The sequence below is a fragment of the Marmota monax genome, unplaced genomic scaffold (genome assembly GCF_021218885.2).
Source record: "Marmota monax isolate L192 unplaced genomic scaffold, Marmota_monax_Labrador192_F-V1.1 WCK01_AAM20220418_F8-fsc01378, whole genome shotgun sequence".
Taxonomy (NCBI): Eukaryota; Metazoa; Chordata; class Mammalia; order Rodentia; family Sciuridae; genus Marmota; species Marmota monax.
In genome coordinates, this window is record NW_026693177.1 from 1 (window position 1) to 70,905 (window position 70,905).

Genomic DNA, 70,905 nt, shown 5'->3' on the forward strand with positions numbered 1-70,905 from the left:
AGCTCAGTGATAGAACTGAGTGCAGTTTGAAGAAAGCACAAAGTGTAGGGACGATCAGGATATAATCGTGCATTGTGTGGTCCTGAAAAGAGAAAATTCAGCTTTTGAATTCATCTCCTCAAAAGGTGTATGTAAGGAGGAATGATTTTTCCCCTTTGAGGCAATATCACTTCACCTTTTTAAGGCAGAGAAATCTGTAGCCAGATTTTTTAGGTACCCTCAAACATGAGACTCTAACCACTCTCTTCATTTTCCCATCAATTTCATTTTCCTCCCTTTGATCATTTAGCTGGAAAAAGAACACTTTACTACACATTAGTATTCATCCAGTTATATTCGTCTTCTTAAGAGTTATTGTAAGGCGACTGTCTTGACATGAGATAAAAGAGATTTCACTCGTTTAAAAAGAATCAAAGTTACATTTTTCTAAATTATGTAACCATTTTCTGCTTTGGAGTATTATTGACTTGCAAGTTTGAAATTGGTACACTTTCTGACAAATAGCAGGTTCATATCGACGGGCCAGCTCACAGCAATAATAATCTACATTAAGAATGATCAGATTGTGTTTTAGAAATGACCTTGACTTTATGAAACCACTCCTGTATTTGGCATTTAACCTGCTTTGTCCTAGTCATTAACTAAAATAATTTCTCTGGGAAGCAAGATTAATAAGAGTTGGTAGAATAAGAATAATGTCGCTAGCCTGACTTACAAATTATATAGCTTTTAGTTCTTACTGAAAAAAGAAAAACTGCCTCTAATTTTAGTTTGCAAGAGGAAAAGGCTTCTGCATTGTGGCTCCTCAGTGCTTTGAACAAAATAATAGAGTATCTCACATGCTTCCAATTACGGCCAGTTACAGATGCACCAAGGCCCCAAATGCTTTTCCTGATGCTTGCAGATGACTCATATTTATCCTAACCTCTTTCTGTAGAGCATCTTTTCCTCACTGTGGATGTTATTGTGTATTTTTGTACAGAATACCATCCCATTCTAGCTTATTAAACCCATATTGGCCAATCATTCATTAGACATTTGTGCCTTGGCTACATAGCAGACTATATAAGGCACACTTGAACAGAAATAACTTACATGCCTTCTCCCTCTGGTTTTCCTTAATAAAATTATCATCATTGTTTTGTATTTTTATCATGAACTTCTAATTTCTGAAGTCATTCAATTAAAATTTTCAAAGCTCATATGCATTCCCTTTTTCTTTGTAGGAATGCCCTGATGTCCGTTATTTCTGCGTGATGGGACTTCAGGGAACGCCAATTCTGTGTTGTCATTGGAGGTATTCTTGCAGTTCAGACCTAAGCTAATCAACATCTTCACATTTCCTTTCTTTGTCTTAGAGATATTTTTAAGAGGTTGTTTCAGTTAAACCAACCAGAATGAAGAACAGAGCTTGATTTACAGATTTGGAGAAGACAGAGTCTTCCTTCCCAGGAAAAAATCAGTGGAACTTGCAGTCCCAGAAGCCACTAGCAGCCATTTTAGATCCAAAATATGAATGCTGATGGAGTTGTTTTTTGGACTTAGACCAGTCTCAGCTGTAATTTGATGTTATTATTGCTTGTACTAAAACATCTCTAACCAATACTATCAAGATCTGCTGCATAATTTGTAAGACCCAATGCTAAATTAGATGGCAGGATCCCTTTTGCAAAGACTATTAAAAATTCCAAGGACAGAAACAGCACTAGTATTAAACAGAGGGTTCTTCAAAATGTGGAGCCCTGTGTGACTGTTGATCCCTGACACTGGCTTTGAATATAGTCATCTATATTAAAATGTAACTTTGTAGTATTTCCTTTGTACCTAAGAATGTAAGTCTTTGCCGTACAGATATGACTGAAAGTTTAATTGAATTGAAAATATATAAGTGATTTTTCATAATACCTATGGTGTTGAGTATATGAGAAGACAAGCAATTGAAATAATATTCAGAAATAACGTCAGGAAAAAGTAATTTTTCATGAAAAGCAAATCAGACTGGAAAGAAAAGAAACTGTGTTAACTGAATTACAGAATATGTTTAACATAAGACTAATCCTCCTACTTTCTATTCCTAGTAGATTTTCCTGGTTATTTTAGAGAACCTTCCTGTGTAAAAAATCTGTGTTGTTTTGTTGCATGAAGGAGCATCAGGAAGCCATTTCTTAAATTACCACTATGTTCCATCTTAAATATTAATGAGCCAATAAATGCTTCTGTCATTATAATTAGGGAATACTCATGCTTGCTCATTAATTGTAGTGACTGAGCCTAGATATGTACACTTGAGGTTGTCTAAAATCAGAAACAAGTTCATAATTAATTACTACAAAATGTTGTCCAAGGGGAAAAACGTCATTTCTCTTGGATTTTGTAATCACTCATTTTTCGTTCAAAAATCTTTATTGTGTTTTAAACTTAATGGTGCTATTCACAGCCAAGCTATAAAAATAATAGGATTAATTCAAATAAAATATAATTTGAACATAATCTAGGCAAGAGAGATCACACTGCACACATACTTATAGAGACTGCTTTTTTTGCTTAAAATTATATCTTGAATATTTTTCCAAATTGATTTCAACAGTTAAATATTTTCCTACTATATTTTCATTTATCATTTAATTTCATTATTGTACATTTGTATTGCTTCTAATCTTTGATAATAGTAAGCTACATTGTGTAGAATATCCTGATATTTACATCTTGGTTGATTCTGTTATTTCCCTGAAATAAAGTTATAGAGATGGAATTACAGTGGTGGAAAAAAAATAAGGCCAAAGCAGCAACAGTCAAGCTCAAAATGTTTCTAATAAAAGATGACACAAACAACTCTCTACATACTGCAGGTTGGTCTGTTTTGAAAAAAATTCATCAAAATAAATGCCACGTACATTATTGAGTTAAATGTAAAGCAAGTAGACAAATGTGGCTGATCCATTTGAAAACTCAATATGTATGTGACCAATGCAAAAATATTTTTTAGAAAAATACAAATATGACAAATCAGAATTAAATATGGATTTAATAAAAACTTCACAGATACAAATAAAAGGCACATGAAAATTGTTTATAAATGCTTGCAGAGTGAAGAGCAAATTATCTAGCATTTTAATAAAAATCACTCTTCCAAGTAAATAAGAGCTAAGAACATAACCCTCCAATAGATGAAGAGCCACGGGTCTGAATCTTAATAGGCAACAAAGCAGAAGAAGACAAACACCAATAACTACATGAAAAACATCTCCGTCAATAATTTAAAGAATTAAAGTGAACAAAATTCTCTTTGCACGACTGGTGTTACTTATAAATGATAATAACTATGGCTGTGTATACAACTGAAATTGATTAACATACTTTGGATAATTAAACATATATCTCAAATACCTTTCAAGAAAAATCTTAGCATGTAAGAAAAAAATTAACATGTATAGATTTATCCACAATAATGCTTCAATATGTGATTGTAAAAATCTAGAGACAGAGAATATAAACCTAATGCTATGGTTTTGATGAATATCCACAAAGATCTCCATGCTAAAGTCTTAGTGCCCAGTGTGTCATTACTGGAAAATGCTGTGACTCTTTAGGAGATGTGAGGTCTTCAGTCACTGAGAGAGTCACCCGCAGCAGATCACAGGACTCCAGCCTGTCTTCTGACCTGTTCTTCTTGCTGGCTCATGAGGTGAGTGGGTTTTGGAACCACATGTTCCCATCATAATGTGCCACCTCTCCTAGAGGCACCAAAGACATGAGGTTACTCAATCTCAGACTGGAACCTCCAAAATTCTGAGCCAAAATAAAATTTTTCTATATAAAAAACTCAGTTGCCTCAGATATTTTATTAAGAATTTATTTTCGTCAACTTTGCCTCACTGTGACCAAAATACCTGATGAGAGGAACTTAGTGGACAAAGAGTTTACTTTGGCTCAAAGTTTCAGTAGTTCAGTCCACTGGTTGACCAACTGCCTAGCTCTGAGCCTGAGATGACCCACAGCATTATGGGGGAATGCCGCAGTCTGGCTGGGCACAAAATCACGAGCCACTCAAGCAGGAACAAAGTTTATTTTTTGAAACTGCCGCCAATGTCCGGTACCTCCCGGGAAGATTTTTTCCACCCACGCGGCCTCCTCCCGGACCCGCAGAGAGAGCTCCTCCCCCGGAACTCCCTCCTACTGTACTTCCCCAACCAATGGGAACTCTCCAGGAGTCCCGTAGCCGGCCTAGGTGAACAGCAGGAGTCCAATATCCATATGAATGCAAATCTTAACATAATCATATTATCTCAATGGCTAGCTGGCGTCACCTTTCGACCAAAAATGCCATGCATCATATACTTGGCTCTTAGCATCTCCCCCCTTCTGTTTAAGTAACAAGCAATCTGGCTAGGGACCGTGCCTGTTAGGTTTGTCCAATTCAACATATGGTTCTTACCCGTCATCGGAAAACTGACTTTTAGGCGTCAGCCTCCTGTCTTAGGTTGATACCACTGCAATTGGATCATACCCGTCACTGACTACTGGTCCAGCATATAGCCATACTTGTGGATAGGCCTATGTACCAGTGGGGGGGTGAGGTTCTTTGCCTCACCTCTGTTGGCCCCCAAATTTGGCCCTTGGTGCCGGTGGGGGGGTGAGGTTCTTTACCTCACCTCTGTTGGCCCCCAAAATTAGACCATCACTAGTAGAAGGGAGGAGGATACAGAAATGTCATGACACCAAGTCAATTAACGGCTCCTAGGAAAAATTACATCACTGGTGACACATCAGCAAAGATACGCTAGCACTACCATAATTCGCTGCATCAACAAATAGATCACAAAGCATACAAGTGATACATAGTCCAGGCAAATTCTGTAAGCAGTTCAAAGCAGAGGAATCTATCAATATGTCCATATCCTCCCAAAATAAAGCATACAAGTGATACATAGTCCAGGCAAGTTCTGTAAGCAGTTCAAAGCAGAGGAATCTATCAATATGTCCATATCCTTCCAAAATAAATCGACTCATTGATTGAGCATTACTTGTTGAGTTATAAATCATTGATGTATCAGTTTACACGGTTTGTTGTGATAACTCTCGAAGAAGTTGTAGTTTGGTTTTATCTTTGTCTTCACCGGCACTGGGATGAAAATAGGAATTTTGACAATGATGCTAAAAAAAATATGTAACATTTCAACAGGTACTAAGAGAACAATATTTAGAACAATTTACATTATCCTGAACAGAATTATTAAATATAATGAAAAGGAAAGGTGAAAGTAAACAAACAGATCTGTTAACCTTCTATTTGTTCATATATTAAAACAATCCTCAACAGCTGTTTACCCAAATTAAATTAAACTATTAAAATTAAATTAAACTACTGGTTGTTGTTTACTTTATCTTGTTAGTATTTTCCTCCTCCAGGAACGTCATGGTCTATGCATTTAGACATCTTGTGCCACCAGTGAAGAGGACCGATTCTGTAACCCCTGAGCACTTGATAAGATAAATTATACAAAAAGGACAAGATTTTCTAAGACATCTATCTGGGGTTTTACTGGGACTCTCTCTGTCCTTATCATTGTGAGCTTCCTGGAAAGTTTTATTAAGAATTCCAGAAGAATTCATCCATTTTATGGATTTTTCAGACATCACAGCATTTGCTATTTCCCCATAGATACATATCTTAAAATCAGAGAAATGAAAGTCATTTTCCCCAGGAACTGTTAGTAACTTTATTAACATTCAGTCAGTTGTGAAAATAACCTCTAACATGATTGCCCAAAGGCATGAAAAAACAGATCAAGTCAAAAGAGAAATAGAATTTATGTTCACAAATTTTAATCAATCTATCAGCTTGCTTTTAATGGGAACCTATCAAAGAGAAAATGGTGTGTTTGCCTTTGATATCTAAGTCATTCCTCTTATTCCATGTGCCTGATGTTTGTGTCTTATTTTTTCTCGTTATTAAAAATAAGAAAAATACAACAGGAACACAGGATGTTATAGGTGGGAAAGATTTTAATAATCTCCTAGCTGGACCCTTTATTCTATAAATAAGGAAAAAATACACAAAAAGGTCAGTGACTTTCCCTAGTTCATATAACCAATCAATATCAGAACTGAAACCAAAACCTAGGACTTTATTTAAATACAAAATGAAATCTAATCATGGAAAGAAAGAATAAATGTGATTTCATTTGTATGTATTTTTCTAACTGGTTGCCTACATTTGTTCTGGGTTGCTTAGCTTCAACACAGTTGAATCTACAATAATCTAAAATTTTTTAAAAGTAGTATCCATTTCCACTTAGTTCTGGAATCATAGTCAATGAAGCTAAATTTCTGCAGAAATGATCGCTGTATATTTTACCATTGTTACTACATGACTGAGACGTACAAAAAAAATTGTATTCAACCCACTGATAACCACAAATACACGAGGATCGTCAAAATGCACACTACCAAATTTCAACCTTCAGTACAGGTTTCACCTTTCTGAAACTGGCTTTGTTTAGATCAGCACAGACATCTGAATAGTGGAATGTCTGGTCTCTCCCACTTCCTCAGGAATGATGAGCATTTTTAATTGCCTTTTCCATACCATTTCACACTTATGAGGCTACTGGCCATTTAGATTGAGTAGGGTCACACTCAAGCTTCAGGAAAAAGTTACAATTCACCTATTTTTTTTTTTTTTACTGTTTTTGGATAAGGACAGACCATGTAACAGAAACCTAAGGCAACCAGAGAATGCTGACCCACCTGACCACAGCAATTGATTGAGAAAGGGTAGGCACAATATTTGTCCTCCCTCCCACCCTCCCCTTCATTTTTTTCTTCCTCCCTTCCTTACTGACTGACTGGTTTCATTTTTTTCCCATTAAAGTAGAACTTGGAACTTTTAGTCAAAATTTTTATATTCTCCCAGAATCACATGGTACTTAGATGAAAAGTGTGGGATCCTTGCAGACACTTTGTGAACATGAGGAAAGCCAATCTGGATTTCAGAGAAATGGAACTAAATATATCTTCAAACTGAGACTGATGTTTGTCCTATATGCAGATATGCACAATTATATTATCTAACATATTCTCATTCATGTTCCAAGTATTTGAATTATTGATTTTTCTATGGCTGCAGTGAAACAATCCAACCGATGTAACCTACTCAGAGGAAAGAGTAAGCAAAGTTCTGGAAACACAGCCCTCATACTCAAAAAGTTCATGAACTACTAGGGAAAACGATATACTAAAAAACATCATTTAAAAAGATTCTGTCTTTTAGCTAAGAATTCTTTCTGACATGGACATAAGACTTTTGCTGACATTGCCTCAATCTTTTAAAGATCATGAATAATGTTTTACAATTTACTGTAGAACCTAGAAGTGAGGCAGAATAAACATGTAACTGTCCACTTTAATTTAATAAGTAAGGATTAGAAAAGGGAAGAGATTAATTCTGTCAGCTAACTAGCTGGTCATTCATTCAATATGGTGCAGAAAAAAACCCACAAAACTTATAAGTAAATGTAAAATTACTACAAACAATAACTATATTGTACAGATAAAAGGATGTTTAGCTTAGTCACTGAAGTTATAAAATACTTCTTCAATAAAATGACAGTTGAGCTGAGATCTAAAGAATGTATAAGTATTTTCCAGGCTAGTGGTACACACCTGTAATCCCAGAGGCTCTGGAGAATGAGGCAGGAGGATTACCAAGTTCAAGTTAACTTAGGGAAGACCTAAGCAACTCAGTGAGACCCTGTTTCAACATAAAATATAAAAAAGTGATAAGAATGTGGCTCAGTGGTTGAGAACCCTAGGTTCAATCCCTGGTACCAAAAAAAAAAGTGTAAGAATCCACTGAAGATGTATGTATATTTTAACTCAATTTAAAACTACCAGTAAAAACATAAAAAAATTACCATGAGGACAAGTCATTATTGCTTAAAATATAAGAGTATTTGAATTAAATTTATGATAAATACATACTTTATAGGATCTATACGAGTGCCGGCATAGCAGTTTCAGTCATTTTTTATGCTACTCAGTATGTTCCTATGTTGATTTTGATTGTTATTGTTTGGACCTAGAATGTTCTCCTAAAGCTCATGTGTTGAAGCCTCGGTCCCTAGCACACCAATGTTCCAAGTGGGACGTTGGGGAGGTGATTAAATCATCAGGACTCTGACCTCATAAGTGGATTAATCCACTGATAAGTTCATAACCAAACAGTCTATTAAGAGGTAGCCTACTGGGAGGCTGTAGTTGCGGGCCTAACTGAAGAAAGCGTGTCACTGTGGTGTGCCTTGGAAGGGAGGAGCTTATCCCTGGCCACTTCCTCTGCCCCCTCCCCTCCTTCCTGGCCACCATGAGGTGAGCAGATTCATTCTACCACATCTTTCTAGTGGTGATGTTCTGCATCACCACATGCCCTCAGAAATGGGGCCAAGTTAATATGGACTAAAACCTCTGAAACCATGAGCCAAATAAATCTTTTCTCCTTTAAGTTGTTTTTCCAGGTATTTTGTCACAGCTATGGAAAACTGACTAGCACATTGGTCTTTGTCTTGTGTATATTCAGATGTTTAAGCTGATTAGTAATTAGGTTAAGTGAACCACAAAAATATCATTTTCCAAACTGTCACCCCTTAGCAAAAGCACTATTCAAAATGTCACACTGTGAATGCTGCTGTTGAAAATGTCCCAAAGATTTTGTTTTTGTCTTAAAATTGTTGTCTCAAAACCAACAAAAAAGAACAAGGAATGAAAGCAGAAGCAAAGTCCATGTTCTCCGGTTGTTTAAGTCAAGGTTAATGACTTTTTAAAAAATGTTTCTTTAAGAAAAGGACACATACTTTTCAACAAATGATATTAAGAATGCTTTTGTTAATATGGTCCATGAAAATAACAGATCAGAAAATAACAAAGTGCATTAGACGTTTAGGTAACTAAAACTCAGACATTGAAAAAAGACTAAATTTTGGCACTGAAATTGTGTCAACAGTTTTTTGTTAAATTTTGTCCGTTTTGCTCATTGCTGCAGCCACTGGCACAGTGCAGGGCATCTAGCAGGTGCTCAGCAACCATCTATTGACTAAAACTAGAACCATCTATTGATCTATTGACTTGAACCCTCCCAGCATCTCTTTTATCTATTGGTTCTTCAAATAACTAGTATTGAGGATGTATCTCTTATAGTTGTTCAATATTCTTCTTCTGCTCCACCACCTTTCTTTCTTCAAACATTACACCTGTGTGGCAGGAAATGATTCTTGTGCAATCCGTCAGGATTCAAAGGACAGTTTCCATAGAAACCAACACCAAAACGCCCTCATGATTTTTCATGCAGAGCCATGACAGCAGATTCAACTGACTTAAGAGGATACACACTGTTCAAATGATGACATGTCCACTTTTATGTGCTAAATATATGAAGGGATTCTAAGTGTCATTGGCCTTTAGCTAAAGAGTTACATTAAGATGGAAAAGTTTTATTTTAAACATAATTGCTACATTGGTAAGGAAGTATTACTATTTTATTATCTCCTAATTTTATCTGGATACATTTATAGGACTAACTGGTCAAACCAAGTTCATCTATTGGACAGTAACTACAGTAAATTAATGAATCAGTAGATATTATAAAAGTCCATTTTTTATACTTACACCTGTGTTATCAAAACAAAAAAACAAAACAAAAAACCCAAATCAAAAAAGCAATATCCACAGACCACAACCACCGACCGCCAACCACCAAACACACTAACTATCTGGGAGTCCGACAGGTCACCACCAAGAGCTTCCTGTACTTGTGGACAAAACCCAGCCTCAGCCACCCCCTTATATACCGGCTGTTTGAGATTCCTCACAATGGCTCCTTGTGAGGTCAGAGCTAGAAATGGCCCAGTCATGGCTGGCCATAGCCCCAGTGGTCCTCTCCCTCTGGGGCCTCCAGAACTTTTTCCGTTTTCAGAATAAGAATAGAAAAGGACTCCAGATGTTTTTTTTTTGCTCCAGTGGGGTGTGGAGACTGATGTTTGCTTGTTTAGAAATCAACATTTGTACACTAGCTCAATGGACTTGTCATTTCAAGTCTCCAAATTTCTACTGACTTTGGGCTTTGGAAGACCTTGTCCTACCTGCACTCAAGGCATTCAGTTCCTTTCTCTTCGTGGAATTACCGTCAAAAGTGCGGTAGCCCCTCATCCACCTTGTGATACCACAACTGAATGCTCTGTCCCCTGAGACACTCTAGCGCTCAGTCTTCACACCTATGGGGTTGGGAGGGAGGAAGGCGTCCTCATCATTTCCTCAGATGGTCCTCATAAGACCTCCTCTTAGAAGCCCTGGAATGCAAAAGACTTGATAGATTCAAAGTGATAAAAACGTGGAAGCCAAAAATCCTACAAAGGCTAAAGTGTCCTTCCCAAAGAGGGAAGAAATGGAGGCGTTCCTGAGGACTGGGATCCCTCATGCTGCTGGAGCAAAATACCTTAGACTGGGCAATTTATGAACAGGACTTAATTCTCCCGGTTCTGTAGACGGGCAAGTTCAAGAACAAAGCACTTTGTTGATGAATCCACACATGATGGGAGGGGCAGAGGATGATAATACTTATAGGTTTGTTGGAAATTTTTTAAAGTATTAAGGTATGTAAAGCCCTCAGAACAGTGTCATCTGACACAGATTAAACAGCCTTTAGTGATATTATTTCGTCTCTTCTGGGGGCAATTTGGGCAATTTATCTTCTTGTAGAAAATGTATTTCATCAAATTAAACTGCACAATATGGGTAGAGTCATCTCTTCTGTGTCTTCAAATTCCCTTCACATTTTTTTGTTACTTCCTCATTATCACTTTTTATATTTTATTGGCATCCTGCTCTGTTCACTTTGATTGGTTTTCCTAACAGTTTTATGGTCTACTTTTCCTCCCAATGAACTAACATGAGATGTATTCATTATTTGCAGTGATTTTCAGCTTCTACTTCATTGTCTGCCCTGATTTTTATTTGTTTTTTCTTTTTCTTTATTTTATTTCTCAGTTTGGGGGAATATACTTGCTTAATGTTGTTATTTACTACTTGATTTATCTGTTTCGAACATCTTTTGATCAACAATAACAAAAGATAAGAAAATCAACGTATTTTTATTATTCTCCACAAAGTAGTTTCTTCAAAAAAAGTTCCTGAAACCACGTTCTCAGAGTTTCTACCTGTTTGAACTCTTGTTTTCCTTTCTCTCTCTTTTTTTTTTTTTTTATTTGGATGAGAGCAGGCCTGGATACGCAAATTGTCATTTATTTGTTTTGGAAAGACTTTGGTATCTGTCCAACCACGCCTGGTTGGCCTTTATTGAGTTTAACACCCCCCCTTCACATATCCTCTTTGGCCTACAGATGTCTCTTAATTGTATCAAAGATGGAGTTTGTCCTTCGTTTCTCTTTTGGTTTACTTAGTTCCTTTGCTTGCTTTGTCCTCATTTAGAACATGAAAAAATAAGCCCATAATCCTTACTCTGCTATTCAAAAACTGGAAATCTGCCAATCTCTCTATCATGCTTTATTATCAGATCCAATTGTTAGGTAGAAGATAGGGCTTGGAGAAGGGACAAAAAAAGCCAAGAGAGGGTCCCACCCCTAGGGCCCTCAGCTCCTCCTGTTTCTCTTTTTTTAGTAAAGTAAACTGACCAAAAAATCCTGGACTAAATATCATATTTCTTTTCCAGTTAGAAAGCTATTTCTAATGCAATTGTTCTGTCACTATATATTTCCCAGCCCATCATTCCTTCCAGCCCCCAAGACCCTCAAGTACTTGAGAGAACATTGATACAAAAAAAAAATTAAAAAATCAACATTATTCTTTGAAATGGTTTCTTAGCAAATTTTCATATAAATGTAAGAAAAAAATATAGCTAAATTTTCAACATTGACATCTTAAAACACAAAATTCAGAGCAAGAACATGAGTTTTATAAAAGGTCACTTTACCTTAATATAAGCTTCATAGTTGCCCTCAACCATTGCAAAGCAGGAATCACATGGATGTGACATTTCGGTAGATCTTTATAGCAAAAAATGTATAACAAAAACGGGTGAGTAGTTTTCTTTTTAAAATGAGCCTGTTTAAAGTTAAGGTGTAATTTATTAAATGGTGTTTCTTGATTGATATAATTAAAATATATCCATTAAAAAAAAAAAACAGCTCCTCCTGTGAGGGGAAAAATGGGCCATCACCATTAAACAGAGATGAGTTCAAGGAAAGTCACTGACCTTGGACATGCATTGTGGATTGCCCACCCCCACCCGCAGGTATTTTTTGGAAGAAAAAAAAACTTACACACATCACAGTAGAAAAGAAATGATGTCAGGTTCAACTGTCAATCAAGGTGTCAGCCACTTCCAAATCCACCCAAGGGAGAATGGGGACAACTAGCACAGCCCAAGGAAGCGAGCTCCACTGTATACCCAGGGCCTGGAGCTACCTCATCGAGTCCTTCTGTGTTGTAGAATTCTCGTGAGAATATGTCCCCTTTTTGTTAGAGGATGGTCTCTTGGAAGAGACTCACATTTCTTTGGCTTGTGTTCTTCTTTTCTTTTTTCCCCTTCTTATTAATTCAGCTTGCTTTCACAATGGCAGGCCATCGTTGCTCTAGCTTTTTGTTTATTTATTTGTCTGGGTTTTTTTGCAATATGGCACGTATTTGATTATTGAACTCTGTCAGAATTGCTCTCCCTGCTGAAATTCCACTGATCTCTCCTTCCCGCTTCTCTGGGGCCTGGTAATTTTTCATTATAATTTGTAACTACAGCGTGGGTTATCCCATGGTTTGGAAGATCCCACTTACACCAGATAAATTCTGGCTGGCAGAATCTTTTCTGCTGTTTCTCCAATTGCCAGGGTTCACCCTCACTGTGGTCCCAGTGCAAGACACCTCCCTCAGGTGGTGGACTTCAATGAGCCTCCTTGTGGCCCTGGAGAGAGCCAGCCCTGCCTTTTGACCCCATGTGCTTCTGGTCTCTCTCTTTTCTATTCTTCCAAAGCCAAGGAGGAAAAAGGGAAGGGGGTGGAGGTAACAGACCTCTTCAAGGAGGGGGTGGGTGTCATTTATGAGGGGAAATGTCATCCAGAACCTTCATGCCTTCATGGTGCCCGGTAGCCCTCCTCCTCCTCCTGCCCCCTTCCTCCTCCTCCTCCTCCTCCTCCTCCCCTTCCTCTCTAAAAGAACTCTTCCATTTTCCCTCTTACAGTCTTCACAGCTGCATTTCCTTGAGTTGTTTGAAATGATGAGTCCTGAGGCCACTCTTGGCTTCCCAGCTGAAGTTCCCAGTGGAAAGGAAAACAGGGCTGGGGATTTTATCACTCTTTTAGGTTGCTTCTCTGACCAGTGGGTCTTCCCGTGAGCACTTGTAAGGAAGGACATGTCCACAGATGTGGAAATTGCCACGTCTTCACTCGGGTTGGTCTAGAGTCTCTGGGTGGGGCAGGAGGGGCCGGGGAATTACTGAGAATTCCGAGTGTTTTCTGGCCTGTTCTCTCTCACCTCCCACCTGGATTGCTTCCATGGAAGAGCACCTGCCATCTCAGGTCTACACTGGGACCCCCATTCTCAATCTAACTGCTCCTGTTTTATTACTGTGTAGACACTAGCTCTTCTTGGTGTTTTTACCCGCTTTGCTCAGCGCTGCCTCTCTTCCTCCTTCCTCTGACACCTGTCTCCCATTCAGCTAAGCTACCTGACAGGCACCATTGTGTACTTCCTCTTTATTCAGAGAAGCTTTCACCCAGGGTGATGCAGTGTTCTGTGTCCAGATGAGGGTGGTGGACACACAGATGAACACATTTCGAAAAGTCATCCAATGTGCATGTATCTGTTTTATTACGTATAAATCATGACTTAAAAATTTTAAATGGTTGTTAGTAGTCCTCTGAAAAGTGACAAAGAACAGCACTGGACAGAATTAGAACAGAAGGCAAAAATAATTACACACATAAGCCCCCCCCCCCCCCACACACACACACACTCATAGACACTTGATGACACTTCCCTGTTACTTATCAACCCCCTGTTCATCATCATTCATTGGATCATTACCTAATTCCCTTTAGACTTTCAAGTTGGCCATAAGTTTTAAGTAATATTTGTTCTAATTATTTCAATAACCTGCCGCATCCATGATTACATCTCCTGTCTCATTCCTGAAGTAGTGTATTTTTGCTCTCCCTGTAGGTACTTGGCACAGTTTTATCTGTTTTATTGGTTACACCTATCCAAAGACCAGGATTTGGGCTTAATTTTTTTTCTAATAAATTTGTCTTTTTTATCTTCATTTATTTCTAACTGTAATTATATAAATTGCTTTTCCTGATTTATTTTGGCTCATTCTTTTTTTTTTTCAATTTTTTCCTAAATTTTTATGAGATTTTTACATAGTACGTATGTGAAATACTTCTTGCACTCTTTAAATTGCATTCATTTGTATTGATTTATAGGCTTTCTTTATGTATTCTAAGCAATATATTGTATATATGTTATAAAAAATAAATATATTTACAATCAAACTAACATGTATTATCTCACATAGTTACTTTTTGTATATGTATGTATGTGGAGAACATCTAAGATTTAGACTCCTATCAATCAAAATTCAAGTTCACAACAGTGTCTATTTTTACTGTTTCACCTATGCTTTTGACTTTATACCCCCCCAAAAAAAAATCACTGCCCAGATCAGTGTTAAAAAGCTTTCTGTCTATATTTTCTTCTTAGCAAAATTCACATATACAACATCCACATTTACAAAGTTCACATATACAACAATGCAACATTGTTGATTAATGTACACATAGAAGTACAGTAATCAACACATAGCTGTACGATAATCAACATACTGATTTCATGTGTTTTACAGATATACCCAGCAGTGGGATTGCTGGATAATTAGGTAACAATCTTTAATTATTTTAGAAGTTTTTTTTTTCCCTCCAATTTAGTAGACTGCCTTTTTATTGTGGGTTGGTCATTACCTTGGCAGTGAAGAGAATTTATAGTTTGATACAATTCCATCTGTCTATTTTTACTGTTTCACCTACAGTTTTCATTTCATACCAAAAATAAATAAATAAAATCACTGCCCAGACCAATGTTAAAAAGCTTTCTGTCTATGTTTTCTTCTAAATTTTTATAGGTTCATAAATTTCAGGTTTTATATTTAAGTCTTTATTTTGAGTTTGTATTTGTATATGGGTTCAGAAAAGGGTCCAATTTCATTCTTCTGCATATGGATAGATGGTTTCCCAATACCATTTACTGAAGATACTGCCCTTGCCCCACTGCGTTTTCTTGGCATCCTCTAAAAAATAAGTTGACGATAGATGTGTGGACTTATTCCTGGGCTTTCTCTTCTATTTCACTGGTCTGTCCATTGTTTTTATGCCAATTCAACATTGTTTTGGTTACTGTAGGTTTGTAATAGATTTTGAAATCAGGGATGAAAAAATGCTTCAATTCTTTTTTGCTCAATATTGTTAAGTGGCATTTAAATTTATATTTCCTAACCTACTTTCTGGTGTCCAAGAATGTAATAAGTTTTGAGTTAATGAACACTTTTATTTCTGCTAATAATCTAAATATAATCTTTGTAAATAACACAATATCTATAAATGACTTTGTTCTTTACTTATCTTTTATTTTTACTTTCTTTCTTACGGTATAATAACCTTATCTTCTTCCTGAAATAAAATGAAGGTTACTAAAATCCTACCATTCAGAATGCATGCTTTCAATTCCTTCTATATTCATAATTTTAGACCCCACCCCAGGGTCCTCAGAATAATTGATGTCTGGCTATGCCTTGTCACACCAGTTTATTTGAGGGGTGTATTTGGTTTGAATTTAAATTTCAGCCTATGAACATTCACCAGTCCCACTTCACTTACTTGGACTAGACAGTGTCTCTGGAGGCAAGGGGCTAGGGAAATTGTGGTGCTATCACTGTTACTTTAACAGATAATTCACATTCCACAAAATGAAATACTTATTCCCTAGAGGAGCTCAGGGAGCTGAAGAGCGTCTTTAAATTGTCTGTCCATTATCACTTTGGAATGCTTCTATTGCTTATTCCATTAGACAATTCGGTGACTCAAAGCCAGATGTTTCTATCCCCATGTGAAAAGCCCTAGATTTAGTCTAAAATTACAAATATACTAGAGTGCAGAAAATGGCATTTTGAAATGGGGCAAAGTGTTGAACATCAGAACACTTTGAGTACGTCTGAACTAGCACCAAAAATGTATTTGTTAAAATATATTTTGTGTATCATTGTGTTGCAAGACATACCAGTCTTTATTATTAAGATCTTCTTTTAATACACTATACTTTAACCTATATTACACCTTAAAAAATAGGTAGTCATCATTTTTCTTTCTGACCTATGACAGACCAATGACATCTCCCTCCTACTTACCCAGGGGTTCCATCACCAGGCCATCCATGCTTATGTCCTCTACAATGCTGAATTCTTCTATTTATTTAAAATGATACATATTAAAAAGCCCATTTTTTAAGCTTAGACAAGCATCTGCTGAATTTTTTTCTTTCTTTTCTTTTTTTTTTTTACTTACTACCTGAATAACTAAAAGCTAAATAAGGAAAAGCCAGAAAGAAAAACAAAAGCACCTTCTTTGATGGATGAAAATGTGTTGGCAGGAATGCTGGTGCAGCAAGACAGTTGATAAAAAAATAATAACTTATAGTCACCAAAGAACAAGGAGCCATTTTGATTCTAGCTGAATGGTTTCAACAACTCAGCAGATGAAGAGCAAATTCATTTTCTCTCTCCAACATAGAAACATAGACTTTGCAATAATTCTGTTATGTGGTATTGCTAAAACTTCCACAGTAACAAAGGTACTGTGACAGTATGCCTCCACAGAGTCTAATGAGATATCTTCACCAGTATCTTATACAAGGGTGCACTCACACTGAATCTTTCCCAACAGATATGGGATTTAAGGCAATTCACTCGCCTTAAATCTATGGCAATATTAATTCAGAACAATTCCAGCCATGCCTATAGCAATCTGATATTCATTGCCACAAAGTATCTAGATAGATTCCTTATAATGAAAATAGGTTTATTTAGCTCACAGTCTAGAGATTCAAGAGTATCACACTGATGTCTGCTGGGTTCTGGACCCCCTTGTCCCTGTCAATCATACTAGATGATATCATAGTGGAGCACATGTGTGAGGGGAAAATCACGTGACCAAACAACAAGCTGGAAAGTAGGGAGGGGCCAAGTACTGCTCTCTTACAACAACCCTCTGGAGCATCCCAGTGATCTAATCATCCCTGTAAGTCCCACCTCTTAAAAAGCTCTAGCACTCAACATAGCTACTCTGTGGACCAAGGTTCCAACACATGAGTTCTTGGGGGATACACTCAAACCAAATCTGAACCATTGCAATGGACAAAACAACAAACTTGTAGGAGCAGAAAAGAGGGTCAGGATCTTGGACCATATCTTTTCTATAACTGTACTCCATCTCTGCATGATCTCACCTATTAACATGTTTAATATCTCCCATATATTAGTGACTTCAATAATTAAAACTCAGCTCCTCCATGTTCCTTGGGATCCACCCAATATCAAATAAACAAAATAATAGTAATATCTACTAGAAAACTTTTGCTCTTCTTAAATTCACTTTTCCTTAAGGTTTTTGTTGTTGTTGTTGTTGTTTGTTTGTTTGTTTTCATCTCAGTGCTATCACTATTATCCCTGATGCTTCAGCCAATAAATGTAAACTAATATTTGATTTTTCTCTTCATCTTAGACCCCACCAGCAGTCCATCATCCAAACCTCTCATATGACTTCAATTTCTTGAACTCCTGAACTCATCCAAGACCCCATCATCTCTCACCAAAAGAACTGAATGACCCTCTAGCAGGTCTCTGCTGCTCTTGCCTCCCACATCCGTGCTCTGGTTCTCTGTTTTTACATAACAAACCTTATCAAAGCACAGTGATTTGCAGACATGCATTGCATTGTTTTTCCTGTCTGTGTTAAGTAGGCTCAGATGGTCAGTTATTCAGCTGGTGCACTTGGTGACTTCAGCACAGTTGCTGTTAGATAATGAATGGGGAAACTGGGAAGGCTGGGCCTCTCTCTCCATGTAGTCTTAAGGATTTTAGTCTTCATGTGAAATCTTCAACAGAATATCCAAGCTTATTACATGATAGCTAACAGTCCCCAAAGAGATCGTTCCAAGAGAGAAGAAGCAGAAGCTAGAAAAACCTTCATAAAAGGTAGACCAGGAATGTCATACTTGCTTGTTGGACATAAGTCAAACCCATATTCATCATGGTGGAGAGGAGTCCACAGAGTATGAATTCTGAAAAGCATTGTGCATTTGGAATCCCGAGTTTGAAAACCAGCTTCCTCATTCTCTAGGTATCTTTTAAAAACAGGAATCAGAGAATGTCACTCTCAGCTCTCAACAACCAAACAGTTTCTACCACTCTAACAATGGATATCAAGGTCCTTAGCATGACCCACCAGATCTTGTGGGCTATTGTCCATGCAGACTTCTCTAATACTAATTACCACCCTCTAGAAAGGCCAGGAACAAGCATACAAGTATTCTAAATTAACTCAATAATTTCCTCCATGGTTTTTTTTCTTCATCTCCGTGCTATCACTATTATCCCGGATGTTTCAGCCAATAAGTGTATTTATTGACTCAGGTGGACTGCAGGAAATGCACACTTAAATAAAGTCAGATGTGCAAGACTAGTGGACAAGAAATTGTCCTGTGTCGGCAGGACTGAGAGACAAATAGAACTTCTGTCACCTTATACTACTAGTATCTTATGTATAAAGGCCCATCAAATATTGCATCTCTCAAACACTGCATTAACAGGCAGACATGGAATTAATTTTTCTTTTTTAACATAAGAACCCAAGTCTTCTAGCCACAGTGACTTGTCTAATGCCAAATATATAACAAGTGGTGGAGCCAGAACATAAAAGTGTCTCTTATAATTATTTGCTCAGTATTCTTGCTACTTCGCATAATTAAAAGAAATGCAGAAAAATAAGATATCACGCTATTGGAAAAAAATAGATAAAATGTAGCAATTTATACTTATAGAGTACTGTCTGATATCTGCCTTATCTCCTCAACTCAGTTATTGGAAAAAATAAAATTTCCAGGTGCTCTTTGGCACTTTTTTTTTCTTCATTGTAGACAATAGCTAGATACATCTCAGCACAATTGTTTTTTCTTTTGGTACCAGGGATTGAACCCAGGGGTGCTTAACCACTGAGCCATAGCTTCCCAGTCCTTTTTTAATTTTTATTTTAAGACAGGGTCTCAGTAGGTTGTTTACAGCCTCTCTAAGTTGCTGAGGTTGGCTTTGAATCTACAATGCCCCTGTAAAAGTCCCCTAAAATGCTGGGAATACAGGTGTGTGCCATCCCACCTGGCAGCAGAATCTTCAAAAATATGTATGCACTCCAAGTGAAGAAAAGAACTGGCTACCTAGCCCCACAATAGTCCATACAATCGCTTTCTAGATGTTTAACAGGATTGCAATGAGAATGTTTGGTTTTATTTCCCCCTGAGATATACGAACAATTGCTTTAAATCCATTTTTTATATTGACATAAATATTACTCTCTGGCAAATAGTCTGCTCAAATTGGACAGTTACCTAAGAACCAAAGCATAACAAATACTGAAGTCCAAGGAATGACTTGAATGAGGAACCTTGGATAAGGGATAGTATAAAATAAAATAGCTTCTGAATTTTGTCCAGGTGGGGGTACATTACTGTTTCCTAAGACTAAACATGTGTTGGGAAAAACAGTTCTCATGTACACGGTGATTACTTTTGGAGAGTGTGTTTGCAGGTAGTTGTCTGAGCCAGGAGTAGTATTTCAATTCTGGATTCCTGCTGCTGGCTCCACTGAGCTCCCTTGAGTTTGCAAATTGCAAACTAGAAAGCACAGCCCCATATCTGCAGTGGCCCACAGCTGTAATCCCAGCACCTCAGGAGGCTGAGGCAGGAGAATCACAAGCTCAAGGCCAGCCTCAGCACTTAGCGAGGTGCTGTCACAGGGCTTGAGAAGACCCAACTTCCCCATGCAGGGGAGGACTCCTCTCTGCTTGAAAATATCAGGAAATGAGGAGGAGCAGGGGAAGAAGGAAGCTGGCCTGCAGGAGAGACTGGTGTGTCTATGCAGTAGGAGGAGGGAAGGAGTGGTCAAGGCTGTCAGGATGGCCTCATGGATACTGAGAAGGACCTGAACAGGCGTTCAGGGGTTAGGGTGGTCATTGTGAAAAGGGTCTTAAGGTGCGAGAAGGAGCAGGCTGGACAGGACTGGTACAGTGACCTAGAGATGCTAGGGAAGTTCCTTATGAAGTCAGCACGTAATCTTTCTAAGGCTGGCCTCCCAGACACATCTGCCCCTCAGTCCTATCCCAGAAATGGGGATTCTAGAAAATCTCACTTAGGCCTGTCAAAAATGACACAACACAGGAACAGGAAGCTAAGCGATGTACTTTCATGTACAAGCATTTATCAGATTGCACAAGCTACAACCCCTGCCAAACCCACCCTAGAGCCAGCTCAGCATTCACTCACATTTCTGGGGACAAGAGTCTGACAGCCAGGGTGGCCCGGACTGGTGCCCACTGAGGCCCCTCTCTGAGCTTGCAGATGGCCTTCCTGCCCGTGTCCTCACAGTGGTACTTCTGGGAGTCTGTGCCCTGATATCCTCTGCCACAAGGGCATAGCTCACATCGGATTAGGGCCACCCAGATGGCCTCATTGAACTAGATAACCCCCGAAAAGACCCTGTCTCCCCATATGGGCATATTCTCAGCTACTGGCTTAGGAGTTCAAAACAAGGGGCTAGGAGTTGGCCCCTCACACAGATAGGGCTGATTCCTCCCCAAACATCATGTGAGAAGATATGTGATCCCAGCCCTGTGAAGAGAGCTCACTCAATACCCATGTAGTGAGGCCATTGTGACCTATACCAATCCTGAGAGGACAGTTTAATCATGAATCCAGACAGGCCAATCCAGTAAGGTCACTTGAATCTGTAGGAATCTAGCATGGATATTTTTTTTTATAAAAAAAAATAAAAGAAAGGTGACTGAGGGATCCAGTTAAATCCTCTGCCCCTCCCATCATGTGTGGATTCATCAACAAAGTGCTTTGTTCTTGAACTTGCCCGTCTACAGAACCGGGAGAATTAAGTCCTGTTCATAAATTGCCCAGTCTAAGGTATTTTGCTCCAGCAGCATGAGGGATCCCAGTCCTCAGGAACGCCTCCATTTCTTCCCTCTTTGGGAAGGACACTTTAGCCTTTGTAGGATTTTTGGCTTCCACGTTTTTATCACTTTGAATCTATCAAGTCTTTTGCATTCCAGGGCTTCTAAGAGGAGGTCTTATGAGGACCATCTGAGGAAATGATGAGGACGCCTTCCTCCCTCCCAACCCCATAGGTGTGAAGACTGAGCGCTAGAGTGTCTCAGGGGACAGAGCATTCAGTTGTGGTATCACAAGGTGGATGAGGGGCTACCGCACTTTTGACGGTAATTCCGAGAAAGGAACTGAATGCCTTGAGTGCAGGTAGGACAAGGTCTTCCAAAGCCCAAAGTCAGTAGAAATTTGGAGACTTGAAATGACAAGTCCATTGAGCTAGTGTACAAATGTTGATTTCTAAACAAGCAAACATCAGTCTCCACACCCCACTGGAGCAAAAAAAAAACATCTGGAGTCCTTTTCTATTCTTATTCTGAAAATGGAAAAAGTTCTGGAGGCCCCAGAGGGAGAGGACCACTGGGGCTATGGCCAGCCATGACTGGGCCATTTCTAGCTCTGACCTCACAAGGAGCCATTGTGAGGAATCTCAAACAGCCGGTATATAAGGGGGTGGCTGAGGCTGGGTTTTGTCCACAAGTACAGGAAGCTCTTGGTGGTGACCTGTCGGACACCAGATACTTAGTGCGCTTGGTGGTTGGCGGTCGGTGGTTGTGGACTGTGAATATTGCTTTTTTGATTTGGGTTTTTTGTTTTGTCTGGTTTTGGTTTTTGATTTTGATTTATTGTTTTGGTTTGTTATTTTATTTTCCAGTTAGCATCCTGAGTGGGTGCTCCTGCTCAGGGTGTCCATGGTTAGCAACAGTAGTCAGTCTACAGTAGCGTTGTGGGGGCCGGGCTCCTGCCAGGAGCCAGACTTCCTGGACCAGTACGAGGTCCTGAGGGCCATTGGGCATGGCGAGTTTGGTCAGGTCTACCTGGCCCGCCATCGCCTCACAGGGGCAGATGTCGCAGTGAAAGTCCTGAAGACGGAGACGCAGGACATCTCGGACCTCTCCGAACCTCTAATGTTGAGGAGCCTGGAGCACCCCAACATTGTACAACTCTTTCAGGTGATGAGGACCAGGAAAAACCTGTACGTGGTGATGGAGTACACAGGTGGGGGACAGCTACTTGAGCATATCCCCCCTGGTGGCATGCAGCAGGAGGAGGCCTGCAGAATCTTCAGGCAGATCGTGTGTGCCCTGGGCCACTGCCACGACAAGGGCATCGTGCACAGGGACTTGAAGCTAGAGAACATCATGCTGGATGCCAGAGGACATGCAAAACTTATTGACTTCGGCTTCAGCACCAGGTTCACAGCCGGGCAGAAGCTTAATGACTTATGGGGTACTCTGGCTTACATCGCCCCAGAAATTGTCCTGAAGCAAGAGTATGAGGGCCCCCCAGCGGACATCTGGAGCCTGGGCGTCATCCTGCACTGTATGTTGACGGGGAGCTATCCATTCAGGGGGGACACCCCTCAGGAGTTGCTGATGAGGATCACTCTGGCCAGGTTCCAGGTGCCCAGCTCTGTTCCGGTCAAAGCACGAAGGCTCATCCGCCAGATCCTGGTCCTGAACCCCAAGAAGCGACCCACAGTGAAGCAGATCCTGCAGCACCCCTGGCTGCGGCAGGGTGAGCCGTGTGCACCCCATCCTTCCAGCCAGGCCCTGCCCACACGCCCAGACCCTGCCATCCTGACCATGGTGTTCGACCTGGGTTTTGATCCCTACCAAACCTGGGTGTCTCTGGCCAAGAGGAAGTTCAATGTGGTCATGGCGACGTACCTCATCCTGAAGCACCAGCAAGGCCAGGGGGTAGGGAGCACCTTCCAGGGGCAGCCTGTGCCTCAGTGGCTTAGGCCTTGCCAGCGCCCCGAGAATCTCTCCAATGTCCCTGTCCTCCCAGAGAGGAGCACCAGCCAGCCTGCCCTGCGCACCTTCCCCTTGCCCTCTGAGTATCTGCTGCCCGAGGACGCCCAACAGCCAGGGCACAGGGACATCAGGGGTGGCAGCCTGCCTGCCATTCCTCTGCGCTGCCCGCCTGCAGGGGCCCCCACTCTCCGCAGCTGCTCCCAGTCTGACTCTGGCTTCCCCAGGCCCAAGCCCTCCAGGGTCCTCGTCTGGTGGTCCAGGGCACACAGCAGCTCCTCCTCCCTGGACACAGCCCCGAGGCAAGGCCCTGGCCACACCAATGGCTGGAAACAGGTGAGGAGCAGGATCGCTGCCTGTGTCCGAGCCCTGTGCTGCTGCTGTGTGCCATGTGTCAGCAATAAAATGGCTCAAATGTCACAGAGAAGCGACGTGCCACACCCATAGACGGCCTGCCTCCAAGGAAGTGGAGAGCCAGACAGACAGCGCCAGCAGACGGCCGTCTCTCCTCTGCCCCCACCTGCAGAAGACCTCAGAGGCTGTTCTGCCTGGGACACTTCGCCCTGCCCCTCTCTCCTTTCCCACAATTCTTCTCAGATGTTTCTTAATAAATCGGTTCAGATTGGCTCTCTTTGTCCCTGTGTAGAGGGAGTCTCTCCCCTTGAGCCAGTGTAGACATGACTTTTACTTGGTGACCTTGGCCAGGAGGAGTCGCTACCTGAGCATTGTCCACAGGGTGGGTGGCAACTGTTGAACAAATCACCTCTGAGAAGACCTGGGCGACCCCAGTGTTCTATGGCATCGTCTTCATGATACTGTGTGCAGGGAAGGGAGATGGGATCCCGGGCAGGGAGGGCCTGCCTGAGGGGTCCTGGGCAGGGGTGAAGGGACTCAGCACAGGGACAAAGGAGGAGGGTGTGCAGAGCTGTGGAAACATTGCCAGTGCCGGGAAGGAGAGACGCAACAGAAGGTGCACCCAGGCACGTGTGTGCCCACCTGGCATGGCGGGGTCCTCTGTCACTGCCCCATTGGGAAGCATTCTTGATGACTCCAGTGGTCCACGGCATGCCTGGTCACTTCCTTGGTGACTAGAGGGCCTCTGGTAGATAAGCATCAGGACAGGTAGCAAGTCCTAAAGCCGCTGTGTGCACGTGCAGACACCTCTGCGGACCTCAGGAGGCCTGCCACCCAGGTGCTCAGCTGGCTCCTCAGTGGCCCCTTTGATCCTGGGTATTGGACGCCCCCACCCCTGCCCATTGCTCTCACATCGCTGTCCCTACCTCTCCTTCCTCTGCTTGACTGGGCCATCTGGCAGCGAGGATCTGGGCCAGGCTCCTGGTCTCCAGATGCTCAACACTCTCATAGGTGACCGTGGCCAGATTCAGTGCCCCCAGCACAATGCAGAGCTTGACACTGACACAGAGAAAGGAGCTTAGCCAAGGCCTTGAGGAGTCCAGGGCCTCCCCACGTGGGCACTGGCAAAAGCAGCTTCCCCACATTCTCCAACACAGGGCCATAAAGAGCTGGAAGAGGAGGGGGAAGGCAGAGCTGCGCAGACCTCCAGTGCCCTGCGTGACGTAGCAGTGGCACAGAGAGTCTCTGCCACTGCCCAATCCTCTCCGAAGAACAGGACTTTTCCTTTTAAGAAAACAATGATTTGGGCTGGGGTTGTGGCTCTGTGGTAGAGCGCTTGCCCAGTATGTGTGAGGCACTGGGTTCAATTCTCTGCACCGCATACAAAAAAGTAAATAAAATAAAGATCCATCAAGAAATAATAAAAATATTTTTTTAAAAAAAGAAGTAAACAATTATTCCATGTTGCTGATGAAATCAAGTCAGAAGATGCGCTGGCTGGAGGTACCATCACTGAGCAGGAACGCAGGGTAACTGAGTGCTCCCCATGGAAGGAGCCCAGCCAGTCATCCCGCCCTTTGACCAGGGAAATCACACTGAGAGCGAAGGCTGCCCAGCCAGGCCTGGCCAGAAGCAGCACCCTCCACCAACCATGTGGGTCCAGACCTGGCTGCTTCACTTAGGGACCTTCTGAGATGCTGCTGGCAGCTGAGCAGGCCACGACCCCAGCTCCCCGTGTCCTGAGGGTGGCAGCAGTCAAGGCCACTTCTGCTGTCTGGGATCTTCTTTCCTCTCCTGGAGAGAATTGTTTTCCCTAAGTCCTTCTTAATGTCATCAGTGTTTTTAAATTTAATTTATATTCTTATTGTGACACAAAAGAAGACATATTTTTGGATGATCCTGAGGACGTAAAACAGAAGGGTTCAACTAACAGGTCCAGGTCAAAGCCCTCCCCACCGGCCTTGCTGGGACTGTCCTCACAGGTCTGGAGTTGATGAAAAGGCTGCACAGGATTGGGAGAGATAACGCAGCCATGCTAGATTCCTACAGATTCAAGTGACCTTACTGGATTGGCCTGTCTGGATTCATGATTAAACTGTCCTCTCAGGATTGGTATAGGTCACAATGGCCTCACTACATGGGTATTGAGTGAGCTCTCTTCACAGGGCTGGGATCACATATCTTCTCACATGATGTTTGGGGAGGAATCAGCCCTATCTGTGTGAGGGGCCAACTCCTAGCCCCTTGTTTTGAACTCCTAAGCCAGTAGCTGAGAATATGCCCATATGGGGAGACAGGGTCTTTTCGGGGGTTATCTAGTTCAATGAGGCCATCTGGGTGGCCCTAATCCGATGTGAGCTATGCCCTTGTGGCAGAGGATATCAGGGCACAGACTCCCAGAAGTACCACTGTGAGGACACGGGCAGGAAGGCCATCTGCAAGCTCAGAGAGGGGCCTCAGTGGGCACCAGTCCGGGCCACCCTGGCTGTCAGACTCTTGTCCCCAGAAATGTGAGTGAATGCTGAGCTGGCTCTAGGGTGGGTTTGGCAGGGGTTGTAGCTTGTGCAATCTGATAAATGCTTGTACATGAAAGTACATCGCTTAGCTTCCTGTTCCTGTGTTGTGTCATTTTTGACAGGCCTAAGTGAGATTTTCTAGAATCCCCATTTCTGGGATAGGACTGAGGGGCAGATGTGTCTGGGAGGCCAGCCTTAGAAAGATTACGTGCTGACTTCATAAGGAACTTCCCTAGCATCTCTAGGTCACTGTACCAGTCCTGTCCAGCCTGCTCCTTCTCGCACCTTAAGACCCTTTTCACAATGACCACCCTAACCCCTGAACGCCTGTTCAGGTCCTTCTCAGTATCCATGAGGCCATCCTGACAGCCTTGACCACTCCTTCCCTCCTCCTACTGCATAGACACACCAGTCTCTCCTGCAGGCCAGCTTCCTTCTTCCCCTGCTCCTCCTCATTTCCTGATATTTTCAAGCAGAGAGGAGTCCTCCCCTGCATGGGGAAGTTGGGTCTTCTCAAGCCCTGTGACAGCACCTCGCTAAGTGCTGAGGCTGGCCTTGAGCTTGTGATTCTCCTGCCTCAGCCTCCTGAGGTGCTGGGATTACAGCTGTGGGCCACTGCAGATATGGGGCTGTGCTTTCTAGTTTGCAATTTGCAAACTCAAGGGAGCTCAGTGGAGCCAGCAGCAGGAATCCAGAATTGAAATACTACTCCTGGCTCAGACAACTACCTGCAAACACACTCTCCAAAAGTAATCACCGTGTACATGAGAACTGTTTTTCCCAACACATGTTTAGTCTTAGGAAACAGTAATGTACCCCCACCTGGACAAAATTCAGAAGCTATTTTATTTTATACTATCCCTTATCCAAGGTTCCTCATTCAAGTCATTCCTTGGACTTCAGTATTTGTTATGCTTTGGTTCTTAGGTAACTGTCCAATTTGAGCAGACTATTTGCCAGAGAGTAATATTTATGTCAATATAAAAAATGGATTTAAAGCAATTGTTCGTATATCTCAGGGGGAAATAAAACCAAACATTCTCATTGCAATCCTGTTAAACATCTAGAAAGCGATTGTATGGACTATTGTGGGGCTAGGTAGCCAGTTCTTTTCTTCACTTGGAGTGCATACATATTTTTGAAGATTCTGCTGCCAGGTGGGATGGCACACACCTGTATTCCCAGCATTTTAGGGGACTTTTACAGGGGCATTGTAGATTCAAAGCCAACCTCAGCAACTTAGAGAGGCTGTAAACAACCTACTGAGACCCTGTCTTAAAATAAAAATTAAAAAAGGACTGGGAAGCTATGGCTCAGTGGTTAAGCACCCCTGGGTTCAATCCCTGGTACCAAAAGAAAAAACAATTGTGCTGAGATGTATCTAGCTATTGTCTACAATGAAGAAAAAAAAAGTGCCAAAGAGCACCTGGAAATTTTATTTTTTCCAATAACTGAGTTGAGGAGATAAGGCAGATATCAGACAGTACTCTATAAGTATAAATTGCTACATTTTATCTATTTTTTTCCAATAGCGTGATATCTTATTTTTCTGCATTTCTTTTAATTATGCGAAGTAGCAAGAATACTGAGCAAATAATTATAAGAGACACTTTTATGTTCTGGCTCCACCACTTGTTATATATTTGGCATTAGACAAGTCACTGTGGCTAGAAGACTTGGGTTCTTATGTTAAAAAAGAAAAATTAATTCCATGTCTGCCTGTTAATGCAGTGTTTGAGAGATGCAATATTTGATGGGCCTTTATACATAAGATACTAGTAGTATAAGGTGACAGAAGTTCTATTTGTCTCTCAGTCCTGCCGACACAGGACAATTTCTTGTCCACTAGTCTTGCACATCTGACTTTATTTAAGTGTGCATTTCCTGCAGTCCACCTGAGTCAATAAATACACTTATTGGCTGAAACATCCGGGATAATAGTGATAGCACGGAGATGAAGAAAAAAAACCATGGAGGAAATTATTGAGTTAATTTAGAATACTTGTATGCTTGTTCCTGGCCTTTCTAGAGGGTGGTAATTAGTATTAGAGAAGTCTGCATGGACAATAGCCCACAAGATCTGGTGGGTCATGCTAAGGACCTTGATATCCATTGTTAGAGTGGTAGAAACTGTTTGGTTGTTGAGAGCTGAGAGTGACATTCTCTGATTCCTGTTTTTAAAAGATACCTAGAGAATGAGGAAGCTGGTTTTCAAACTCGGGATTCCAAATGCACAATGCTTTTCAGAATTCATACTCTGTGGACTCCTCTCCACCATGATGAATATGGGTTTGACTTATGTCCAACAAGCAAGTATGACATTCCTGGTCTACCTTTTATGAAGGTTTTTCTAGCTTCTGCTTCTTCTCTCTTGGAACGATCTCTTTGGGGACTGTTAGCTATCATGTAATAAGCTTGGATATTCTGTTGAAGATTTCACATGAAGACTAAAATCCTTAAGACTACATGGAGAGAGAGGCCCAGCCTTCCCAGTTTCCCCATTCATTATCTAACAGCAACTGTGCTGAAGTCACCAAGTGCACCAGCTGAATAACTGACCATCTGAGCCTACTTAACACAGACAGGAAAAACAATGCAATTCATGTCTGCAAATCACTGTGCTTTGATAAGGTTTGTTATGTAAAAACAGAGAACCAGAGCACGGATGTGGGAGGCAAGAGCAGCAGAGACCTGCTAGAGGGTCATTCAGTTCTTTTGGTGAGAGATGATGGGGTCTTGGATGAGTTCAGGAGTTCAAGAAATTGAAGTCATATGAGAGGTTTGGATGATGGACTGCTGGTGGGGTCTAAGATGAAGAGAAAAATCAAATATTAGTTTACATTTATTGGCTGAAGCATCAGGGATAATAGTGATAGCACTGAGATGAAAACAAACAAACAAACAACAACAACAACAACAAAAACCTTAAGGAAAAGTGAATTTAAGAAGAGCAAAAGTTTTCTAGTAGATATTACTATTATTTTGTTTATTTGATATTGGGTGGATCCCAAGGAACATGGAGGAGCTGAGTTTTAATTATTGAAGTCACTAATATATGGGAGATATTAAACATGTTAATAGGTGAGATCATGCAGAGATGGAGTACAGTTATAGAAAAGATATGGTCCAAGATCCTGACCCTCTTTTCTGCTCCTACAAGTTTGTTGTTTTGTCCATTGCAATGGTTCAGATTTGGTTTGAGTGTATCCCCCAAGAACTCATGTGTTGGAACCTTGGTCCACAGAGTAGCTATGTTGAGTGCTAGAGCTTTTTAAGAGGTGGGACTTACAGGGATGATTAGATCATTGGGATGCTCCAGAGGGTTGTTGTAAGAGAGCAGTACTTGGCCCCTCCCTACTTTCCAGCTTGTTGTTTGGTCACGTGATTTTCCCCTCACACATGTGCTCCACTATGATATCATCTAGTATGATTGACAGGGACAAGGGGGTCCAGAACCCAGCAGACATCAGTGTGATACTCTTGAATCTCTAGACTGTGAGCTAAATAAACCTATTTTCATTATAAGGAATCTATCTAGATACTTTGTGGCAATGAATATCAGATTGCTATAGGCATGGCTGGAATTGTTCTGAATTAATATTGCCATAGATTTAAGGCGAGTGAATTGCCTTAAATCCCATATCTGTTGGGAAAGATTCAGTGTGAGTGCACCCTTGTATAAGATACTGGTGAAGATATCTCATTAGACTCTGTGGAGGCATACTGTCACAGTACCTTTGTTACTGTGGAAGTTTTAGCAATACCACATAACAGAATTATTGCAAAGTCTATGTTTCTATGTTGGAGAGAGAAAATGAATTTGCTCTTCATCTGCTGAGTTGTTGAAACCATTCAGCTAGAATCAAAATGGCTCCTTGTTCTTTGGTGACTATAAGTTATTATTTTTTTATCAACTGTCTTGCTGCACCAGCATTCCTGCCAACACATTTTCATCCATCAAAGAAGGTGCTTTTGTTTTTCTTTCTGGCTTTTCCTTATTTAGCTTTTAGTTATTCAGGTAGTAAGTAAAAAAAAAAAAGAAAAGAAAGAAAAAAATTCAGCAGATGCTTGTCTAAGCTTAAAAAATGGGCTTTTTAATATGTATCATTTTAAATAAATAGAAGAATTCAGCATTGTAGAGGACATAAGCATGGATGGCCTGGTGATGGAACCCCTGGGTAAGTAGGAGGGAGATGTCATTGGTCTGTCATAGGTCAGAAAGAAAAATGATGACTACCTATTTTTTAAGGTGTAATATAGGTTAAAGTATAGTGTATTAAAAGAAGATCTTAATAATAAAGACTGGTATGTCTTGCAACACAATGATACACAAAATATATTTTAACAAATACATTTTTGGTGCTAGTTCAGACGTACTCAAAGTGTTCTGATGTTCAACACTTTGCCCCATTTCAAAATGCCATTTTCTGCACTCTAGTATATTTGTAATTTTAGACTAAATCTAGGGCTTTTCACATGGGGATAGAAACATCTGGCTTTGAGTCACCGAATTGTCTAATGGAATAAGCAATAGAAGCATTCCAAAGTGATAATGGACAGACAATTTAAAGACGCTCTTCAGCTCCCTGAGCTCCTCTAGGGAATAAGTATTTCATTTTGTGGAATGTGAATTATCTGTTAAAGTAACAGTGATAGCACCACAATTTCCCTAGCCCCTTGCCTCCAGAGACACTGTCTAGTCCAAGTAAGTGAAGTGGGACTGGTGAATGTTCATAGGCTGAAATTTAAATTCAAACCAAATACACCCCTCAAATAAACTGGTGTGACAAGGCATAGCCAGACATCAATTATTCTGAGGACCCTGGGGTGGGGTCTAAAATTATGAATATAGAAGGAATTGAAAGCATGCATTCTGAATGGTAGGATTTTAGTAACCTTCATTTTATTTCAGGAAGAAGATAAGGTTATTATACCGTAAGAAAGAAAGTAAAAATAAAAGATAAGTAAAGAACAAAGTCATTTATAGATATTGTGTTATTTACAAAGATTATATTTAGATTATTAGCAGAAATAAAAGTGTTCATTAACTCAAAACTTATTACATTCTTGGACACCAGAAAGTAGGTTAGGAAATATAAATTTAAATGCCACTTAACAATATTGAGCAAAAAAGAATTGAAGCATTTTTTCATCCCTGATTTCAAAATCTATTACAAACCTACAGTAACCAAAACAATGTTGAATTGGCATAAAAACAATGGACAGACCAGTGAAATAGAAGAGAAAGCCCAGGAATAAGTCCACACATCTATCGTCAACTTATTTTTTAGAGGATGCCAAGAAAACGCAGTGGGGCAAGGGCAGTATCTTCAGTAAATGGTATTGGGAAACCATCTATCCATATGCAGAAGAATGAAATTGGACCCTTTTCTGAACCCATATACAAATACAAACTCAAAATAAAGACTTAAATATAAAACCTGAAATTTATGAACCTATAAAAATTTAGAAGAAAACATAGACAGAAAGCTTTTTAACATTGGTCTGGGCAGTGATTTTATTTATTTATTTTTGGTATGAAATGAAAACTGTAGGTGAAACAGTAAAAATAGACAGATGGAATTGTATCAAACTATAAATTCTCTTCACTGCCAAGGTAATGACCAACCCACAATAAAAAGGCAGTCTACTAAATTGGAGGGAAAAAAAAAACTTCTAAAATAATTAAAGATTGTTACCTAATTATCCAGCAATCCCACTGCTGGGTATATCTGTAAAACACATGAAATCAGTATGTTGATTATCGTACAGCTATGTGTTGATTACTGTACTTCTATGTGTACATTAATCAACAATGTTGCATTGTTGTATATGTGAACTTTGTAAATGTGGATGTTGTATATGTGAATTTTGCTAAGAAGAAAATATAGACAGAAAGCTTTTTAACACTGATCTGGGCAGTGATTTTTTTTTGGGGGGGTATAAAGTCAAAAGCATAGGTGAAACAGTAAAAATAGACACTGTTGTGAACCTGAATTTTGATTGATAGGAGTCTAAATCTTAGATGTTCTCCACATACATACATATACAAAAAGTAACTATGTGAGATAATACATGTTAGTTTGATTGTAAATATATTTATTTTTTATAACATATATACAATATATTGCTTAGAATACATAAAGAAAGCCTATAAATCAATACAAATGAATGCAATTTAAAGAGTGCAAGAAGTATTTCACATACGCACTATGTAAAAATCTCATAAAAATTTAGGAAAAAATTGAAAAAAAAAAGAATGAGCCAAAATAAATCAGGAAAAGCAATTTATATAATTACAGTTAGAAATAAATGAAGATAAAAAAGACAAATTTATTAGAAAAAAAATTAAGCCCAAATCCTGGTCTTTGGATAGGTGTAACCAATAAAACAGATAAAACTGTGCCAAGTACCTACAGGGAGAGCAAAAATACACTACTTCAGGAATGAGACAGGAGATGTAATCATGGATGCGGCAGGTTATTGAAATAATTAGAACAAATATTACTTAAAACTTATGGCCAACTTGAAAGTCTAAAGGGAATTAGGTAATGATCCAATGAATGATGATGAACAGGGGGTTGATAAGTAACAGGGAAGTGTCATCAAGTGTCTATGAGTGTGTGTGTGTGTGTGGGGGGGGGGGCTTATGTGTGTAATTATTTTTGCCTTCTGTTCTAATTCTGTCCAGTGCTGTTCTTTGTCACTTTTCAGAGGACTACTAACAACCATTTAAAATTTTTAAGTCATGATTTATACGTAATAAAACAGATACATGCACATTGGATGACTTTTCGAAATGTGTTCATCTGTGTGTCCACCACCCTCATCTGGACACAGAACACTGCATCACCCTGGGTGAAAGCTTCTCTGAATAAAGAGGAAGTACACAATGGTGCCTGTCAGGTAGCTTAGCTGAATGGGAGACAGGTGTCAGAGGAAGGAGGAAGAGAGGCAGCGCTGAGCAAAGCGGGTAAAAACACCAAGAAGAGCTAGTGTCTACACAGTAATAAAACAGGAGCAGTTAGATTGAGAATGGGGGTCCCAGTGTAGACCTGAGATGGCAGGTGCTCTTCCATGGAAGCAATCCAGGTGGGAGGTGAGAGAGAACAGGCCAGAAAACACTCGGAATTCTCAGTAATTCCCCGGCCCCTCCTGCCCCACCCAGAGACTCTAGACCAACCCGAGTGAAGACGTGGCAATTTCCACATCAGTGGACATGTCCTTCCTTACAAGTGCTCACGGGAAGACCCACTGGTCAGAGAAGCAACCTAAAAGAGTGATAAAATCCCCAGCCCTGTTTTCCTTTCCACTGGGAACTTCAGCTGGGAAGCCAAGAGTGGCCTCAGGACTCATCATTTCAAACAACTCAAGGAAATGCAGCTGTGAAGACTGTAAGAGGGAAAATGGAAGAGTTCTTTTAGAGAGGAAGGGGAGGAGGAGGAGGAGGAGGAGGAGGAGGAAGGGGGCAGGAGGAGGAGGAGGGCTACCGGGCACCATGAAGGCATGAAGGTTCTGGATGACATTTCCCCTCATAAATGACACCCACCCCCTCCTTGAAGAGGTCTGTTACCTCCGCCCCCTTCCCTTTTTCCTCCTTGGCTTTGGAAGAATAGAAAAGAGAGAGACCAGAAGCACATGGGGTCAAAAGGCAGGGCTGGCTCTCTCCAGGGCCACAAGGAGGCTCATTGAAGTCCACCACCTGAGGGAGGTGTCTTGCACTGGGACCACAGTGAGGGTGAACCCTGGCAATTGGAGAAACAGCAGAAAAGATTCTGCCAGCCAGAATTTATCTGGTGTAAGTGGGATCTTCCAAACCATGGGATAACCCACGCTGTAGTTACAAATTATAATGAAAAATTACCAGGCCCCAGAGAAGCGGGAAGGAGAGATCAGTGGAATTTCAGCAGGGAGAGCAATTCTGACAGAGTTCAATAATCAAATACGTGCCATATTGCAAAAAAACCCAGACAAATAAATAAACAAAAAGCTAGAGCAACGATGGCCTGCCATTGTGAAAGCAAGCTGAATTAATAAGAAGGGGAAAAAAGAAAAGAAGAACACAAGCCAAAGAAATGTGAGTCTCTTCCAAGAGACCATCCTCTAACAAAAAGGGGACATATTCTCACGAGAATTCTACAACACAGAAGGACTCGATGAGGTAGCTCCAGGCCCTGGGTATACAGTGGAGCTCGCTTCCTTGGGCTGTGCTAGTTGTCCCCATTCTCCCTTGGGTGGATTTGGAAGTGGCTGACACCTTGATTGACAGTTGAACCTGACATCATTTCTTTTCTACTGTGATGTGTGTAAGTTTTTTTTTTCTTCCAAAAAATACCTGCGGGTGGGGGTGGGCAATCCACAATGCATGTCCAAGGTCAGTGACTTTCCTTGAACTCATCTCTGTTTAATGGTGATGGCCCATTTTTCCCCTCACAGGAGGAGCTGTTTTTTTTTTTAATGGATATATTTTAATTATATCAATCAAGAAACACCATTTAATAAATTACACCTTAACTTTAAACAGGCTCATTTTAAAAAGAAAGCTACTCACCCGTTTTTGTTATACATTTTTTGCTATAAAGATCTACCGAAATGTCACATCCATGTGATTCCTGCTTTGCAATGGTTGAGGGCAACTATGAAGCTTATATTAAGGTAAAGTGACCTTTTATAAAACTCATGTTCTTGCTCTGAATTTTGTGTTTTAAGATGTCAATGTTGAAAATTTAGCTATATTTTTTTCTTACATTTATATGAAAATTTGCTAAGAAACCATTTCAAAGAATAATGTTGATTTTTTAATTTTTTTTTGTATCAATGTTCTCTCAAGTACTTGAGGGTCTTGGGGGCTGGAAGGAATGATGGGCTGGGAAATATATAGTGACAGAACAATTGCATTAGAAATAGCTTTCTAACTGGAAAAGAAATATGATATTTAGTCCAGGATTTTTTGGTCAGTTTACTAAAAAAAGAGAAACAGGAGGAGCTGAGGGCCCTAGGGGTGGGACCCTCTCTTGGCTTTTTTTGTCCCTTCTCCAAGCCCTATCTTCTACCTAACAATTGGATCTGATAATAAAGCATGATAGAGAGATTGGCAGATTTCCAGTTTTTGAATAGCAGAGTAAGGATTATGGGCTTATTTTTTCATGTTCTAAATGAGGACAAAGCAAGCAAAGGAACTAAGTAAACCAAAAGAGAAACGAAGGACAAACTCCATCTTTGATACAATTAAGAGACATCTGTAGGCCAAAGAGGATATGTGAAGGGGGGGTGTTAAACTCAATAAAGGCCAACCAGGCATGGTTGGACAGATACCAAAGTCTTTCCAAAACAAATAAATGACAATTTGCGTATCCAGGCCTGCTCTCATCCAAATAAAAAAAAAAAAAAGAGAGAGAAAGGAAAACAAGAGTTCAAACAGGTAGAAACTCTGAGAACGTGGTTTCAGGAACTTTTTTTGAAGAAACTACTTTGTGGAGAATAATAAAAATACGTTGATTTTCTTATCTTTTGTTATTGTTGATCAAAAGATGTTCGAAACAGATAAATCAAGTAGTAAATAACAACATTAAGCAAGTATATTCCCCCAAACTGAGAAATAAAATAAAGAAAAAGAAAAAACAAATAAAAATCAGGGCAGACAATGAAGTAGAAGCTGAAAATCACTGCAAATAATGAATACATCTCATGTTAGTTCATTGGGAGGAAAAGTAGACCATAAAACTGTTAGGAAAACCAATCAAAGTGAACAGAGCAGGATGCCAATAAAATATAAAAAGTGATAATGAGGAAGTAACAAAAAAATGTGAAGGGAATTTGAAGACACAGAAGAGATGACTCTACCCATATTGTGCAGTTTAATTTGATGAAATACATTTTCTACAAGAAGATAAATTGCCCAAATTGCCCCCAGAAGAGACGAAATAATATCACTAAAGGCTGTTTAATCTGTGTCAGATGACACTGTTCTGAGGGCTTTACATACCTTAATACTTTAAAAAATTTCCAACAAACCTATAAGTATTATCATCATCATCATTATTACTATTATTATAATTATTTTATGATTCTCATTTTTCAATTGAAGAAATAGAGGTACATTAGGACAGGTGGTCTTCCTGAGGACAATAGCTAATCATCATGTAACAATATTTTTAACCCCAGGCCTCTGGTACCAGAGTCTCTGGTTTCAGTTTATTACATTGCCTTAAAGAAAACATAAGTAAGCTAGATGCTGCAGAATAAGCAGGGCTTGCTCTCAGAGTTACTTCCTAAAAACAGGATCAGGCTGGAGAGTGGCAAAGAAAGTTCTCACCGTGCTTTGAACCAGACCTAGTCAATACTATTTGACCAATTCTAGAGAAGAGAGGCAGATAAAATTTAATGTCTTTTATAAACAAAATGTAACCTTGATATTAAAGCTCCCCAAATATAGCGTATACAAATGTCAACAAATCAAGCTTGCCTATCAATAGCAACAGAAACATTCCAAGTAGACAGTGTGGTAATACATTAACAGCATAATACACTGCATTGAATTCTAGTTATTTAGCAAGGGGTTTACACTAAGAAATCTGGTAACACATTAGACAATGAAAACATTAAAATAAAGAATTTTATGCATAACCAGATGTTGAAAATAAAGTTGATTAAAGTTAATATACACATTAGAAAATATTCTTAAATAATAATATCTTGCTGGATCTGGTGTTGAACACCTGTAATCCCAGCTACTCTGGAGACTGAGGCAGGGTATCACATGTTCCAGGTCAGTCATGGCAGCTTATTAAGACCCTCACTCAAAATAAAATAAAAAAGGGCTAGGGTATAGCTCAGTGGCAGAGTGCTTGCCCATTATATGCAAGGCCCTAAGTTTGATGTCCAGTACTAAAACACAAACAAAAACAAAAAATGGTAATAATCTTCTCTTGGAACAGGAAATTGCCTGGGGCATACTGATTGTCCATGTGTACTAATTATTACAGTAGCACTCTCAACTTAATGTTCCTCATACCAATTAGTTAAAAACCAGAGAATTGAAGTTAAATATTTAGACACAAAGAATAAGCACAATATGATTCTGTTAAACACTCATGAGAATGGCTATAATCAAGAAGACCAACAACACAAAATCATGGCAAGGAACAATTAGAGCTCTTGGATATTGCTCTTTGGAGTGCTAACTGGGACAACCACTTGAAAACTGGTTTTGTAATACCTATTAGTACCAAATACATACACATCCCTTGACCTAGAAATTTTATATATCCATAGCATTATAGAAAACTTTATTAAAGAGAAATGAGTGCATGTATCCACTTAAAGATTTATATACAAAATGTGTTTGAAAAGTCTGTTATATATAATATATAACAGTTTATAATAGCACCAAATTGGAACCATTAACTTTTAATTAATGGATAAATTGTGGTCTATTTATGTTATGGTTTAGATATGAGCTGTCCCCAAAAAGCTCATGTATGAGACAATGCAAGAAAGTTTAGAGGTGAAATGATTGGTTTTGAGAACCTTAACCTAATCAGTGCATTAGTTCTCTGATAGGGATTAGTGGGTGGTAACTGTAGACAGGGTGAGGCCAGAGGAGATGGGGCACTGAGGGCAAGCCTTTGGGGTTTATATTTTGTCTGTGATAAGGGTAGCAATCTCTCTCTGCTTCTTGGTAGTCATGTCCTGAGCTGTTCCTCCTCCACACCTTTCTGCCATGATGTTATGTTCTGCCTCATTTTGGGCAGAAAGCAAGAGTCCTCTGTCTTTGGACTGAGACCTTTGAAGTCATGAACCCCTAATAAACTTTTCTTTCTCTAAAATTGTTTTCATCAGGTCTTTGGTCACAAAGTGAAAAAGCTAACCAAAACAATTTATTCAGTGTAAAACTGCACATGGACAAATAGAACTTCTGTTGCCCACAATGTATAGGAATCTCACTGTGGTAGCAATGAGTGCATGAATCCAGACACGAAGGATTGCCTAACGTATGATCCCCTTTATATGAAGCTGAAGAACAAACATGTGAATGACAGCATAGGACAGAGGGGGAGGACAGGAGTGTGGGTTTTTTTTTTTTTTTGTAAAATGCATATAAGAACCTTCTCAGATGCTAAAAATGTTCTATGTGTTGCTTTGCGTGATTGTCACAAGGATTTGCACATATGTAAACATTCATTGGAATCTATGTCTTTTGTGCATGTTAAACCTCAAGAAAATGTAAAAACATAAAAAATGCATAAAATACAGTATATGAAGAGAAAATTTGAAGATTTTGAATAACACACAAGTAACAATTTCTATTATACCAATCATTCCCATGGGCAAAAATAACAAGACGGGTCATAGACTAGGAGATGATTCTAGTATACAATATGAATAAAAAGGATTAAAATCTTGAATATATAAGAAATTCTTTCAATTTAGAAATAATGAGGCAGGAGTGCTACTAGTTAGCCAAGAAAGGATGTAATTTAAAAATCTGTAGGAAGGAACATAATAGCTAAAAAATGATAAAGATTATTCAATCTCATTAGTGAGGAAAATTCTCAAACTAATAAAAGCAAAAGCAATGAAATGCTACTTTTTACTGCTAAGATTAAGGTCAGATATAAGTGTGGGAAATTGGATCTCTCTCTGTTTCTTAAATATAGTTAGGTCCAACTTTTCTGCAGGGTGAATTAGTATCTGTACACAGAATGTGACTTGACGCTATTCCTTGAGATATATTCTTGAGGAAAATTGTTCTACACAAAGAGACTGTCCAGCATGGTTAGACAACCAGAGTGGGCAACAATTGTAAGGTCTGTCCACAATACCTGGGTAGATAAAATGTGGTATTGGAAATGATGGGGTACCATGTAGCAGTGTAAAGGAAATTACTATACTTATGAGGGACAGTGTGAGAACTCACAGAAATATTTCGAATGAAAAATTTGAAAACATAAAAAGATAAGTCACCAAAAGCTATCATGTAAATGGGATTCACAAAGTGTATGGTGACTTGATGATTTGGGGTGAATATGAGGTGCTATTAGGGATGTTCAAAGGGATGAAAGTGAGGAAAATAAAGGCAAAATGAATGAATTAAATATGAATATAAGAAGTAAGAAGTAAGTACTATAGTGTGAAATATACTGTGGCTGATTATGTCACTTCTATGCACCTGAATTCTAAAGAATAATAACTTTATTTCTTATTTTATTAAATTTATGCAGCTAAATCATATAAAATTATTCCCACACTGAAGATAGTTGATACTCACACACAACTTGGCCATTCTTTGGAATTGTGTGATGGGTTTCACTTTGAGCAAATCATGGGACATTTGTTGAAGGTGATGGGCTGGAGCAACAACTATAGAACCAGGTGCCTGACTCCTCACTTAGCCCTCTGTGTCACTCTGCATATGGCATCTGATCTTTCTGTGCCTTCGCTTCATCATGTGTTAAATAGAAAGAATGTCCTTATAATTGCCTAAAGAGTCCAGTTAATTTGTGCCCAGCACATTGTGGAAAGAGTCAGAGTCCAGCACTAGGGAGCTTGGCCAGATACATCTTACCACTTGTTGCTTCTGCCTTAGCACAAACCTCCCTGCAGAACTTTTCCAAGCATAGCTGTTCTTTCTCAGTTCTCTGAAGGTGGCAAGCTGGATGAATGCCATCTGGCCCCCATTACCTCACTGCCACACACTGTTCAGCAGTCAGTCACTTGATGACTTGAGCAGCCAGTTAGAGTGTATTGCTGTTCATCAAGTAAAGAGGGCTGTTGTTGCAGGAGCATATATTTCAGGTACCCAAAGGTTAACTCATGCAGTTAGAGAGATTATCCAGCAAGGAGGGCAGGGACTGTTGGTGAGGGAAGCAACCTAGATCCCTGAATTTCTGTTCTCACAAAGAGCATACAGGTATCTGTCTGGGGCAGATATTCCCCCTTTATAGTGTTTATGCTAGTTTCAAGATGTGGCTACAAATCAGACCTCATCGTAATTTGAAACAGTTGACAGAACTGAATTGGATTCAAAATCTATTCCCATTTTCATGAGCAATTTCAACATTGATTTGTCAAGAAAAGGAAAAAAATGTTCTTGGAATCTTCAAATACAAGTTCATCTGTGGTCATTTTGTTTTCTTCCTGCAAATTTATTATGCATCAAGTTTTATTAATGATCATATCAAGAACTTGAAAATATCATCACTTAAAATCCTCCACCAGGAACTGCATCTTACTGATTCAAGTGCAAGATTCTGATATTAAAAAGACATGTCCATAGGGCTGGGGTTGTGGCTCAGTGGTAGAACGCTTGCCTAGTGTGTGTGAGGCACTGGGTTCGATCCTCAGCACCACATAAAGATGAAATAAAGGTCTATCAACAATTTGTGAAGAATTTGTTCACACAAAAAAAAGTTCAAATTTCTCATTTAAATTTGTCAGTTTTCTGTGATTTACTGGCCATAGAAAGCAGCAGCACTCTACATGGTGTAGCACTTGTCATTTGGGGCCCTGGAGTAACTATGTGGAAAAAATAGCTGTCCCCAAACCCAATGGCCTGCAGCACATCTAAGTATTTTTGTATACATCTATTGATATGTAGAGTTTTTTTTCTCCACCAGCATATCCTGATAAACTCATCCAAATATTAACAAGAAAGGGTTGAAACATAGGATAGGGATTATATCTAGACTATGTGAAGGGTCATTAAAGATAATAAAGATAATCCGGTGAAATTAAGGACAAATGTCTTGAACACAAAAGAAGATACACAAATGTTCATCAAATATATAAAATGTTGCTTGACTGCAGAAATTAGAAAAATGCTAATTAAGACATAACAAATGACCACACGTGTACCATAATGGCTAAATGAAGCAAACCGATGGTACCGAATGTTAGCAAGTTCAGGACACAATGGAAACTCCAGTGGAAATGTAAATCAGGACAACTTTGTCAGTCTGTTTGGCCTTAATTGCTGAATGTGAATGTTCTTTGTCCCTGTGATCCAACTATTCCACTGCTCATTATCAACAAAACAGAAACAAATAACTGAATGATGATATAGTCATACCGCAGTGTACTAGTGTACTATGCACCAGTAAAGGCAATATATATATATATATATATATATATATATATATATATATCTCAATACATAAGTATCTGGACAAATCCCATAAACAGAATACTGACTTGAAAAACCAGAAGATGACATGCTATATTATTCCTTCTCATAAATCTCAAAACTTGCAAAAGTAGCTATATTCTGGTAGAAGCAAGCATCACGGTACCTTTGACGAGGAGGGGGTTTAAGGTAGGTTCTTGCAATGTTGTTCTCTTGAGTGGTGGCTCTTAGGGTGATTATGCTGTGGTAATCCATCAAGGTGAATGTGTTTTCTCTACCTGCTTTTCTGTATTTGTTACACTTAAATAAATGATGTTAAAAAGAATAAATAATATTAAAGCAAAATCTTTCTGAAAGACATATGGGTAGGCAAAGAAAATAATCTAACAATATAAATTTTTTAAAAATTATGTGTAGCTTTACATTCTTTTTTTTTTTTTTTTTTTTGCAGCTGAACAAAGTGTCTTTTATTTGTGACATACAAATACAACCAATGCAAAAAAGAGATCACTTTTCCCTTTGATTCCAGTGATAACAAGTTGCTAAAGAAAAAAATATATATATCAAGAAGTTTATCTTCCAAGTTTTCTCTAAAAAAACACAAAGGGTTAAAAAGAACCATACATAGCTGACACCAACAAATAACCTGAAATAGAGCAGATACAACTTAAAAAAAAAAAAAACTTAAAAATATATCTTAACATGCCCCAAACAAAAAAACCAACAAAAAAGGCCTGCTGTTTCTCAAAACCAAGACCCAAGGGAGGTGGAAACTGCCATCTGAGACATGAGGGCCCAACACCCACACCTGCAGTCTCAGCCAGTGCCTAACCTCCCAGCCTAACCTCCTGATGCCGCCTCTGGGACATGGCCTGCAGAGGCTGGGGGAAGCAGGGCATGGCCCTGAGCATCCCATTACCAATGACTGGAAAGAGACAACATAAACTGAGCTCACCTCAAATGGGGTCTATACTGGGGGTTCCTTTTGGTCCCCTTGAGTGGGAGGTATCAGAAATTCATGATCTAAGACAATAAATATTTAGCACTCTGTACTTTGAGACAGGGATCAGACTCTTCCTAAACGTGCTCTTGTTGTTTTGTGATTCTTAGGAGTTTGCCAACCCCTACCCAAAAAGTTCAACTCTCACTGGGGTAAAACCCCAGGGAGCCAGCAGGCAAGGCGACCGTGGCCGTATCCAGTGTAAAGCTGCGAGGCCCTCTCCCAGGAGTGCCAGGCCCGCTGCTGGTGGGGTCGAGAGCAGCACCAGGCTCTCAGCAGAGGCCAGGCTGGGAAGCGAGGCCTCATGAGCACAGGCTGCTATGCAGGCAGGACTCTGGGTGAGAAGCAAGGACCACTCTAATGAGATCTGCCAGGACAGACCACCTGAGTAAGGGCAGAGGGTGGAGTGAGCAGACTCCAGCAGCAGAGGGGCTGACGGACCCCCTAGGAGACAACTGCACAAAGGCTAGAACCTTCACGACATTCCCTGAAGCAAAGCTTGGGACGTCAAAAGGGAGGTGTTAGGTGCTTTTTCCTGGATAAAGATTTGGTTTTTCTTCTGGAAGAGGAACAAGGCCTAGAGATCAGGATGAGTGTAAGTTCAGAGCCCACATCCTCTACACCTCTAAGAGGAAGGCCTTCTCCCACTGCTCCAACCTGCTGACACAGGATGACACCAGAGAGAAAAGCAGAGCAGCTGTTTGGGCCACTGAAGGGCATTCCTGCTGCAGCTGAGCTGTGGCCCGGCTTGGCCAGGACAGTGGCACCAGTGCCTCACTGAAACAGTGAGGGGTGAGGCTGGGGGTGCAGGCAGAGGGGCCTGCTGCTGGCTGGGGGCTCTCTGAAGAGGGAGGACAGCGGTGGGACATCCCACCTTCAGAGAGATATCAGCACCAACAGGTGAGAGGAAAGTATCAACTACACCAGGAACAAGGGATCCTTCTGGGGGAAGACAAGAGGCTCCCTGATGTTACTCCCCCCTTGAGACTAAGAACAGAGGTATCTGGGGTGGAGGCAAGAGGCAGGGGAGAAAGTGTCGAGAGGGCAATGGAGAGGAACAGGCAGGGCCTCTGGCTTTCTTCTTGAATTAAAAGCTCAAGTCACCGCCATGAGATCAAGAGGTCAAGCTTAGAATGCAGCAAAGTCTAAGAGCCCAGAGAAGCAGGCATCCCCATGTTAGCCCCCAGGACACCTGGCTGGTCCTGTCCGCCCTCCCTGACAGCAATGGAGAGAGGCAGCCTTCCGGTTGGCCGGTCCCTGGACAACTCCACTCTGTGGATCTACAAGCATGTGGCTAGAAAGAGCTTCCCTGTATCTTGGTGTAGAAGGCCTATGCAGTCTCCACACGAGCGCCATCCATGAGATCGAGAAGTAAGGGAGCCAGGGTCTCTCTGAACCAGGGTCTCTCTCTCTTGCTTTGCACTTGGATCATACAAAGTCCAGTCCTCTTTGGGGCCCAGCAGACCCCAGACCAGGACTCTTAAAACTTTCACAAGAGTGGATAAAACATTCCATTTGTCCAGGGAAGGGGAAGGTCCACCAGGAATCCAACTGTGGGGAAGTAGGGGAACCTTCTGAGTGGAGTAAGGAGGCAGCCACAAGAGAGGAGCTTCCCGCCGGCCCGCAGTGGTCTTCCTGTAGCACCCTCTCCCTCCATTCCCTCCTGGCACTGTGCTCTTCCAAGAGAGAGGAGACGGGGCAGCGTGGACCACTCCTCCCCAGGGTTCTGTGCTCTCAGGGTGCCATCTGGTACATACAGGGTTGAGGAGACCACAGCTCTTAGGGCACCTGGCAAGTGACGTGAGACCAGGGGAGAAGACAGGCCTTAGGAGAGCAGATTCTGACGTAAGTGGCTCTGGGAGTTCAGTGACAGCAGCCGCCACAGTGCCCACCTGCGTGGGAGTGCTGGCTGTCCCCAAACTTGGTTCTCCGGCTCAGGATCTCATAGGAGCAGTCTTCCCCACAGCAGCCAGACATGCTGGGAGAAGAGTCATCAATTTCAAATTGTAGTGCTTCTCGGAAGAACTGGTAGGCACCGTGATTGTGTTTAAATACTGTTAGCATCACCTTCTTCATCTGTGTACTGTTGGCCATAAGCTGCAGGATCTGTATGAGGAACTTCCCCAGGCCTTTCCGCGGCACTTTGCTCTCCAACTGCACTTCATAGCAGTACAGGACTTCATCCCCGCACTCCACGTCAAATCGGAAGTGAGAAAAGGCAACAGGCACAGAACTGTTCTCCCAAGCAATGAGATACCACGCTCGGTCGTCCGTCATTTCCTCCCGTTTCTCTCGGTCTTTCCAGCCCCACTCACTCTGCTCATACATGGTTTGCATATTCGTTTTGGTCAGGTCAAACGCCCAGTCCACGGTGGCTGGCTCCAGTCCAGACACCCGCTTACATTCAATGGAGACATTCAACCCGTTCCGGTCATATTTCTTGAACACTGGGAAAGCCTCCAGAGGGTCTCCAAGCCTGTTGGCTGCATCCACTTTGGCACAGACAGCATCCATGGCTGCACGTTCCTCCAGCCGCTTCTGCTTCTTCTCCTTTGCTTTGCTTGACTTTCTCCCCATGGCGGTGGCAGCGGCGGCGACCCTCGGCTCCTCCTTCACACACTTGCAGGCAGGGAGGCGGCAACGGCAGCTGCGGCAGCGGCGGCGGCGACACCAGAGCGGCAGGTCTTGCACTGCGCAGGCGCCCCGAGAGCTCCCCCGCGCGCCCTGGCGGGCACCGCGCCGGCGCCAGCTTTACATTCTTCATAATATTTATTTTATATATTTTGTTAAAACAATTTTACTTTAAATTATTACAATTAAAAACAAATACCTCAAGCTTATGGCAAACCACAAAATTACCTTCATAATTTTTTTAAACTTTTTTAACTTCATCCACTAGGTTTTTTTTTTCTGCAGAAGTATTAAATTTAATGTAGCATTCAAAAAGGTATTTCTGGGGGCTGGGGCAGTAGCTCAGTGGTAGAGTGCCTGCCTTGAATGTATGAAGTACTGGGTTCTATCCTCAACATCACATAAAAATGGATAAATAAAGATATTGTGTCCATCTGCAACTAAAAAAAATATTTTTTAAAAAGGTATTTCTGCATTTTCATTCTATGTAATTATTTTTATTTAAATAATAGTGATTTTTTCCAAGTTGTATTGCATCATCAGTAATTTTGACTTTATTGATAAAATTAGCAGGCTTGATTAGGAACTTAGCTACTATTTTTTTTAATTAGTTTCTGTTAGTAAGTAACTTCTGAGTTATTAGAAGTGACACAAATTTTTAAACATAAAACCCCTTTAGTAAGTTGAAGCTTTAGTTTTTTTAAAAAGAATTTGTGTAAATATCTCCTACAGTTGGTGTCATAGGAAGGCCAATCTGTTAATTGCATGTAAATATAAATTTAGTTTATTCCTCATAGATTGGGTGATTTTTATTTTAGGGAAAATTTCATCATAAGAAGGTTATAACTAAAATGGTGTTTTTCAAAAACCATGTTGAAGGGATTATTCCTGAGGGACAATGCACACATATGTCAATCCCCCACCCCATATTGTCTTCAGATGGTGTTTGGAAGGGTGAGCTTGTTAGCTCCTCTGGGAGGTTAACAGATTACATTAGAATATTTAGGACTTGAAATGGCTCTACAGAAAATGAGCCTTCAACACCAGGCTGAACACAGTCTTCTCCAGATTTATTTTTAAAACATTTCTCCACCGACTATACTCTCAGCATCCCTACTTTACAATATCCTGGCTTACATCTAGGGCGTATTCTCTACAGTTTTATCAGGTTTTATCAAGCAGGTTGTCCCTCTTCATTCTGCAGCTAAACCATAGAGAGATTCCTTGCCAGAAATCCCAAGAGAAATGGAAATGATTCTCATGGTTCTCCTCTTTTCCCCTCAAATGCCTTTGTTTTATTCAGTTTTAACTTTAGTCGGAAAACCGGGATATGTTCTGGGTCAATCATTTCACAGGTTTTGTTTGACCTCGTGTTCCCTCAAGCCCCAATTTCCACACCCCTCCCTCACCTGTGTCTCCTCACTCTCTCTCGCCCAGCCCCTTGCCTCCTTAGGACCTCTGGCTGATAGCACTGGGCCCTCGAGACTCCACAGGGCCTTTCTCTGTGGGATCTATTATATAAATGGGGGCTTTCATCCTCTCATCCACTCCATTAAAACTTCCATTTTCTGGGTACAGTTGTTAGGGGAAATCATTTTCACAATTTCACATAGTGAAAGATAGCATAGCCTAATGCATTTTTTCCCGCTTTAGAATTTTAGCATTTTTTTTTTCAGTAGAGAATGAGGTTTCCAAGTACAGAATTAGAGCTGCTAAAGTAGTCAAGTTCACCTCATCAGGAAAGGCAGGAGGTATTTTCCAGATTCCATGATTCAGACCACCTAGGAGTGACAGCTAATCTTGTCTGAGTTGGGTACTGGGCTCGGCATGGTTCCAGTGACATTTTCTGCCTTGGACAACAGGACCTAATTCCAGTAGCACATTTCCAGTTACACTTGGAGTATCTAAAACAGGGGTTGGAAGCTATGGCCCAAAGCCTGTTTTTAGAAAACCCATGAACGAAGAATACTGTTTAAATTCTTATGTAGTAAATTTGAAAAAAATAATAATATTTTGTGACAGATGAAAACTACAGAAAATTTATATCTCAGAGCCCACAAATAAAGCTTTATTAGAACACAGTTACTGTTATTTGTTTACAAGTTGCCTATGGCAGAGCTTGTGCCTTAAGAGCAGAGTTGAGTAGTAGTGACAGAGACCATATGGCCTTCCAAGCTTAAAATACTTGCAATCTGGTCCTTTATAGAACAAGTTGGCGTACCCTAACCTAGAAGACAGGAAACACATAAATGGAGTTGTAGGGGCACCTCGCCACCTCCTGTTCTAGAATAATACTATGTGTCTCCTATATTCACATTTATTCTACTATGTAAAACCCCCGGGAAAAGCTATTTTTTTAATTTGTTTCTCGAGGCCCTAAAATTTCTTTCTTACATTACCAAAATAATCCTTGCTTCTTGTGACAAATCAGAGTAAAGAGATGTTTTTAAGGAAAAAAACCAAAAACCTTTCTAAACTTATAAAATCCTGCTATGAGAAATAAGCAATGGTAGGCATTCTTTGACTTGTGTTGCACTTAATCAAACAGAAACAAGCATGTATGGAAATGAGGTATTGTGTGTGTTTGTTTTAAGAAGCACTAATTGGTTATGAATCTGTACCCTGAAGAGTAGTCCTTAATAGGTTATATATGAACCATCTCTTGACTATTTCTACTAGCTTCGGGCTTGGGTATACCAAATTCATGCAGCCATTCACTTTTGGATATATACACGTTCCCCCTCCGCCCCCCCCCATAGTCTTCTAATCCAGTGGTGGTAAGCACATTACATGCAAATCCTTACATAAGTGCAGCAATGAGTCCCAAATGAATTGCTAGGTTGAAAGGTTTGTGCAAATATTATCATTATTATTATTTACAAAAAGGCTACTTCTCTTTCTATTAATACAAAGAAATACAAGGCAAAAGGTAAACACTCTTTTAAGAATAACTAAAAGTTAAATACATTTCATAACATTTTCTTTTCTAAGAAGGAGTCAGTATTATAGAGATGCCAAATATTTCTATTTCTAGAAATATTTGTAAATTGTGTGACCTTCTTTGATTTATGTGATATTATCTGCTGTGAATTTAACCTTGTTTAAAACTATTATTGTCATTCCAATTTACTAGTATTATTTTGCCAGATTTAATGTTTTTATCCTTTTAATCTATCAGAGGAACTTAAGTTTAGTTATGTCATTTATATTAAATATATAGCTAAAATTTTAGTTTATTCAACAAATTTGCCTACCATTTAAAATTACCAACAGAACATATATAACTGTAACTAATTTTTTTGCTTTTTTATTTTTTAATTTTTAAAAATATTTTAGTTTTTTATATATGACAACAGAATGCATTACAATTCATATTACACATATAGAGCACAATTTTTCATATCTCTGGTTGTACACAAAGTAGACCTCACATCCTTTGTGTCTTTATACATGTACTTAGGGTAATGATGACCACCACATTCCACTGTCTTTTCTACCCCTATATCCCCTCCCTTCCACTCCCTCCCCCTTTCCCCTTTGCCCTATCTAGAGTTCATTTAATCCTCTCCCCAGCCCCCGCAGCATATTATGAATGAGCATCCTTTAATCAGAGAAATTATTCAGCTTTTGATTTTGGGGGATTGGCTAATTTCCAATATTCTTAGCTTTATATTCTCCAGCTCCATCCATTTACCTGCAAATGCCATGAATTTATTCCATTTAATTATGAGTAATATTCCATTGTGTATCCATACCACATTTTCTTTATCCATCCATCTACTGAAGGGCATCTAGGTTGCTTCCACAGTGTAGCTATTGTGAATTGTGAGACTATAAAAATTGATGTGGCTGTGTCCCTGTAGTATGTTGTTTTTAAGTCCTTTGGGATTTTAGGATTGGGATAGCTGGGGCAAATTGTGGTTCCATTCCAAGTTTTCCAAGGATTCTCCATTTTGCTTTCCTTATTGGCTGCACCAGTTTGCAGTCCCACCAGCAATGTATGAGTGTGCCTTTGCCCCCCCCCCCCACATCCTCATCAACACTTATTGTTGTTTGTATTCTTAACAACTGCCATTTGACTGGAATGAGATGAAATCTTAGAGTAGTTTTGATTTGCATTTTTTTAATTACTAGAGATGTTGAACATTTTTTTGCATATTTGTTGATTGATTGTATATCTTCTGAGAAGTATCTGTTCAGGTCCTTAGACTATTTATTGATTGGGTTATTTGTTTTTTTGGTGTTAAGATTTTTGAGCTCTTTATATATTCAAGAGATTAGTGCTCTATCTGACGTGCCTGTGGTAAGAATTAGTTCCCAATTAGTAGGCTCTCTATTTACCTCACTGATTTGTTTCTTGTGCTGAGAAGAAACTTTTTAGTTTGAATCCATCTCATTTAATGATTCTTGATATTAATTCTTTTGCTATAGGAGTCTTATTAAGGAAGTGGGGACCTAATCCGACATGATGGCGATTTGGACCTACATTTTCTTCTAATAGACTGTCTCTGGTTTAATTTCTAGGTCCTTGATCCACTTTGAGTTGAGTTTTGTGCACAGTGAGAGATAGGGGTTTAATTTCATTTTGTTACATATGGATCTTCAATTTCCTCAGCACCATTTGTTGAAGAGGCTATCTTTTCTTTCTTCATTGATTGATGTTCTTTCTTCCAAGTGATCTAGTCTGTTGTTATGCTTTGTATTGAGTTTTTTATTTGGTTTATTGTGTCCTTTATTTCAAGGATTTCTGATTATTTTTTTTTCAGTCTCCATCTCTCTCTTGAAGTAATCTTTTTCTACCTGTATTTGCTCTCTTGTCTCTTTGTTGGAGTGATCAGTTTTTGCCTGTATTTGCTTATTTAGGTAATTCTTTAATTCACAGATCATTTTAATTATGAACCTTCTGAATTCCTTCTCTGACATTTCATCAACTTCACTGTCCATGGGTTCTGTAATTACAGTGTCCTGGTTTGTTTGGGGCACTTTCCTCCCTTGTCTTTTCATGTTGTCTATGTGTCTTCCTTTCTTACAGTGTGGATCTGAGCTATTGAATTTTCTACCCTATATTCTTCTAGTACCCAGGCAGATTGTCTGTACCTCACCTTGATGTCGGGCTTCCAGACCCTGCTGGTGTCCCTCAATATATGCTACTGCACTAAAGTTGGTGGCAGCAATAGCCAAGGTAACTTGAGATAATAGTGGAGGTGCCCCAAGATGGATGAAGCATCTTACAGAGATGGGGCTGAAAGGGTGGGCCTTGCACTGTCTTTGGGATGCCTGCTCTGAGATGCAGCTGCTTCTAGGCCTTGTCTGTTGTCAAAAGGTAGGGGTTACTGTGTGGGGAAGGCTATGGGGATGTCTGCAGTGTCCTAAGATGGACTTGGGCTCCCAGCTGGGGGTGGCAAACTCGAACCTACACTGGGCCTGGGTTCTTTACAGGTAGGTGTGGGCAGATCTGGGCCAGGCCTGAGCTCCTGCTGTGGTCTGCTGGTCAGAAGAGGCAGTCCTGTGCTGGAGCCTGAGCTCTGGCGGTGTCTGTTGGTGGCGGGATGAACCTGGGCCCACCCACTAGTAACTAATATTAATTTTAAAAATTTATCTTGTTTTCTGTGAACAATACTTCTTGCCTTCTATTTTTGCCTAGTTTTATTTCCTTCTCTGATTTGCTCTATGTGTAATAGAGTGAGTGTGTCAGTTCCCATGTGATCGTGTCCTAAGTTTCCTAGTTGAATTTTCCATCTTTTAATGGATCTTTTTTTTTTTTGGTCCATAACACTTGCTCATCTGCCTCTGTCACTACTGCATACAGCATCCGTCAGGGTCTTACTGTGACAGACAAGAACATCAACTTACACTACTTCCGTTCTCTTATTTTTATGTTTTATTTCTTCTGATTTAATGGATTTATCTAATTCGCTTACACTGTTCTTTTTTTAATTTATTCAGTATAAGAAGTAGTTATTAAATTGCCTTTTCAAAATATAAGAAAATTCTACATGTTCTTCAATTAATTTTCTATCACTATCTCAGGTTTTACTTTTTATAATTTTAAATACCCACTATATATAGCCTTTATCTTTTGTGGCCATAGAGCCTATGGTTGCTGAGATTTATCCCCTGTTATTAGAGTGGAGCTGATACTCATAGCCCTTAGACTTTGACTCTGTCATCTCCTATTGGATGAATCCTTAGGGTTTGGTAATTTTTCTTTTTTTTTAAATCCTGTCACCTGTTTTTATTGTGTCACCTGATTATACTTTCCTTCTTTACTTTGTTCTTCTATCTGAGTGTTTCTCATCCAGGGGAAACTTTAACCCCACCTTCCACCATGGGGTCATTGGGCATCTGGGGAAATGTTTAGCTGCCATGTCTGGGGAGGGAAAACAGCAAGCGCTGGCATCTTGTATGGATGGAGAGGCACTGGGCAGCTAGCCCCTCCCAGAAAGATCTGCTGTCCCACAATACCAACATCAACGGGTGTTGGGAAGTCTTTATTCATTTATCCCAGAATTAAATACATCTGTACAAAAATATAAAGCTAGCTTGATTTTTATCTCTTTGCAAGTCACTTGATGTTTTGCTATCTATGTAAAGAATTCATTTTCCAGCCATGAAATCCATTCTTGCATAGTTACTGTTTCACTGCTAAATGTTCTGACTCAACTTTTATTTAAATTTCTCTTTTGGCTGTCTGTGTTAGCCATACTTTTAAGGAGAGAAGTTTTGAGGTCTCAAAACAACTGGAAGGCCAGGTGTTCAGTAAGGCCTCTGCACTTTGGATGGCACCCTGCCATTTCTGGGTCTCCAGTCAGCTGACACCTGAGCCTGCTTGGGCATCGCTTCCCTGGGTGTGGTTTGACAGTTGCCACAAGCACCTGGGTGAACTTTGAGATGATTCTGGTTTTGCTTTCTCTCTGGCATCACTCTTCCATGCTTGGTGCTTAAGGCCTAAAAGTGGTTCCTTCTTATGTTTTTTTGTTTTCCGTGAATACTGGATAAATTTGATATCTGTTTCTCCATTGTGGCTGGAACTGAAAGGCAGGTTTTTGCACTTAAAATTTGTACTCCACATATAAAGGTGTTCTCTTTTATTAAAACATTTTTATAATTTTTATTTTAATATTTCTCTTTAACTGTTATGGATTGCATTTTTAATATGACAAGAAATATCCTAATTTTAATTTCAATCTTCCATCTATTGAATTAAATTTTCTAACACCATCTCTGAATCAATTCTAGGTATGCCAGGAGGTGTTAGCACATCCTAAAGAACTTACATTAAATGCAGTTTTTCTGATATGAGGTGATAAATTCAGAAATCAGTCACATAAGTTTAGCATAAAAAATCTCGTTTGTCTAAAACCTAATAAAATAAACTCTAAATAACATATTTTTTTCTCCCTGTGATTGTCACTTTTATATATGGAAATGTTACCTCCTTGGGTTGTTATTTCAAGCTTTTTAATTAAATTTGCCTCATGCATTGGTAAAGTAAACATGTAACATATGCCATATTCAAGTTCTATAAAGAAATTTTAATAACATTCAGACTTTGGCCAGTTGTTAAATAATTTTATATTAGCAGTGGGAAATAAAAAGCATCTTTTCATTAGTTCTTGCCACTAACCTGGGGAGGAGAAATAGCCAGGAAAAGTTTATGTTGAGAAATACACACAGATGCATATTTTGTAAAGTGCATGTGTTTTTATTTTTTTATGAAAAAATAATTAAAGTACCTAAAAAGAACAACATAATACTTAAAAGGCACTCATCACAATCTGGATGTGCTGCAAATTATCCATCAATGGTTATTAAGTTATTAACCCTTTGAAAACCCAAGTTGTGAATTCTGCAAGTATTTAAACAAAATTGACACAGTGCACTAAAATAGGTTTTAAATCATAATCTACAGCTTATATATTATTATATTAATTAATACTATTATAATATAATGTATTTATAATATAATGGTATAGAGTCACATAATTATATGGTTTAATTATATAACATGTAATAATATATAATACATAATTAAATATAATTATACATTATAGTCTATATTTAAGTTTTTACAGGTGTTCTACATCTGAGACTACAGGAAAAATAGGTTAAAATGACTGGTTATTTTTATGTATTCTTATATACTGTCCAATTTAGGGAATTAGTATTAGAATTGTGTTCATTGTAAAATAATTTTCACTCAGTATAGATTGAGCTTAATCTTATGGAATGGAGATTTGGTAATTACTTTTCTTTAGAAGCAGTCTTTTGCAATGAACCATTATGTTAACTCATGATGTCTTTCAACATAGAAATATTTACATAATTCCAGAGTTTGGTTAATGGTAGTTTCAGATATAAAAGGGGTCTAACAATATCCAAATGTATCTGGGTTATGGATTTCAGAGAATAAGAAAGGACATTTGGGATGTTAATGTCCAATAAATATTTGTCTGTAATCATTTAGTTCTAAACTTGGAGAGTAAGATGTTTCATTGTTAGAGACACTTGTATGTGATTTTTTTCCAATGCTGAGAAATATCAGAGGTTTCAGCAGAGCTACAACAAAAGCTGACACAGAGAAAATTAAATTTCAGGTATATGTCCAGTGATTTATTTTATGAACTAATTTCTGTAATAGAGACATTCAAACCATTTCAGGGTTCATCATGAAACTGACAAAGTATTTAAGGAAAGCCAAGTCTCACAAGTAAAGGAGACATGATGCTCTAGGACTCATGCAGGTCTAATTCACAGTTTTCTTTTCAGTGTTACCAAGTTCAAAATGAATAAAAAGTTCTCACCAAGGAAACATTTCTACTTTCAATAATTGCTTAACACATTTTATGGATTAAAATAGAGCCTTAAAATAGCCCTGTATATCTATCTACTTGTCTGTCTCTCATCTGTCCCTTGTCTAATTGATGGACAGGTTGTAATACATTCTTAGTAGATATAGAGGACAGCACACACATCCGGGGTGGTGACACACACCTGTAATCCCAGCAGCTCTGGAGGCTGAGACAGGAGGATCTGGAGTTCAAAACCACCTCGGCAACTTAGCGAGACCTTGTCTCTAAATAAAATATAAAAAAGGGCTGGGGATGTGGTTCAATGGTTAAGTGTCCCTGGGTTCAATCCCCAGTACAAAAAAAAAAAAAAAAGAGAGAGCACACATGTTCTGATGTTCACTCGTTGGTAGTGAAATATGTGAAGCCTTTTCTGAGTTTCACTGAAGAACTAATGTTTTAAAACACGCAAACAAATACTTTATGTGACTATTGGATTTTAGAAAAGTGATAATCCATAATTCCTTTCCATCAGCCAAACTGCACAGAAGATAAATTGTAAAGTTATATGATGACATCGCTGTGTGTATGTATGCAGATATATAAATAAATTCGTTTTTTTTAAATTTAAGAATGATAAGTCTGTAATTATAGAACTATAATCACAGAATTATAAAAAGAAGCATAATTTTATATATGTAGTTATAAATAGCATCAGAATTAGTAGCTAACTTGTTTCTGATAGGCAATAGATTCTTGGAGATAAAATTAAGAGATTTTAAAAATGAAAAATTTGAAAACTTAATTTTCGTATTTCATTAACATGCATCTTGCAAATGTAATTTTCTTTCTTAAATTGATTTGCATTCACTCATTTCATCCATAATTTGGTTTATTCTATATTTGGCTTATTACTCATTTTTTCATGACATAATACAAAGTGTACACTAAAAGAATTTACAGAATACAGTTTCAATTAAGAATGTTTTAGGCCTTATGAACATATAAAGTGACTTTGAGCAAACTCAGAAAATAATGTGAATACGAGGTACTGATAAATTTTCTAGTTCATCTGAAGGAAAATGGATTTTATACCAATCTGAATGTTTCTTAGGCCTGGCTCTGTACAAGGAGAGCAAAGAATGTTGTGTAAGGCAATGTGGTGCATAAACAGAACTTCCTGATAAAATTCAGGATGTCAGGTGTTGCAGGGGAAATGTGTGTGTGAAAAATATTGTTTGTTGTTTATCTGAAGTTCAAGTTAGACTGGACATCCTGAATTTTACCTGCTCCACCTGGCAATCCTATGTAGAAGACCAGATTGGAAATGGCATTTTCAGAGTTTACCATAAAGCCAAACATGGTTCTAGGCATGTAATAAATGTTGAAAATGTGTTAGCAAGTAATAATAATAAAAGTGACAGAGATAAATATGAGATATTTTGATAGGTTGACCAAATATGAGAAAAGCTCCCCAATGTGCCTCATATATTGTATGATGTGGGGAGTGGTGAAAAATGACTCCTTAAACATTATTGAGAATAATACCAGCTCTTGAGGATGAATTTCAAGCTATATATGTATCATGCATGGCTTAGGTATTTGCCAAGAGGATTATTCAAAAAAAAAAATCAATGAAAAGCAAAATTTTCTGTGAACAGATGAAAATGTGAATAGCTGTGGAATCAGGCCAAGCCAAGATATTTTAAACTAAGGTGCTTTAAGCTATTTCCTCAGGAACCTTAAGGAGAAAGTTAAAGAACATTCTCTAAAAATGCACTTTAAAGATTTATTGCACACAAATTTTGCTCACGTAGACCTTATAATTTTTAAAAATAATATTAAAGATTGAAAACCTGAACCCGCTGGTGGCTTCTTAGAGTGTACAGAACCGAAAAAGGATAAAATGAAAATCCTCCTTTTCAAGACCATTGTTTTTTTCCCTCACATAAGTGGAAGCAGTTTTCATAAAGATTATGTAATTGCACTATCTAGTTAAGAGAATTGCTGGAACTCAACCTTGGCAACCTGACCTGAGGAGGTGCACTCTTTCTATACCTTGATATATATGAGGCAGAAGAGACTTTAATTTCAGGAATAATTCAATAACTGCAAGTTTGTTAATAATTACTATTTGATGTTTTAGATCTCCTCTGTTAACACTGCCCACATATACTCATCCAACCACCTGTCAAAAGTTGTGCTGAGGAATTTACTTCAGGCAAGTTGGTGCCAATGAGTTATTCTATTGTGTTCTTGGAGATGGGGTGGAAAGTAACATTTATTTAAAATTCCAAGATAAGGAAGAATAGAAATACTATGGCATTTTGCTGTGGCTAAACTAATGAGAAATTAAATTTCATTCAGGTTTTTATCTTTCTTTTTGCATCTATAATCTGATGAACATCAAACCAATTTTCACTTTCCATAGTCTCTAATATATAGCTTTGAGATAGGCTCATTGTTCCTCACAATTTAAAAAAAAATCTTAACTTGGTGTCCTTTCTTGTTAATTTTTTTTTTCATTCTTTATATGGGAGTGTCCATTCCTTTTGTCCATTGCTGGCAGCCTGACTCTTGCTGTTTGTCCCTGATGATTTTGCTTTGGCTGCCACGCTGAAGAACAAGGGGAGACTGCAAAGACTATGTTGCACCATTTCCAGGTAGTTCCCCTTCCGAGTGGGGCAGAGAACTCAAAGAAGAAAGACCCCTGGCGCTGGAGAGCTCTGACGTGATGGAGAGGGGACAGCAAAGATAGAGTCCTCCTGCAGCTTTCCTAGCAAATGATGCCTTGTGACCTCTGAAATAGAATCTGAGCTTGCCATGAAAGTCTCTGTAAGATTATCTAGTTTACCCCAGTCCCTGCAGAGTGCCCCAACAGTTCCTCATCAGGGATGGGACCATCTTCAGTGAGGGAACAAGTCTTCCTCCCTGTCAGCCTGACCACATACTGACCAGCATATTCCTCCCTGTCAGTCTGGCCACACCCTCTGCTAACGTGCAGATTTCCTCATTTACAATCCTCCTTAGACTGGGGTCCTCACCTCTCCTGTGTTTTTCCCCTTTTGCCAAGACTCATCACCGTTCCTCGAAGAGAATTCCTTTGACAGCTGAAGACTGAACAGTCATGACCTCTGATTGTTCTTTCCAGATCAAATCCTTATCCAAGAACTCTGGGCGGTATGGTTTCCAGACCCATCAACAATCTGCCTGTTCTTCAATTTTCTATGCCTCTTTTTTAAGCGTGGTCCAAGAACTGAATATAAAAATTCAAGACATTCTCATCAGTACCTAGTAAATATGATTCTTCTTACCTGTCCCAGAAATTATATCTTTATTATAAGATTACATTAGAATTTTATCATTCATATCATGATTTTGACATCTATTTTGATATTTAAAAAGTCAAAGAAGTTGACTTAATACAAGCTATTGATAAGTCAAAAGTTTGCTAATTAAGTTCTTTTTTGATGGAGATTTGGTTATCCATCTTAGCACACTTTATCAAGTTTCTCTTCACTCACATATTGTATAAATATTTTATTTCTTCTTTCAAGTCACTTGCCGATCTATATTAGATTGAATTAGATTTTTTTTTTTTGGACCCAAATCCAAAAAGATATTAGTTACATTGAAGAATACTTTTTCCACTTTGATTACCATTGTGTATTGCTTTCTTGGCCTATTTTACTTAGAAATGTCCTTTTTTTCCTTAGTGGGGAAATTTCTAGATAAGGATTAAGACAATCACATTCTTTCTACAACATACGGGAGGAAACTACTTAAGAACAAACAGTAATTTCAAGCAACATGTTTTAAGTAGCCTTTAAAAATATCAACAGTATTACAGATATTTTGTGGCAAGCAAAAACACTTTTGCTTAGGGGGAAAGCTACATGGAACTGCATTTATTACTTATTCATTCAAATATTTACTTAGCATATACTATGTGCCAGGTTTATTTCATGGGGAGTGAACAAAACAGACTTAAGCTTTAAAGGAGAAAGAGACAATCTCTAGTCAGGATCAGAAAATTATTTCTGGTAAAACTCATCACAGGAATAAAAGTCACAGGTGAAAAACCACATTCTGTATTTTGGAAATGAAGATTGAAGTCATTGTCAAATGAAGCAACAAAGAGCCCTTGTAACAAAGGGCTCTCATGGAGTATATTTTTTTAAGACCAAACACCAAGTTTTGTACAAGTTTGCTGTTTAGATGGTTTTCTATTCCTAAACTTTCTTTCCTATTACCTGGTCACAAGCATGTACTTGCAAATACCTATGCTCATGCAGCCTGCCGTGACTTCCAGGAACTGGTTTTAAATGTATGTTGGGAATTAGCATCCGTGCTGGCTACATCACCAAACATGGGAAAAGAGACCCCTTCGCTGTGGTTTGATGTTCACGGTGTTCACATCAATGTCCCTGTTTCCTGAGTTAGGATTTAGACATGGATTTGTAATTCTTAAGGCATGGGATCCTTTGGATATCTTTTCTCACACTCCAGTTCAGATGGAAATTTTTGGTACCTTACCAGTGGCAACACAGTAATATCAAGAGAGGGTGTTTTTTATTCTCAGAATACCTGTCTGGGAGAAAGCAGATCAAGACTTTGGAGATAAAATATTTTTACTTCTTTGCTGACCAGATTCATCTTCAAGTAATTTTCTAACTTAATGTTTTTTAATACTTAGAGTTTAGGTTCTGTATTTCCATCTTTCAATTATATTTACAAAATAATTTTAATGTAACTTGAAAAGGTTACATGTGCTCAAGATACAAAAATTAGAAAATGTGAAAAATGAATTTAAAAATTCACTTACAAATATAACCACCAAAGTTAGCTAATGTTATCATTTTGATATATTTAAAAATGGATTACAATGTAGCCATCTTTTCTATTCACTTACCATTTATTGAAAATATGTGTGCAAGGTGCTAAACATACTTCTTTCTTTTGAATTTAAAGATGGATTGCATTAATTTTATGTGCATTTAACCATTATTTTAACAAATCTCTGTCATAAAGCTTTTCTTATTTCATTAGGGCAATTTCTAATATGTAGGAGAATACGTTTTCAGGCTTGATGAAACCAATTCTAAATAATCTATATAATAATAACTTTTTCCTTACATTATACATATAATATATACCTTATAATGTAAAGTTGCTGAAAGTTTATATTTATTATAGTTATCATTAATTAGTGAATCATGTATGTATTATAGTAATAATTACCATACTATCAGTGCAGTAACTTCTATAATAGTATTCACATTTATGCTGCATATAATAACTAAAATGTTTCATTTAGTGTTTATGCAACAGTAATTATTTTCATCATGCACAAATGACATAATAATTAATTAGGCAGTGATGTCATCTCATGGCTCATTTCTGCCACCTAAGTGCTTAGCCAAGTCTGGAATGTGATAGTTGCATATTTTTGTTCAATAAGTGATTGAACATGAAATAATGAAATCTTAATTTGAAAAAATAACTCACACAGGGTTTCTACATATGTTTCTCTTTCTGCATTTAGTATAAAATATAAGGAAGGAACATTTATAGAGATGAAAGTTTATTTGAGATAACTCTGTTTATCCCTAATTGAATGCAGAGTGAAGAATATAATTAGTATTGAAATTATCTTCTGCTGTTTTCTCTAATGAGAAGAAAACAGAAATGGACACGACAGGAACCATCATCTGGATGCCAAATGCCGGCAAAGGCAGCCAACAGCTTTTTCTGAGCAGTAGCAGCTCTTCGTGGTTCTGAGGGGTTGCAGAAGTCACTTAAATTCTCTGCAATTAGTGATCTTATAATGTCAAATCCATATTTAGAAGAGGATGCTATTTCTAATAAGTTTAATCTTGGTTTTGGGAAATCATTGGACAAAAATTACAAATTGACATATGGTCTTTCTAAGAAACACAAGTTGGAGCTTTTTCGGCCTTTATAAAAGTAACATTGAAAAAACTATAAATAAGAAAAATTAAATTACATAATCACACCTAACATATTATTTCAAATCCCAACTTCTTTCCTAATATGTTTATATGAAGAGGACAAACATGTCATTTTATATTTCTAAATGAAATATTTAAAAAATTTTATTTTATTGTGGTAATAACCACTTACGATGACATTTAACATCTCAGTAATATAGTATTGTTGACCAAAGGTACAAGATATAGCTGTTCAAAAAGGTCACATTACATTTTTTTTTCTCCTAGATGAGAGTGATGTTGGAAGCATAATACAAAATCAGTGTATTTGATTGGAAAATATGATAAAATAAATCCTTGTTAATAAACTTAATACTTCTATAATCAGAGGCAATTTGAGTGCAAACAGACACAGTTCGGCTAAGGACATTGTGTTTCTTTCCCTCCGCCTCTAGGGATGGTAGGGAAAGTGGACTGTGTCTGGCACTGAAGAGAGAGCCTTCTTGAATCACAGTGTGACACAGAAGTGATGCTATTCACCCCCCAAAAGTAACAAGTTACATAAAGAAACCAGTGTCAGGTCTGGGTTCTCAAAACAAGGTTTTGCTCCCAAGAGTGAGCTGCAGCATTATCTGTAAAGATTCCTATTCCTACCTCTCTTTATTTTTCCTCTTTCTTACAGATATGCCAAGTTCTTATTTTCTTTGGTGCTTGCAAAGGATTAGTTAGCATAATGTGAGGTGTTGAGTAATAGCTCTACTGCTTCTCTTTCTGTTTATTGAGGAACTTCTGTCACTTGTTTGATTAAGTATTGTACCTGCTGGTTTTTGAAGCACCTGAACAAAACCCCCAAATTTAAGATGATCCATAGTGATAATTTTATATCCAGTGAGGACAACTACATCAGCCAGAGGGACTATGGTGATGCTTCATACATAGACCTCTACAACTCCTGAGAGTCTAGAAACTTCTGAAGGATCAATCTCAACTGATACTTGAAATTTGGGCTTCAGTCCAAAAGAGAATGGTGCAAATCCTTGTGAAGTATAGTGCCCATTACTTTGTTGCATCTTCTTGGTTTTATACTGGATGTTTGGAATAACGTAGGGGAGGGGGATAAAATGATAAAGGAAGGAAAGAAAGTTGGCAATTTGCACCATTGTTTTCTCTTAATAATTGCTCTTTCCGAAGAGTGCATTAGCAGAAAACATTTCTGATCTTTATTAACTTGGCAGGGTGTTAATCCTCAGGTCATAGGAATTTTTGTACAACCTAAACATTTTGCTAAAACAGTGCAGTGTTTAAAGGGAAAAAATCAATACTGTACAATACTGCACGTGTATGGATATTAAATGCTGTATGGTATCATTGAAAAATTCTGTTGCATTTGGAGATTTGGATGCTGATTTACATATGGACAAGGGATACTGGCATAGCCAAGATGAGGAGGAATTCTAGATGCATCTGAAGAGTTCATCTATTGCTATGGAAACAGATAGATCCTAGCAACAGCAGCTTGGTACAGAGCTGACATGCAGCAGCCCTTAAGCCTAAAACAAGAGGAAAATGAGCCGTGAAGAAATCTTATAGTATTTATATTTTTTTAAAGTTTGAAGTGTACAGTAGAACATTCATACATAAATATGTCAAAAGAATAAGCCTATAGAAATTGAACCTTATTTTCTCACCATCATAGGACCCAACATATTACTCAGTATATTATAATAATGACTGTATTTTTTGATTGCAAAATAAAATGCCACATATCAGATAGTCAATACTAGACTATATTTTTGCTGAATCCAGAGATAGTTATTCAATGATGCTTTTAATATACAAGCTTTGTCCTTAGCAATTCTTAGAACCTTATCAGTATAAAATTCTCTAAATACTTCTCAGTAAATGAAAGAGAAATTCATATGACTTTAGGAGTTTAATCAAAGCTTAAAAAATGTTGTGGTTATATCTTTTTATTAATAGAAATAGAATAGTTTTCTTGTGCATTAAATTTTCTAGCTAAGTGCTTCAAATATTCTTCTTACATGTTAAAACATTTATTTATGCAAAATGAAAATGAAAACCAAATGTTTGTAATAATTTCACAATATTTTGTATGGTGTGCTTGTGTTTGTGTGTTTGTGTGTGTGTGTTTGTGTGTGTGTGTGTATCTGTCTTTCAATTTTAGCAAATAGTTACCAGGGAACAGGGAGTATTTTTTTTGTAACTTTCAATCATGACATAAAAGATATGAAATTAACATTAATTAAAGGCTTTTGAAAGCCACACTATCGTATTTATTGGACCACAGAAAGTTACATCTGGAGTAGATCAAATACTTGCTCTAATAAAAATTAACACCTTGACAGGGGGAATGGTTTGAATTTTATTTTATTTTTTGAAGAAATATATTTGCTTCCTGCTTGGGCATGGAACTTCACATTTATGATTTTTTTTTAACAGTAGAATCTCGTCAAATGTAATTATAAATAAATAAAAAAAAACAACCTCACTGGAATGAGTCACTTGTAAAAGAGACTATCAAAAAGTGTAGGAGGAAGATACTCCAAACATGATGAACTGCAAGAAGAGAGAAGCTTTGAGAACTTTTCATTAAGCTAGGTTTGTAGTGATTGTTTTTTTTAACTTGGTGCTAAGGGATAGAGATCTCAGGGCCTCTTGCATGCTAAGCATTTGCTCTACCACTGAGTCACATACCCAGCCCTATGTTTATAAAACATTTTATTTTGAAGGCAAAAGTAAATATTTGGCAGTGCAAGCCATTTTAGGTGTCTGATCATTAGTCACGGATGTAAATGTCTCTATTTGTAATTGTGCTGCTTAGTCAAACAATACTTTCTGCTCTTTGTACTGTCAATAACAGGGAACCAGAAAAGATACCAGTTGTTTTTCTCTGTACAGAAACTCCTTACCATTTAATAGATTACCAATGGAAAGTGGAGCTTATTATGACTATTCCACATAAGCTTCCAAATAAAAATTTGTATTAAATATGCCATTAAACTAACTTCAAAAATCTAGATCACTCATGAACTATGAATGATACTGACGCCCAACAAGTTTGTGGAGGGACAGGTTTCATATCTGTAGGTTTGTTAGCCTGTGTTGTGATTTTGGTGAGCCACGGCACGTCAGTTGGCACTACTGATGAAAGCCCCAGATCCCTGTCTTCTCACAGTCAATGAATTGAAGCAAATAGGAGGCCTGATGACAAATGGCAGGAATGAGTATTGGCTTGGGCTTTAGCATCCCTCTGTTTCTATTAGCTTATGAAATCATCAACATCCGTTTTGATATAAATGATATGCTTTCTATCTGAATGTAACGTTAATATACATCCTGTGGACTTCCCCTTTCTCTTTTCCTGGACCCTTCAAGATTCGGGATCCTATCTGTACTCTCAAAAATTTGAGAACTGTGGCTGAGAACATGTGAATGTCTGTTTACCATCACATAGAGAACTGTGTGTATGACTCAAAGAACCAAGCTCAGTGATGACTGATTTTCATATCACTTGGACAGTGGTGTCTAAACTGCTCCATTCTTGATAGATTGTTTTTGTTTTAGCTCTCATGAGGAGAGTCTCAGAACCCAGAAAAATTATCCTGTTTTAATTTAGTTACATCTCTATCTATACTGGTTAAAACAAAAATTTGAAAGTAGTCCTGGAATTTTATTTCCCAACTCTTATTTACAATCACTAAGTCCTATCAATATATTTTTAAAACAATTCCCCTATAGTGCTACTATGCGAGGCTTCTAACTCCTATGTCTACTGCTGTCTGTTCTCACTTCAATCAATCTTTCCCACAATTTCTTCCTGAACTTTCTCAACTCCATTTCAATGGTTTTGGTCTCCTACTCAAAACTTTTTAATGGCCCCCTAATCCCCTCACAATAAAGTAAACTTCTGTTGTAGGATACAGGATCCTCAAGACCTGACCTTTGCCCAACACTCCAGCCTTATGTTTTCTCTGCTCTTTAAAATTCCAAGCAACAGCCTGTTTTCTGAACTGTGCTTGCTTTAGCCCTTTACCCCTCACTAAGAAACTTCCTTAATCTCTAAAACAGGTTCCATTTGTCCTTCAAGACCACCAAACATGTTACTCTAAGTTTTTTAAAAAGGAGAATTGCAAACACATATAAACTTCAGGTATAATGAACCCCATGTAACCACTAACATATACAACTACTTTCCTATGGCTAATGTTTTCTAGTTTCTCCTTTGTTATTTTGTAGCAATCCTATTAATCATATTATTTCTTCTTATTATAGCTCTTAAAGATATTTTGAAAATCAAATTCAATAACATTGCCTAAAAATAATTAACAGTAATTCCTTAATACCCCATCTATTTGACATGTGTTATCACTGTATTTTTAATTTACTGTTTTTTAAATGTCTTGCCATTTGCTACTGGAATCTGAATCAGAAAAGGGCCACAAATTGCAATTGGTTTATGCATCCATTATCTATAAATTTTCTTTCTAACACTTTCCCCCTGGCAACTTATTTATGGAAGAAATTAGATTATTTATACAGGGGAGATTCCAACTATCTAGATTTTGCTGATTGTTCTTTAATGATGTTCTTCTGTCTTCTCTTTTGTCTGTCTTGATAATTGGATCTAGAAACTTAATTACATATAGGTTCAATTTTTTTTTTTTTTTTTTTTAAGTAAGACTACTTCGGTGGGGCTATGGTGTCCTTCCATCATGAATCAGGCACTGTGTGGCTACTACATCTATTTTCATGGTGCAAGGAGCTGTTTACAATTTGATTCATTAATTCATTATGAGCTGGGAAATTGTGGGATCCCCTCCATCATTTAATAATTAGATTACTTCAAAAAGTAAAAAACTCCCTTCATTTTTTTATTTGGCTTTCGATGGTAGAACTTATTTGCCACTTTTTATTTATTTACCATCTTTCAAAACAGTAGTTGACCATCACTTATAAAAAGTGTACTTGGAATCATATGAAAATGACACACTTTATGTTTCTGTCATTTTAGTTATTTTTCTCATCAGTATTCAAATTTTCTCATTTTTGGTCAATAGGAATCTCTTAGGTTGTCTCCTGAGCTTTCTTTGTTGAGCTTTATGAGTCTTTTTCTTCTTAAATATCTGATATAACAAAATGTTTCAGGCTCAATTTGTTTATTTCCTACCTAGAACTGAATCAGCCATTTCTCAAACTAGCTATTCTGTTTCTTTGAATAAAAGATAAGAAATATGATGTGTCATAATTATATTTTTAATTCAAATTCAGGACCATGGAGATTTTGATGAGTCTCTTCTACCTTACATCTGTCTTACTCCTGCACTGAGAATCCTGGTTCTCAAAGGTGTTGGTTGTGACAGAATACCACAGAGGTATCTATTTAATTTACCTCTTATCACACATAGAATGATATCAGAATTATAACATAAACATTGCTACCAACTATATGATTTGCAAGATAATTCAATTTATTTCCCTACCTCTCCTTGTCCTTTTGTCCTGTTTATCTTGTTAGTCATGGTAAACCTTTAAAGCCTCATAGTAGTTTCTCTCTGTGTGGACATATCATAATTAACATACCCTGTGGGGTTCATTTGTGTCAATTCATTCAGGTTTCTTAAGTGGGTTGGTTGTGGATTAGTGACCAGAGCACATGCTCAGCATGAGAAAAGCCGTCTTGTGATCCCCAGAAACACACACACACACACACAATTTCTTAAAATTAAAAATATACACAATTGATTTTTTTATTACATCAAATATTTTCATAATTTAAAAATCAAAATGAAGGTGTCTAGTGTCCTCATTCCTAATACTTCCTTTATTTATGGATATCAATTTTTTAAATATTTTTTTTTGTTAATATGAAATGTACACACAAAAAAAACACACTAAATTACATTTTTTAAAGAGATACAGTGCACCATACTATACATTCTTTTTGCCTTGCTTTTTTTTAGTAAAAACTTTCGCTAAGAGGCCGCCTTCGGCGGCGCAGGCATCCGTGTTTGCTGGTGTCCAGTCTATGGAGGCAGTTGGTGCTGGCGGCGGCGCCGAGGCAGGAGGCGGTGTCCGAGTAGGGGCCTCTGCCCCGCCAGGATGTTACCGGGCTTGGCCGCCGCCGCTGCGGCCTGCAGATGTAGCTGGTCCTCTTTCTGCCGGCTTCATCTGCGCTGCCCGGCAGCGGCCCGTGGCTCCAGCGACCGCCACGAATGGCGGAATTTAGTGACAACTGGAAGTTTTGCATACATGGTTCCCTATAGTCACCCACATATTTGTGTACTGAGTCAAGTAAAGTTGTACTCTACAAATGTTCAGAAAGAAGGACAGGGATCACAAACTCTCAGAGTGGAAAAAGTACCATCATTAGATGAATCAGCAGAAAATATTGGCGCAGAACTCAAAGCCCCACTTAAGCAAGAACCTCTCCAAGTAAGAGTCAAAGCAGTCCTTAAAAAAAGGGAATATGGATCAAAATACACTCAGAATAATTTCATCACTGGAGTCAGAGCAATGAATGAGTTCTGCCTTAAGCCCAGTGATCTAGAACAGCTCCGAAAAATCAGACGACGAAGTCCCCATGAAGATACTGAGTCCTTTACTGTGTACTTGAGATCAGACGTGGAGGCAAAATCCTTGGAAGTTTGGGGAAGCCCTGAAGCTCTTGCCAGAGAGAAGAAACTTCGTAAGGAAGCAGAAATCGAATACAGAGAACGGCTGTTTAGAAATCAAAAGATATTAAAAGAATATAGAGATTTCTTGGGAAACACCAAGCCACGTTCCAGAACAGCATCAGTGTTCTTTAAGGGACCAGGAAAAGTGGTGATGGTTGCCATTTGCATCAATGGTTTAAACTGCTTCTTTAAATTCCTTGCCTGGATTTATACGGGTTCAGCAAGTATGTTTTCAGAAGCTATACACTCATTATCTGATACTTGTAACCAGGGTTTACTAGCATTGGGCATCAGTAAGTCTGTTCAAACACCAGATTCTACTCATCCGTATGGATTTTCAAACATGCGCTATATTTCTTCACTAATTAGTGGTGTTGGTATTTTCATGATGGGTGCAGGACTCTCTTGGTACCATGGAGTTATGGGATTGCTTCATCCTCAACCAATGGAATCCCTTCTATGGGCATATTGTATTTTAGCAGGATCATTGATATCTGAAGGAGCAACACTTCTTGTTGCAGTAAATGAACTTCGTAGGAGTGCTCAGGCCAAAGGAATGTCATTTTATAAATATGTAATGGAAAGTCGTGATCCTAGTACAAATGTTATATTATTGGAGGATACTGCAGCAGTCTTGGGAGTGACAATAGCAGCCACTTGCATGGGTCTTACTTCTATAACAGGCAATCCATTGTATGACAGCCTAGGTTCGTTGGGTGTGGGCACCTTATTAGGCGTGGTCTCAGCATTCCTCATCTACACCAACACAGAAGCACTCTTGGGACGATCCATACAACCAGAGCAAGTTCAGCGGCTTACTGAACTCCTGGAGAATGACCCATCAGTAAGGGCAATTCATGATGTTAAAGCCACAGATCTGGGATTAGGTAAAGTAAGATTTAAGGCAGAAGTAGATTTTGATGGACGAGTTGTTACAAGATCATATTTGGAAAAACAAGATTTTGACCAAATGCTACAAGAAATTCAAGAAGTGAAAACTCCTGAAGAGCTAGAGACCTTTATGCTTAAACATGGAGAAAATATTATTGATACATTAGGAGCTGAAGTAGATAGACTTGAGAAGGAACTGAAAAAACGAAATCCTGAAGTTCGGCATGTAGATTTGGAGATACTTTAACCTTGATGGGGTCTTGGAAATGAGCTTGTCAAGCCATTCTACAAAGCACGTTTTCCTGCTTCTTCCCATACTAAAGGAGTCAGCGCCATTCAGAAGCCATTTCCTTTTTCAAGACAGAGGAAATATTTTATGTAAAGAGCAATTGAACAGGCCACAGAACTAAAACTTTTTTCTTCTAATCATGTTTTTTGTGCTTCAGTAGGGGACACTTTGGTTATTTCAGTTGTTCATAATTTCATTTTAGCCTGTCAGTGTGTATTATACCTTGCAATCATGTTTCCTTTCTTCACATTGGTAAAAAATAAGTGGCATCCATAGGATTATAACTTTTAATTTTGTTCCTACTGAAGATTTTACTCCATCAAAATCTGCCAATCTTGACTATTCTGGCTAAATTTGGTTCAGGGTTTATAAACAGTCACTCTCTTTCAAAGTCTGTCTTTCCTAATACAATGTAGAAATTATTTCTTTCTACGCACCTTGTTATTTTGACCTGAGCATTGAGAAGAGTCCTTCTTTCCTAACCTAAACTCTTTATCCAGATATTCATTCCAGAAGTGGTTTAGTTATTACTGAATTAAGTGAAGACATTTCAGTACTCTTTTATGTCATAGAAGTTGCCATTTTGTAAAAATTTCTCATTTCTCTTTTTTTCCCTTATTTGGTTTAATTTTTCTAAAGTTAAGAGATATAAAGTAATCCTAAACATTAAAAAAAAAAAAAAAAAAAAACTTTCGCTAAAATCAGTTCCTACTAGGATATATACATATTCCTCATTCATTTATTACTGCCTTATAGTAACACATTGTGGCTGTGTGATATAATTTAACTAACTCCCTACTGATGTACATTTAAGTTGCTCTAACCAATAATTCCTGCAATGAAAAGCTTTACTTATGTTTTTAAAATTGTCATGTGAGTATATATGTGAGGTATATTTGTAAACCTGGGATTACTGGTCAAAAGATAAATGCTATGAAATTTTGCTGGACATTTTCAAATTTTCCATTGCAATGTCTCTATGCTAGTTTCTCTGTAGAGATACATTAAAGTGCCTCTTTTTTTCAGTTTCATTAATTGTTTTCTGATTTTGTGACAAGCTAATAAATGAAAAACTCTTGGTGAAGTTTTTTTTTTTTTTCTCTTCTCGTGAACAAAGTTGAATACTTATTCACATGATTAAACCACTTGCATTTATTATTTCTACAAATTGATCTAATCTCTATAGGCCATTTTTATATAGGGCCATCAAATCTCTTCCATTTTTATCAACATTAAATAATAGTAGGGTTACCAATCTGTTACTATTTTAAATGATCAATATTTAAGTCATCAATCTATTTCGAACTTATCTAAATTCCTTATTACCTTCCTTATAGTATTTTAGGCCATTGGAGATTTTTTGTTTAAGCCTTATAGTTTTTCTGTACTACTTTGCTTTTTTCTTTTTGCCTCCAGAATTTGAATCCTAGGTGGCAAGGTATTTCCACTAAAGTTTACGGTACTTCAGCCAAGTTGTTCTAGCACTTGGTTCAGGGGGTTGTGTGTTTCACTCTGATCCATTTGACACTTGCCTTGTTGAATCCTGTGAGTAACGGGTCCAGCTTCACTGCCTATCTAGGTAGCTCTCCAGCCATTCAAGGGCCGCTGATTAAAAGGAAAAACAGAAACAATGGTACAAATTTGAGATTGTCTTTCATCATACATCATTTGTATGTGCATTTCAGAGTATTTATCATTTTCTATGGTTTTGTTTAAGCCATGCACAAACCCCACAGTGTTTCCAGTACAGCAGCTTTATGGATCAAATTAGCTTTATATTAACAGGGCTGTTCCCTCCTTCCTCTCCATCTTCAGAGTTCTCTTTGGTTTCACTGCTTACTGGTGGTGGACTGCAACCTGAGCATTCAGAGGATGCTTCACCTTCCATCTTGAGATTTCTTTCTTGTTCTTTTTAACATGCTTATTAATAACATTTATTTTATTATTTAAATAACATTGAACATACTTCTTTTCAAAGATAATAAGTCAGAATAAAGTCTTAAAATCCATCTAAAGTCTAACTCATGACATTCCAATATTAATATATAGTATTTTGGGTGCTAGCAAATCATTCTGTTTCCCCCTGTGGTAGCTGACTGGCAGACTCCAGTTCAACTTAGCAAGTTAAGAGTGGAATTATTCACCTGGAACTCTACATTTTTTAAAAAACTGTTCAAGGTGCTTCTCCAAGCATTCCTCTCCTACTTATACTTAGAACATCATGCTGAAGATACTATCCCTTTTCTGGTCGCAAAGAGATCATCCTTCACTCTTCACTCTACGTTGAACATCAACATTTTAGTTCTAATTCTTTTTTTTTTTTTTTGGTACTGGTATTAAACACAGCAGTGCTCTAACACTGAGCTACATTCCCAGCCTTTTTTATTTTAAGACAGGTCTCACTAAGTTGCTGAGGCTGGCCTTCAACTTGTAATCCTCATGTCTCGATTCCTGAGTTGCTGGAATTGCAGGCATGTACTTTAGCTCTATTTCTACCATGGTCTTTTTTTTTAAAATACAATTCCAAAGATAATTTATAAATCAAAACTTCTTAAAGTTTCTGATTTAATCCACCACCAAAAGTGTAGGACACAAACTTGCAAATGTCTTATTTCCTAGAAACTGCATCTGGAATAGAGAACTATGTCTTTATCTCATTATGTTAAGAAAACACAGCAACTTCTTCCCATTCCTAACACAGCTTCATAATGATTTGGTATGTTGTTGACTTAGAATTTATGCTGTAATTTAATATAAAACTAAACTATTGCATTAGTCCTGTTATAACTGTGACCTTAGAGGTAAATCTACAGACCACATGGAAGTAACTGCCATGCTAACAAACACTGGCAGAACTCATTCTAGAGACAGAAGCTGGACAATTGATTTTCCTCTTGACAAATAATATTTCTGGGAAATCAATGAAAATAAGGAAAGTATAAAAATTGTTTCAAATTAGAAACAATTTAGTTCTTTAAAAATGATTTTATTTTAGCCCTTCATTTTATATTAACATAGATCTGGCTTTGCTTTTTATAATTACAGAAAAATTAAACCCTAAAACTAAGACTGATTGGCTAACTTTTTAACAGTTAACAATAATATAAAAAGATAAACTTCTTTGTGATATAGGTTGAAGGATAAAACAATACTGCTGGTACCAAAACATCTCCCTTTACTACTTAAAAAGAGAATCAAACTTTCTAGAATACACAGTTACATAAAGGATCCTGAATGATTTAATTAAAACGTATTTTAATGGCAAAATAGAAAGATTTATTAGATTAATTAGTAACATCTTCTCTTGGAAATCAAACCAATATTATATAAATTAGATGATATAAAAAAGGGCTACAACATGGTGTATTTTACTAACTCTTGACATACGTCCCGTAGTGCTTTCCAGACATGAGGCAAGATGAGGT

At 38.6% G+C, this 70,905-nt stretch overlaps 3 protein-coding genes across 3 annotated transcripts; 2 read left to right on the forward strand and 1 right to left on the reverse strand.

Moving 5' to 3' along the window:
* The first annotated feature begins 22,178 nt into the window (after positions 1 to 22,178).
* On the forward strand, positions 22,179 to 23,687 carry LOC124100468 (sperm motility kinase 2B-like). The gene has a single exon (XM_046455997.1). The coding sequence runs from the start codon at positions 22,179 to 22,181 to the stop codon at positions 23,685 to 23,687; it is 1,509 nt and encodes a 502-aa protein (XP_046311953.1).
* A 17,999-nt stretch (positions 23,688 to 41,686) lies between these two features.
* On the reverse strand, positions 41,687 to 44,949 carry LOC124100466 (N-alpha-acetyltransferase 40-like). Its single transcript, XM_046455995.2, has one exon. It carries the CDS (start codon positions 44,809 to 44,811, stop codon positions 44,098 to 44,100), a length of 714 nt encoding a protein of 237 aa, XP_046311951.1. The 5' UTR covers positions 44,812 to 44,949; the 3' UTR covers positions 41,687 to 44,097.
* A 20,647-nt stretch (positions 44,950 to 65,596) lies between these two features.
* On the forward strand, positions 65,597 to 67,902 carry LOC124100467 (proton-coupled zinc antiporter SLC30A9, mitochondrial). Its single transcript, XM_046455996.2, has one exon. It carries the CDS (start codon positions 65,726 to 65,728, stop codon positions 67,436 to 67,438), a length of 1,713 nt encoding a protein of 570 aa, XP_046311952.1. The 5' UTR covers positions 65,597 to 65,725; the 3' UTR covers positions 67,439 to 67,902.
* Positions 67,903 to 70,905: the final 3,003 nt, after the last annotated feature.

Coding starts and splice junctions, on each gene's coding strand:
- LOC124100468 (XM_046455997.1), top strand. CDS start 22,179: ATGGTTAGCAACAGTAGTCAGTCTACAGTAGCGTTGTGGGGGCCGGGC.
- LOC124100466 (XM_046455995.2), bottom strand. CDS start 44,811: ATGGGGAGAAAGTCAAGCAAAGCAAAGGAGAAGAAGCAGAAGCGGCTG.
- LOC124100467 (XM_046455996.2), top strand. CDS start 65,726: ATGTTACCGGGCTTGGCCGCCGCCGCTGCGGCCTGCAGATGTAGCTGG.